Source organism: Lycium barbarum, chromosome 4 (assembly GCF_019175385.1).
Source record: "Lycium barbarum isolate Lr01 chromosome 4, ASM1917538v2, whole genome shotgun sequence".
NCBI classification, from domain to species: Eukaryota; Viridiplantae; Streptophyta; class Magnoliopsida; order Solanales; family Solanaceae; genus Lycium; species Lycium barbarum.
Window position 1 is genome coordinate 26,461,094 of NC_083340.1, and position 72,089 is coordinate 26,533,182.

Consider the following 72,089-nt stretch of genomic DNA (forward strand, 5'->3'; position numbering starts at 1 on the left):
GGAATGAGGTGGGAAAATCATATTTTATAGCACAAATTTCTCACTGAATGTTGATGACAAAAACTTTTATTTCTACTAGTGTTAACGACAAGTGAGCTCTGTATAATTAACTAGACGGCGTATGCTCGTGCACAACACATTAGATTATAGTGTATCTATGCGTATGTAGTTGTGTTTGGGTAGTGATAATATATATATATATTTTATATTGCTAATAAACATACATAAGTTTGCATTGTTTTTATGCATATATATATATATATATATATATATATATATATATATATATTCAAAACACGATTAATATAACATTATAGTTTATGCTCCATATCCAAAACTTTATTATATTAGTGTTTGCTACGAATAGAAAGTTGGCAAAAATTTATTAATACTTTTTAAAAGAGAAAACTTGTTTAAAAGGAAACTATTTTCCTCTCCTTGAGATAAAACAATAGCAATATTTAAGCATCAGTTGATACTTTGAATTTTAATTCTATTAATTTAAAGGTGTAAAATATTCTATTATTAATGTATGTAGATTGGACCTAAACAATACTTATTATTTTTTATCAAATTTTGATTTGGATAATTCTAATTGAAATTATTAAATTAATTTTTTATGTTTAAAACGAAACAAATTAGAAATTTGATTTTCTATTTAAACGAAGAACTACTATTTTTTAATTTTTAGTAAATATTCTTGGTTTAGCTCATTGTACTCGTCATGTTGTCTTTTGCACGATTTTTTAAGGAAACGTCAATTAGAATTAGAATTTGACTAATTTACCTTATTAATTATTTGATCTCCATTTAATATTATTTTTCTTTTAAGACATTAATCTCTTTTCACATTAATTAGTGTAAGGGAAAAAATGAAAAAGTAATTAGATTCTATCTTATTTTAAAATATAAATATTTTAAGTATATCTATTTTAGTAAACATAATAAATAAATGACATGGCGGAATAGCAAATACAACAGTTAAATATCTTGATTAGATCTCAGGCTGATATAAGAAAAGAAAGGAAATTGTATGGTTTGGCAACTTAACCTTCTGAAGAAAAGCAATAATATAGGGTCCGTGTTTTTTGTTGTACAATAATTTCATTTGCTCCCACTAATGGGTTGATACGCATATGGCAATGAATCCACCATTGTTGACTTAATGGGGATACTTTGGGAATTACATGAATATTGGTTGATTTTTTTTTTTTTGACGTTGCTTTTTTTTTAATATGGGGTCCATCTTTTTTTTTTTTTTTTTATATTGCTTGATTTTTATAATATGGGGTGCACTTTTTTTATACATGTGTTTGGAGGCGGTGGGGTCCACTTTTTTTTCACCTTATTTTTTTTTTAATATTGCTTGGTGTTTTTAGTATGAGGCCCACCTTTTATTTTATTTTATATTGCTTGATGTTTTTAGTATGGGGCTCACCCTTTTCTTTTTAAGGGAGACTGACGACGAAGCATGGATTTAACCCATTTTTAAGGGAGACTGCTATATAGTAGAAATGTATCTGAATTTAAGGATAAGTCAGTGGAGGTTTTCTTTTCTTTTTTCAAAAATTTAAAGAGTAATTTAGTGTAATGGACCTTAAACCTCTTTTTTTTTTTTTTTTTTTTTTTTAATTTAACTAAGACTAATTTAAATCAGAATCACCATATCTCAATCTATCAAGTATGCTGCTTGTTTTCTTTTTTCTTTTTTACGTTACTTATTTGTTTCGAGTGAATCTTCCTTTTTTTTTTTTCTTTTTTTTTTTGAATGAATGAATGAATACACAGCATTAAAATCATTTTTTTTTTGGCAATTAAAGGAATATTTTATTTCAATCACCAAGTGAGCATTACATAGCATGGGAGGAGATAACGGGTCCAACCCTTCTAAAAAAGAGCCCGCCACTTTTGTAACCCAAAAAAAAAAAAAAAATGGAATCAAACTAACCCATTAAAAAAAAATGGCTTCACGCACAAAATCTGTGCGAGAAAGGGCCAAAGTGTACATTTACACTTTGGTCCTTTCACGCACAGATTCTGTGCGTGAAACCCCTAACAAAAACCCCTCTCATTTCCAGCATACTCTTCTCTTTCATTTCCTCCATTTTCACCCTTTCAACACACTTTTGCACTCCCAAAAACATGTCTCAAAGTTTTGAAACTTCAAAGTTTGCTATACAATCCGATATTTGTGAATGCAGTTATTACTGTAAACTAAAAACATCAAAGACCCAAGATAATCCGGGTCGCTGTTTTTGGCGTTGTAAAGTGCCCGAAGTAAGTGTTTTTACATTTTTTAGTGTTTTGTTTCACGTTATCCATATATTTTACTTTAAAAAACTGATTTTCTTGTAATATTTATAGGATATGGGCGGTTGCAAACACTTTTGGTGGGAAGATAGCATTCACGTGGATAAAACGGTGGCGACGAAGTTTAAAAATTCACTTTTTGATAGAGATACCGCGACTTCACGTATCTCTAGAGATACCGCTAAGTTGGACTTGCAATTCACAAGCTGAAGAAAAAATTGAACTTCTGGAGGTCTTGCTCACCGGTTCCGAAAAAAAACGAATTTTGCTGAAGGCTAAACTTAGAGACGCTCAACACGAGAAAATAGCTTTGAAAGAAAAACTTGTTGTTGTTCATTATTTATATGTATTTTGTTTATTAAGTTTAATATTTCTATGAATTTTATTTTTTACTAGTTGTACCTTTTCCCCTATAATGTAATCCGCACCTTTTATGTACTAATTTATTTGTGTTTCTTTGTTAAATTGTCAATTAATAATAGACTTTAACAATAAACTTTGAAGAATTAAAAACATGTCAAACTAATTCAAATTTATGACTTCATCATAAAATAAATAACAGCCTTAGTCAGAAACTTAAATGACTCATAATCTAAGACAGTGAGCCTAAATAGACCCTAATCGTCATCGGAATAGAAGCCTTCAATATCGTCCTCAGAACGATATTGGTGGTCTCTTAACACACATCTCTTTTCAAGAGATGTTAGTTCTCTACCGGTTGATGATGCTTGTTCTTCGGCCAACTTTAGCATGTAAAATCTACAACGTCTTGCCAGCATTATGTTGTTTTCTTTTCTAATCCTTTGTACTGCAAGCTCGCAAGTTGTTGGACCTACTCGAGGCATGGTTATTGAGTACCTTGTTGGGATTGGAGTGTTGAGATTTTTCAAGTCACGAACAAGACGTTCTGATTCGGCAATCCGATGTGACTATTCTCAGCGTAAACCGCAATAATATTCTCGCGAATCTGAATATTTCACACTGCAGAAATTATCATTACGCTCTATAAGAAGGTGGGGATTTAGCTCGTCTAGTTTGAAATCACTGGTATTACTCGAAAAACTGCTATGATTTGAACTCTCATCATCACTGCTATTTGGTTCTTTTGGAAGGAGTAAAGACGAAGCTGAGTTTCTACTACTCGACATTGAATATGTTGTAGTCTAATAACAAAAAAAAAAAAAAAAGGGGGCTACTTATATAGTTACAAACCCCTAAGTACCCTCGAGGGAGGGGGGGGGGGGGAGTCTTTATGACCCTACCTACTTACCTTATTATAAGAAAAATATTAATCTTCATCGGACATTTCACAGTCCGAATCCCACTTGGATCTAAATCTTGTGCTACCAGGTATACCATATTCTACCCTATGGTAACATATTTGTATCCGATTGTTCTCTTCGCGAAAACGATTAAGAGAAAAATTAAACTCTTGTGGAGTTCCACGAGGCATTGACATAGCACTTTTTTTGGGCGTTTAAGCCCTACTGAAGCTAACTTTTGCTCCAGTGCTTCAGCCTCCTTAACACGCCAATTCCACTCCTCTCTCATTATTTTATTATATTCTCAACTGAATCTTTTGTTAGGGTTATTTGAGTAATGAAAATCATCATCATCTAGTTCTCATGTCCTACCCACTGCTTCAAATATGTTTGTTGGGGTAAAACATGTAATAGAATTAAGATTACCAAATTGGGTGTAGAATGTCATGATAACTCGTTCTAAAGTGAATACTAGTTGTTTGTCAATCATGTTATATATAGTACTGCATTTTTTGACTGTTTATTTGAATTTAATTCATATTACGCAACGTTTCAATGCGCAATAGAACGTGCTTTGACAACAGATCATGCATGCCAATTTCAGCTTTTTTATGACTCGTAAAGGACCGATTTGACAATACAATGCTGCATTTTTTTACCGTTATGGTAGGCATTATATCAATGATGATGATTCTTTGAAGGATTATTTGAATGCGCCAAAAGAATTAAAACATTTAGTCTCCCTTAATGTTCTTGAGATGTATGTTGAAAAAATACCCTGAGAGGTCCCGCAAGAACAGCCCAGTCAAGCTAACACGTATGGATATTTTAGTTCTTACGGGGGCATTTTGAGTGGCCAGGTACCGCTGGAAAATCTTACCCAACAATTAAATCAAACTTGGTAAATATGCATTCTTATATTATTATTTTGTGCAGTAGCACGTGTTTATTGTATGTATTGGTAAATAACCATTTTTAAATTTTTGTAGGAGTTATAGACCTGATACGAGTAATATTTGGCAATCATTTCAATTTAGTGGAGCATTATTATCAAAACTCTCAGTTCATTGGAGCTGACTATTATAATAATTCTCAGTTCGGCACAGCTGATTATTATCAAAACTCCCAGTGGTACCAACTGTGGATGAAAGGCAGTCCTCTCAGTTTGGTGGAGTTGATCATTCTCTATACCATGCTCATTCTTAATATGTGTAGGTTCCCTAATTAAGTTCCCTAATTAATATATATATATATATATATATATATATATATATATTTGAATTTGAAATTTAACATATGCTTTTTATCGTGTAGGAGGAGGCCTTTCTTAGATGGTGCTGATTGTCTAAGTTATGTGGATACATCAGAGAGTGATGGCGATGAATCAAATAATAATGCAGAGGTAACCGATGATGAAGATAGTGAAGGGGATGAAGAAGATACGCATTTTAGTCCCAGAACCAACTTACCACCACGTACCACCTCCAATGGCGGAAAACCCAATTCCTGACAGCCCAATGCAGTGGCATTCTGACTATATTCCATATCTTGACAGTCTACAAGGTCGTGAGGATGCATTTTTCTTCACAAGAGATGATGATCAAAGTCGCCAAAAAACGTGGATTGAACCAAAAAAAATCCCATGACTGATGAATACGTCCTTGCAAAGGGAATGCAGTTCACATCAAAAAAGATGTTGCAACGGGCTGTCAGAATGTATTGCATAAAGGATATGAGGGAGTTTAAGGTTGATGACTCAAACAAATCGGTATGGAGGCTGATTTGTAAGCGACATACTCAAGGCTGTCGGTGGTTGCTTCAGGGAATTGTTAAGCCTGATGGTCTGTGGGAAATCACAAAATTCTACCTAAAGCACACTTGTGATATGGAACAAAGTCGAGCAAATCATTTTAATTTAGATATAAACATAATTTCTCATGTGTTACTTAAACACATTGAGGAAACTCCAAGGTAACTTATCTGACCGTTTACATTATATATCTTATAGTAATTAAAATATCATTGCTAAATGTTGTTTGTTTAAACTTATGCAGGATGCCCATCAAAACTTGTATTATCATGGTCTACTCCAAATATGGTAAAATCATAAGCAAGAGAAAGGGATTTCTAGGGCGTAGACGTGCTTTTGAGATGATCTTTGGAACTTGGGAATTCTCTTTTTAGGCGTTGCCGGGGTATATGGCGGCTCTACAACATGCTAATCCTAGCACTGTTATACAGTGACGGCTTTTAGAGGGCAGAATTTTCGATTTCGTCTTTTGGGCATTCAAACCAAGTATTGATGGTTTTGCTCACTGTCGGAATGTGATATCGATAGATGGGACGCATGTATATGGCCGATATGACATTAAGCTCCTAATTGCAGTAGGTATAGATGCCAATAGGTCAATATTCCCTTATGCTTTCGCAATTGCCGCCAACGAGAGAAACGAGACATGGGGGATATTCTTGACTCATCTAAAAACTCATGTTATTAAGGGTCGTCAGGGCATGTGTCCTATCGGATCGTCATAAAGGCATATTGCACAATATGCGTACTCTGGAAGGGTGGCAGCCTCCACATGCTTACCATCGATATTTTTTAAGGCACTTAAAGGCTAATTTGCAAATAAAGTTTGGAAATGGCACTGTAAACAAATTGATGTGGGGGGCTGCGATGCAACATCAACAAAGAAAATGGGCTGCAAAAATGGAGCTGCTAAGGGAAGTGAATGAAGAGGCATATGTTTGGTTGATGAAATCAGAAGTTGAAAAATGGACGTTTTATGCTGATGGAGGAAGGAGATGGGGCATGCTCACAACGAACAGCTCGGAGTCTTTCAATGGACTCCTCAAATCTACTCGAGGACTACCTGTCACCGCAATGGTAAGACTAACTTTCAAGCAGGTCGTGGAGCGATTTGCGAATAGGACAAGGCAGGCCAGAGCCATATTAGCCGAGGACGAAACATGGATGCCAAAGCCCTACAAAAAGATGGAGCACTATAGAAAAAAGGCAGAGGGTCACCAAATGACTGAGTATGACGTCGCTCAACGAGCGTATGAAGTTAGAACGGGTTATTGCGACGGGAAAGGAGGAAACAAACATCGTTACTGAGCGTACAAAATCATGCACTTGCGGTAAGTGGCAAACGTACCACATGCCATGTTCTCATGCGGTCAAGTGCTTTGAGAGAATGACCAGAAATGTAACTGACTATGTGACGGGGAATATAAGGTCGTAAAATACCTTAAAGCATATTCCGGCCACTTCCATCCCCTTGGTGATCAAGCTTATTGGCCAGCTGCACCGTTTTCTATGATTGCGAACAAGAAACATATTCGTAAATTGGGAAAAAACAAGCTAACCCGTTATCACAATCAAATGGATGTTAGCGAAAAGACTTACTCTCGCAAGTGCTCAACATGTAAGGGATTTGGGCATGATAAGCGTTCATGTGGGCAAAACTCTCGTGGTGGCAGCACATCTGGAAGTAGAAGAGTGTCTAGAACTTGATATCTTTTTTTTTTTTGTAAGTCTATTGTAATTTAATGATGTATTTCGTTGCTAATGGAATGAAATATTTTTCAATTATTATGAACCTCTCATATTGGATGAATTATTTTTAAATATTATATTTATTTTTGCTCATTCAAAAGGTGCGGATTACACAATACAATAACAAAATAAAAAAGACATAGAAAAAAAAAAACCTAATACAAAGCAGAGTAATTTTTTCTTTTCTATCTTTCTTGAACTAAAAAAATACTTTCATAGCTTTGGGAGTAAAACAAAAGAGATTAATCAAAACCCTATAAAATATGACACTTAAACCTAAATATAACAAGTTTTCAAACGTACTTCGGAGCACTTTACAACCCCTAAAACGACGATCCAAATGTATATGTATACTTAATGTAATGAGCCGATATTATTGTACACTAAAAAAAAATATTAAGTTCTATATAAAATAGTTATATTCCGGTGTTTTGAAACGTGACTAATCTTCAGTCAAAGTACAAAAAAAACCTTAATTTTGAGTTTGATTTCCAAAGAATAGAGGTTGGGGTCGGGGGGAAAGGGGTTTCACGCACAGAATCTGTTCGTGAAAAGGACCAAAGTGTAAATGTACACTTTGGCTCTTTCACACACAGATTTTGTGCGTGAAGCCTACTTTGATTTTTTTTTTTTTTTAATGGGTTAGTTTGGTTCCCAAAAAAAAAAATTTGGGTTACAAAAGTGCTGGGTCCTCTAAAAAAACCCCATAAAGCAGTCTAGCAACCTACTGTTATCAACCTTGCACTATCCAATACTAATTCTGTACCTACCACCAGACCAAAGCATCCTAATTTCCCAGGGAACAAATATAGCTAAAAGAGCACCTGGGGTGTTGAAGGCAAGCTTGGCTACTGTGGTGTATGACACATGGGTTGAGAGAAACAACAGGATATTCAAGCAGATAGTTGCACAAGGGGACCATCTATTGCGGCAAATGAAGCTACATATTTGTATTAGAGTGAGATATAGTCAAGCTATGTTTAGCATTAAAATCATTAGATATTGCTTGTTTGAAGAATATTTATGGAAATGACCTTTTATCACTATTCTATAAATTACGTACCACCGCGCACAACTTGCCATATATCAACAACATGATCTACCAACAATCACCATCGACTACCTCCGTCATCAACCTCTATCGCATAACCACCAGGGGCGGACTAGCGTATTACAAGAGGTGGCACATGCCCCGGTAACTTCGAAAAAAACTCTGTATATATATGTGTATATACCTTAAATATCCATCATATATTAAAAAGACCCCTCAAGCATATCTACTAGAGTGGTCCATTTGGTCAGCGTGCCCTTAGGCCCTTGTTCTCGACCACGCAACCCGAGTTTGAACCTAGGTTGCTGGATTTACTTTTGCATTTTCGTTTTTAGGTGATAATTGAAAAAAATGCATAAAAAGAAGGCGTTGTCGGTAGGTTTCAAACATACAACCTATTGCTTGTAAAGGGATGTCCACATCATCATTCCGCGGAACGAGTTTCAGGCAGATATACCATTTAATTTGTATTTATATGCTAGTACATTAGTTCTATGGGTGTTTTAGTAAAATTTTAAGTCCGGGTTGCGTGACATAACATGCATCTACCTTTGGTGGTCCCCCTGTCGTCTTCAAATCCTGGATCGGCCTCTAATAACCACCACACAACAACCTCTATCGATAGCTAACTCTAGTCATCACCTCAAGCCATTACTACATACTCGTATAATACAACTTCCATCAACCACGACTATCAATCCGTCCGCACCAACTAACATCACCACTAGCTTTTGGGAATACGTTAATTTCATCAAACAAACATTTACTACAACACTAAGTAAATAAATATCTTCTCTCATACTTTGTCGATGTAATATTTAATCATTATTTTGTTTTAATTTTATGTTTATTAATTTGTAAATAAAAATAAGTTGTATACTTCCAAATTTTAAAATAAAATCATAAGTATCCATCTTCTATATTAAATTTATTTATTTAGAGACAATATCTTAAGATTAATAACAACAACATATCTTAAAAATCAGATGCATAAATATATATATATATATATTACTATATTATATAAGAGCAAATGTGAGGACTTTTGTAGTCCTCACAATAATTTCCCAATTTTTTAAAAACTTTTTAATTAATTACTTTTATGTCCTAATCTTATTTATTTAAGTCATTTTTTTTTGTTTTTTGTTTTTTGTTTTTAAAGTCTACTTTTCAAAAGTTATCGAACCTGGGGACTTTTGTAGTCCTCACAATAATTTTCAAATTTTTTTAAAACTTTTTAATTAATTACTTTAGTTCCTAATCTTATTTATCTAAGTCAATTTTTTTGTTTTTTGTTTTTAAAGTCTACTTTTCAAAAGCTATCGAACCTCCTACCTCATTTTTCACGTTCTTTGATTTTCTGATTGGTGCTCGATATCCGCATTTGAGCCCAATTAATCCAGATAATTCGCACTGTATCGCGCCTATTCGGGGGAAGCGCTTCCTCCAAAGATTTTTTTTCATATCCATGTTCGAACCCCTTCCCTAATTAAGAGAGGAGCAGCTCCATCCGCTGCACAAGTTAAATTATGTATTTGTCTTAAAAGTTCATTAACTATGTATAGATTATTTATTTAGAACTAAATAACTTCAGAAAATTAGGATACATAAGTTATAATGTCAAATTCTGGCTCCAAATTTGATTTGAATTAAATAATTTCATCAAAATGGAAGTTAAAATATTAAAGGAGTGGAATGAAAATTTTGTTTTCATATAACTACCCACTTGTGGGACTACAATAGGTATATGGTTGTTGTTGTTGTACACTTGTACTAACACAAATTATATTTCTTTAGTTAAAATATCTACTTTTATATCTTAAGCCCGGGCCTCACATAACTAGTATATATAATAAGGGAGGATGCAAAATTTTTGTTGTCCTCACAGTATCTTTAATCCTATGAGGCTGCTCCACGTGGCCTGTATAGGAATTTCAGTTCTTGCACGTGGCTGTAGTTTGGCTTTTGCTTGCGTTGCTCTCAAATTTATTTTCTGAACACGATTCTATTTATTGCTGACCTTTACAATTGGTGTGTTTGAGTAGTTTTTTAGCTTTATAATTGATGTGTTTGAGTAATTTTTTTAGATTTTTTTTTTTTTGAAGTGGATCCCACGACCAAATCTACTTTTGCTGGTTATTTATTTCTCTTATTTCCACCTTATTATTTCAATTACCTTGTATATTTTTGGGTCATTTGAACAATTGCCCTTCAAAGGCACTGGTTTTTTATTTTTGTCCCTCAAATTGGTGGTCTTTAAATTTTGCCATTCGACTAATACCCTGAGGTCTTGGGTTCAAACCACGGCTCAGTCAAAAAAAAAAGTCGCAAGGCAGAGTTTTGTAACAAAATTAGGCCTATTCGAGCAAAAGTTAGGCCTTAAGGCAGAGTTTTGCAAAATTCTAACTGAGTAAAGAAAAAAATTGCCTTAATGCAAACCTCTACCTTAAGGTAGAGTTTTACCTTATGCCAGAAGACAAAATTCTGCCTTAAGGTAGAGTTTTACCTTATGCCTGAAGGCAAAACTCTGTCTTAAGTAGAGTTTGCAGTCAACCTTTACTTGAGAATTCAAATTCTACCTTGCAATTATAAAAAAAAAAAAATTAACTGAGCGGGGGTACGAACCCCAAACCAAGAGATTTTTAGCGAAGGGCAAAAATTAAGACCACCAATTTGAGGGGGGGAAAATTAAAGACCAGTGCCTTTGAAAGGCATTCCGCACAAAAAAAAAATCAACAAATCACAAAAGATTTATTAATTTTTTCTATATTACTCTTATCATTTAGTAACTACATAAAATATGTGTAGTCAAACTTAAATTTTCAAAACATAATTCATAAAGGTAATTTACTGCATATGTTTTACTCCTAATAAATAATTTCTTTAGAAAAGTGTCAAGTCAACAAGAGACAAGTAAAAATTAATCGAGGGAGTACCTTTTTACATTATTTGTCATTATATATTTTGGTAAAATTTATGCAATTTTGGGGTCATGGTTTCATTCCAATGAGCGCATTTATTAGGTCTTACTTTTTTTCTTTTTAAAAAAAATTGCTTTTATTACATAGGGGGTAGGGGAAGGGGAAAATGGAGGAGGGGATTACAACGTGGGGATTCGAACCCTCACCAACAAGGTGAAAGTTCAGGTAGCCAACCAACTGAGCTACTAAATCCCTACAGGTCTTACTTATTTTCTTGTCTTCGGTACATAAGTAAAAAATATTATTCTAAAAATATTTGTATATAATCTAGACAAGTACTATGAGTGGTCGAAATAGGGGCTATGAGGTGGGATGAAGATGAGGTGTATTGGAGACGAGGAGGACATAATGAATGTAAAATGCCACTTGTGGAACTTGATTTTCCTACTTCCACTAGGAAAGTCATATTTCTCATTTTTAAGGAACTTTTTTTCCTAGAGAAAGTGTTTTTTCAAAATATTTGACCAACCAAACATGAAAAAAAATTTAAAAAAAAATCTTCCATACCAACACAAACTTTATTTGTTTTAAACCTCCAAAATTTTGTATTTGTTAATTCTCCTTCCAAACTTATTTCCTCATAAATATTTTGTTCTTTAAAAATTATTCAATTATGTGACTAAAGAACTATAATAATTATTAAGACTTACCTACAAGATAATAATTAACATGGCACCAAATTAAATTAATTATGCAATACAAAAATGTGACGTAAGTTATATTTTTTTTAATTAATTTTAGTGTTTTTCTATCATGAGTTTGGTCCGGATTTAGCACGGGCCTATATATATATTGACATCTTAATTTTTATTTTTATTTTAAAAAGGAACTTAAGGCTCCTTCCTTTGGCTACCGAGTAGACCAATTCATACCAAAAGAGAGCTGCTTCAAGAATGACATATGCATAAACTTAGAAAGAAACTCAAATAGATAAAAAGTAAGGAGAGGTTATTCGAAGATTTCGTTTTGACCCTTTGCTTATTATTCAGAAAACTCTGGGCTTGTGAATTGTGATAGTGGCATGTAAGACATACATGGGCGGCAGTCTGACATGTTAGCGAAGAAGGAATGCTAGAAGGAAGATCTGAAAATTGTTATCAAATTTAATGTATACTACAAATATTACAGACAAATCCGTTGTAGTCTAGTTGGTTAGGATACTCGGCTCTCACCCGAGAGACCCGGGTTCAAGTCCCGGCAACGGAAAATATGTTTTGTGTCTTGTCTCTTTTTTATCGACCCTGAGTTAACCGTAACATAGCACGGTTAAAATTTCCAACACTTGGGCATATTTTCACTCTATTTTCATATTTTGGCCAAAGATTAATCACGTTTAAAAACTCCAGAACATCAATATTTTATATAGAATCCGATATTTTTGTGCAAACAATAATGTAGACACAATACATTAAGAATACCTAATAGTTCAGATCGTCGTTTCAGGGATTGTAAAGTGTCTGAAGTAAGTTTTATTTGGAAACTTGTTATCATTAGGTTTAGTGTTATATTTTTTAGGGTTTAGATTTAAGCGTGTTACTTTTTAGTTAGTGTAAAGATTCGGAATATGTCGATTTTTTTTATTATTATTTCTTTAGGATTTCACACGAGTTAGTAATAAACGATAATAAACACTAAAGATAATATTTATCATTAAGAAATATATACGCAATATCATTAAAAAATATATACGCAAAAAATATACTATTTACATAGACTATACAACTTTAGAATGGGTCCCACATGTGATAGACTTTAGAATACCTTGAGGCCTAGGTCTATCCCCCCTATCCTCACCATCATCCTCACCCCCATTCTTCCTCTTAATAGTAGGGTGCTATAAGCCATGATCATATGTATCACTCTACCTCCTCTTAACTCTAAGCCATGATCATCCGTCACGTCCTTCCCCTTCTTCGGAGTCCGAACCATAGCACTGTTGTGTCCAACGACACACGCCTTGAAAACAATACTTTCAATTTGAACACACAAAACTATGCACCTAGAAAATACCAAGATTTTATCCTATCCTACATGTCATATCAATAGGTACCAAAACTTGCAACACTTGCGTTACTTTTTTGCCAATCTTTTTTACGTGCTTTTGCCATGATGCTTAAGCTAGTCTTTTGAGTTGTTACTTGTTAGGGCAACAAGTGTACCATTTTAAATGTTGAGATTCATGATTTATGTATTTGGAATCAAGTCGAAAGGGGATGAAAAAACCTTGATTTGAATAAAGGACATTGCCCTAAAGTTCTCATCCGTTACATCCGTAATAGGAGAAACGAAGACAAGTTAATATGAAATGCTCAATGCCTTTGTTAGTACAATTGTCTAAACTGTCGGTTTCTATACGTGTATTCAGTTTTTCTCTAACCTTCAGAAACGGATTACTCCTATTCCTTTGCACCATAAATAACAGTAATAATATCAACATTAATGATATTTATTGTTAACATAAAAATCTATATCTATATACTCTGAGGTAAGCATAGACAAGGAGATGTGACACCTCTCTATGGCCATCATTCCTATTTATTTTTTTTCTCAATTTTTTGGCATTTTACCTCATTTTCTGATTAAAAATTAAATATATTCATGAAAAAGAAACTTAATTCAATACAAGCATTAAAGATTACTTTAAGGTCAAGCTTCATCTGTAAACAAACGTTATATAATTTCGTAGAAGCAAAAAAGGTTATTTATTGCAGATTGTGAGTATCTTTTTTCTCCATTTCTTTTCTTTTATATACCTTTTTCTCTAATTTTTTTCGTTATTTTTTTTATCATGTGTTTCATGTTGAAAAGGTTCTTTCTCATTAACCAGATTTTAAAAGCTTTTAAATGATTATCCATAATTCAACGTGTCATTAATTTTGAGTTAAGACTTTTTAATGCAGAGTTGCAGACCCATAAGTTCTATCACAAGTGTAAGGGAAAAGGAAGAGCTTGCGGTAACGGAATAGGAATTCATTATTAAATTACGAGTCTTAAAATGTACTTTAATTTGAGATTTACGTTTTCTATTCTACTTGACCGATCTATTCAAATCCAAATCTATATATAATGATCCACAGTTCTCATCTTCACTTTTTTTTTTTTTTAATCTATTGTTCAAAAAAAAATACTTTTGATGATATTCAAATACCCACACTCACGCATATAAAAAATATGTACATAATGTGGGACTAAGATGATGATGATGATGATGTTGCAGTACATATTTCTCAATCAAATTCCAGGAACTAGCAGTAGACAAGTTCGGCAAGCGTATTGAAGGATTTATCAATTTGGAACCTAAGTTATTTTTATTGTTTAATTTTTTATTATTTTTTATTATTTTTTTTGTGTTGTATATATCTTTTTCTCTAAGTATTTACACGGCTATGTGTTAGGTAAATTCATTTTTTATATCTTAATCTATTTTTAAAAAATTAATCTATCAGATTAAATATTTCATTTGGCAAGTTGTGCAAATGACGTGGATTTATTTGAGATTTTAGTATATTTATACAGTTAATTGAAAGAAAAAATATTCCTAATATGTAGTGGAAAAATTATGTTATACAGTTATGTGTGTGTTTATTTTCTCAATTCAAATTAGATGATGCGAAATACCGTGACATTATGACAGTAAATTTCGTTGTATTTAAGAGTCAAATTTTCTTATTTCTCCACCAAAATTTTCATATTTTCTCACCTTAGTTGTGGATTACCGAGTGATACGACTTAAATGCATATTCACTCACGTACTTTTTAATTACAGTACTTATGTGAAACTTACTCAATACTTCTTTTTAGAAGTATTAGTTCATCTTAGACGATTATATTTTACGACGAATGGCCTATAAACTTTAATTTGGATTAAATAGATCACTTTAATCAGAGAAGTTTGAAAATAATTTTCAATAAGACCTACTTTTTATTCAACTTTTTTATTAATCTTCGTTTAAGTTTTCTCATCATATATAAGCGACTAGAAATTTAGTACTTGTAGATGCTTTCTTATCATATTAATTTTTTCTCATCTTATCTAAATTTCCTCTTACCATGAAGATTTCTTGTCCTACACTAAATTTATGTTAGAATTTTATATATGATTTTTTATTTAAATTCTACATACATCAATTTAAATTATTATTATTTTCGTGTTTAACCTAGAATATATTTTTCACAAATTCTTTCATTCTATAATTTATACATCATGTTTTGATATTAATAAACTTTTGATTCTTTTTTTATCACTACGCGAAGTGTGGGCAAGTACACTGGTATGTATAAAGACCTAATTTGTATATGCCATTTCTAACATATCAAGGAGCAGCTGAAGCATAAGCGCATGAATTACACATATAAAAGATGGGAAATTGCAGTCTCGACTCATAAATTCCCCAGTAGAATGTCGATCAATAGTCAACGGGGAGTAGAAAACATACACCCGGCATGGTAAAATCTGGGGAATATCTTTGCAGCTGCAAACTATATACCATCTTCATCCTCGACATCATTCTGGCAAATTTTCCACAAAATGAATTATTCAAGACCTACAAACTAGAAGATAATACACCTTTGAGAGGTCTTAATGCACCTCAAGGGCAGTATGAATGGCTGATAAAAGCACTTGTTAATATCACACTTCAGAAGCATGAGGAGTCGACCAACCAGTTTAAACACTGCGGTATAATATCTTCATTTTCCATTTAAAGCAAAGGAATCGAGTATAAAGAAACAAATACCAAAACAGAGAACAGCGGAAGACACTGTAAAACTTTGACTTCCCCAGTTGTAGCTCAACAAACAATGGATTATCCTACTATTACAATTCTGCAGGCAAGGCATTCATGCAATATCTCCCTAGTGAGCCATAAAGCTCTTACTGGTACAGGGGTTCACAGCGCATCTAAGAACTTCCAGGTAAAAGCACAAAAACTGCATGACAAATTATAAGTAATAACAGCACCCAGCTGCACAAGACAAACATAAATGGAGATATTCTATACATATTCCAGCTGGCAAAAAAGGTTTGTCGACTTCCTTTCTTTGTGATCTTGGTTTTACTCTCTACAAGAAATGTACACAAACTCTCACAAAGAACCATTAAATGTGTATGGACTAAAAGGAACAATGCGCCAAAATTAAGTATTGAGGAAAGAATCAGAACAAACAACAGAAGCTTGATTACTAAATAGACGTGAGAATTATATTGAAGAAAAAAAGAAATGTGAAGAAACCAGTCACAGTCACATGCTCCCAGCTCTGCCAGGAGTAGTTTTGGATGATTTGAACTTTGAAATGTCAACAAGGTCCCCAAATAGTTTATCCTCCGGCTTTGAGGGTTTTCCAGATGGTATGTACGAAGGAGTTGAAACTGGATAGGACGAATTATTTAGGACTCCATCATCCCTCACAGAGAGCCCAGACATTCTCTGATTAAGAAATTGTGTGTTCTGTGGTTGGGCATAACCATAGCCATAACCAGCCATTTGGTTGCCATACATTTGTTGTTGGGCATACATATAAGCCATGTGCCCAGGTGCCATTTGTTGTGGAAACATACCCATCAATTGCCCACCTTGGATTTGTTGAGGATGCAAGCCTACCATCTGATTGCTTTGCATAGCCTGGTTCATCATGGCAGGCTGACCACCAGTAATCGGTTGTGCATACATACCATGAACATGCGAACCACCAGCCAATTTCTGGCTGTTAGCTGCCATCAGCTGGTTATTTTGCATTGATAAAGCATTCGGACTACCGGACATTAGCTGATTGTTGTGCATTGGTAGAGCATGTGGACTACCTGGCAATAACTGATTATTTTGCATTGGTTGAGCATGAGGATTCCCCACATTTTGGCCATTCTCTGCTGCCTCAGCTTCCCATGGAGGTGGTGGAAAAGAACTGCTTTGACCGCCTAATAAGAAATTGGACAAGCACTATGTGAGTAACAATTCAGAAACTCAATGAGCAAGAGGTCATAGAATTCAGGCAATACATGAGGCACAGAAATTGGGATCTACACATGAGGCACACCAACTTCAAATACAGCAATACTTAAGCATAACCCTGTTTAACTCTTCGCTAATATAACTAATGGTTGCTCAGTCTTTTCAGGTAATAGAGAATAATACTGAGGATGAAATTCGACCAATAGCTAACAGAGTACACATTTCTATAGAACTTCATACTCGGACAGAATGCATGCAGATTTTTTTTGGAGATAAAACAGAATGACAAAGAAATGCACCATAAACTGGAGAAGATGATTGCTGTTGCTGCGATATCTGTCCGTTCCAGGCCACATTAGAGCCTTGTGTATGTGTTGTACCAGGGACACTTCCATTCGGATACAAAGCTGGCTGGGTAGAATTGAAAATCTGTTGTTGAAATTGAGGGGACAAAGGATGCGTCTGCCCAGCTGAATATGGAGATTGCGAGTTGCTGGGTGATGAAAACATGTCAACAAGAGCAAGGGCATTCTGCTGTGAAACAGGACTTGCAGGCTGAGGTTCTCCACCAACGGGAACAAGGGCCAGGATATTCTCAGTCGTAGGTGAGCCGAAATCATCTCCACTTAGAAGATCAATTTTCGGGTCAACTTTTGTTGTTGTTGATGGACTGCTAGCAGATGGAGGAGCAGGAAGAAGCAACTGTGTCCCTAAGCTAGCACTTGATGTAGATCTGAAAAACACACCAAGCGACTTAGATGAAAAAGATTGCTTCACATCTTTTTGAAACTGGTAACCGTTATGATTGCTTCACATCTGTCTACGACTCAAAAACTAAAATGAATACGCAGGATTTTCTATCATATTCCCCCTTTTCTTTGGGAAGTTAAAGCTTATTTAAAGTACAATCACCTAGCACTGAATAGGAAAATTCTACATTGCAAAGAATAAAGTCTCATAGTTGGTAATTCTTCATCGATCTTGTAATAGCAAAAGATTAAGGAATTCTTAACCTTTAAAAAGTCCTAATCTAAATGATAATAACTTTAAGGTCACTCATTTTAAGCAATTAAAATTTAATATTTCAATCTAGAAAATCCACGTATACTACTGAAGCTATGAGCTCTCTCAAAAAGAAAGTAAATCAAGCATATTGAAGTCTGGAAATACAGAGGTCAAATAGGAGGATGACACAGATAATACTTGTTTACCCTGGGTCTGATTGTTTGCTGTCACCGGTGTCAATAAGTGGAGCATCAACATTTACAAGTGGTTGAGGTGGTTCAGATTTCGGCTTTTCCACTTTAACAGAAGTTCCAGAAGCAATAGCTTCATGCTTGGCCAATACACGCTGCAACTCATCATTCAGTGCTAGCCCTTGGCAGAGCAGTGATTCATCCCTGCATCAGGCATATATAAGGATCCACAGGAATCACAACCAAATGGCTCATAACAAAGATGGCACAGCAGAGAGGAAAAACAGAAAAGGCCCAGAATAAGAATAAGAGATTCGATTTAAGCTTTAATATCAAGGCCAGTCCAGCATATTGTAATGCTTGATAAATATTGCAGTCCTGACTGAATTATTAGAACTTTACTGCAAAAATAATGACAGGAGATGGCATTAAAGACGGTTAGCCTGTACTTCTCTTACCGACAATGACTTACCAAAGTGGTACTCCCTCCGTCCCATAATAAATGTCACCTTAGCCAAAAAAAATTGTCCCATAATAAGTGTCACCTTAGGAAATCAATGCATATATTGACTAGTTTTTTCCAACTTTGCCCTAGGATAAAAGTAGTAGTAGTATTCTAAATGATGATGATTGGATTCCCAATGTCAAAAGATGGACTACTTGTGCATATGCTCTAATCATCAAGAGGAAAAAAAAAAAAAATTTACATAAGGGTAATTTGGTAAACTTCACACTTCATCATTGATGTCTTAATATGCATGTTTTTGACTAAGGTGACACTTCTTATGGGACAGAAGGAGTATAAGTCAGAAGCTTCAACTTTTTATTTAAACTTAAGCTCTTTTACTAGAAAAAGGAATTCTTAACTGCGTAACACATAAATAAATAAATAAATAAAATGAAATCTATTACTTCAGCATAAAAAGAAAGAAAAGACACTAATCAATTAATTCAGAAAAAAAAAAAAAAAAAACAAACACTCCCCCCTCTTGCTCTCATTTTCCCAACAGAACATGCTAAACTGCAAATGCAAACAGTGGATAAGGCTCGGAAAAGAAAATTACTTGAAAAACTGGTTTGCAACACTTTTGCAAACTTTAAAACGAACTTCAAGTTTGAGTTGGGAAATTGTAGGAGTAACAATTTGTTAATCAAACATTGATTTGATAATAGTTTTTGGAAAAATGGATAAATTTTAATATGTCCAAACGGGACCCTAATCTCCCCATCAGTTCACTTCCAATACGGATATAGTACCAACAAAATCTAATTTTTTGACAAATGTATCAAGATTTTAGGGAAAGGCACTTAACGAGAAGTAGTCTGAGTAAAACAAGGCCTTACGTAGTTGAGTTTACAAGGTGTACTACTCTTTGCTTGTAGGTGCGACATTGTTCAACCAAATCAACAATCACCTCTTGTTTCAGCCCCTGTAAGCCGACAAGCAAAGACATTATCATAGTGAACAAAGAGCGCCAACCCAGCCAAAAAAAAAAAAAAGATAAAATTTCAGCACAAAAGAAAACCTCAAATAAATTTAGGGAAGTTCAACACTAAATATCCAGCATTCTACTTAGAGGTAAATATTTCTCTAAGGTGCGAGTGTGGGACTATGTGAGTTGACAACACTATGCCGCGACTTTTATCAGAGTAAGAATATCTTAATTGTTGAATAATACCCTTAATAGAAAATCCTAGTTTCTTGGCCTTCGATTTCTGCTAATACCTGTTGTTTCTTTGCTTCGATTATCGCATTATTTTGTTGTTGTTAATGTTCTTTTTCCAGAATGCTATGTAATGATTTTGTCATTATTCGCTATGTCTCCTTTGCTTTTGTACGTTATTTTTAAAATTGCTTTGTTTTTAGTTACTTAATTCAGTGTTGTCAAAGGCGCGCTTAAGCCCTGAATCGAGGCTAAAAACATGTTGAGCGCTTCGCCTCTCTCCATGTGAGCTTCAGTGTCATCATCAAGGCTCTAAGACTTACCTTTCCTTGCCAATGAGCCTCTCTTGAAGAGGTGACACTAGATAATTGATATTTCACTTTATCGTAATGTTTTTACAATTTCTTTGTCTATGTATTTGTTATTCATGCTTATTATTATTATGTCTTGGATTATATATATATATATATATATATATATATATATATATATATATATATATATATATATATATATATATATATATATATATATATATATATATATTGCACCATTGCACCTTTTTCATTAAAGCCCACGCTTTATTTGCGCTTAAAGCCCCAGCTGACCTTAGAGCTTTTTTGCGCTTTTCGCTTTTGATAACACTGCTTAAGCCTAGGGTCTTCAAGAAACAGCCTCTCTACCTCCATGAGGTAGGGGTAAGGTCTGCGTACAATAACATCCTAACCTCCCGAGACCCCACCTTGTGGGATTACACCGGATATGTTGTTGTTGTTGTTGTAATAGATGCTATGAGCAAGATTCTACCTCTTTGTTTTCAGGATCTAATGCACTCAGCATTTCAGCAAGGACATCCATGATACCACGTGCATTTTGGATCTCTGTCAAGCTAGCAACACAAAAAGAAGAAAATGAACATTAACTACCACAGCAAGCCTAGCAGCCGAAAGATAAGCGGTATAGGGTATTAAATGCCATTCACCGTCAGCTGCAAATCACTCATCTTGCTTCCCTTTACAAAACAGAAATGCATCGTCCACCATAATAATATAATATGGTGGGGGGATAACACGTGAGTCTGTGTGAAGATTGGCATATAGAGTGCAGATTCAGAAGTTTAGCAGAAAAGTCAACCTTAAACGAAATCCAAAGTAATTAACGACAGGTCTAAATAACTTGTTTTTCTCCTGCGGATCCTACATGGGATCACTTCAGGGATCTCAGGACCACATTTTAAATTTGGATGGTAGACTCATCAGATCTTACCAGAAACAGGTTCTAACAATTATTGACACTTGAAGGACAACATAAATGAGCTCAAATTAGTGTAAACATGTAACATCAAGTCTAGATATGATAATGCATTTCAGAAGAGAGAGAGAACAAAAATCATAGACAAATACTATATCAAATACAAATTCTGAAATAAAAAGAAGTAAGACGCGAGAATAGATATTCATATATATTTTATTACTTCTATTTACAGCTGAGCAGATTAATCTTGAATTGTGTAATCTAACATCTGGATTTCACAAAATACATCAAAATGAAGAAAACTAGTATAACTGGCGAAGTAGTAGGAGACTACTACTGATCCTAAAAACCCATTAGTGATCCTACAGAATCCTACAGAATCCTACAGTGTACCTGCTATGATCCTCCCACTTTTCAATTCTACCAGAGATTTTAGATCAACTCAGTGAACTTGGATCAAGACCCTATAATCTTTGGCAGTTCAAGCAGACATTGCACAATAAGATATATGACATACCAGCAATCAGTCCTAAGGGTTACATTTTGGGCAATAAGAGAGTATCATTGCTGATAGAGGAAATTAATCCTAAGTTCTCTTCAATTCTTTGTTGCACTGTCATCAAGTGATGGTTTTCCGTTGACTTTAAACATGTGTATACTTATCAACTGCCTAAATTTACATTCGGTGGAGGCATTGAGCTCAACCATCAAAATATGTCAAGGTATTCCCTAAGAAACTGCTCATCAAAAAGTTGCGCAGGGACAAGTAGGAGAAGTATTCTCCTAGACTGGCTCTCCATTCTCGCTTTTCAACATCAATTATACTAACTGCACTTGCTGATAGCTCCGCAACAGGACAAGAAAAAACAGAGAAAGAAACATAGAAAAATGACCTCAAGGCTGGATATTCAGCCTCTGCAGAAGTCTCAGCTGCTTCCTGTCCAGATTCAGGATTCCGGAGATTCTGTGGGTATGAAGCCAGCGGATGTGTTTGGGGAGGTGTGAACACAGGGGCTGATTTCTCAGATCTCTGAGGGAATACAGCTCCAATGCGCTGAAACGTCAAGCAATATGTTTAAAACTCCCTTTTGAGAAGCAACAAAATACTAAAGGAATGACATGGCATGACAACTGTGAATGAACAAACTACGTGTGGTGGAAGCTGGAAGTTTGGTTCAATAAGCATCTATATTGGAATTTTAGCAACCATTGAACTGTTTGGATATATGCATTCCTCCAACAACTACTATGCTGCAACTGGACCCTATACTAAGTAGTTGCTGATTGGATGACATGAAAACTGAACTATCACCAATTGACCCAGTTTCTTTTCTTAATTGTTTAGATACCTACTAATGACATGAATAACTATCAAATGCAGATACACAAATTAAAACCAGTAGGAAGACTTACCAGCAACTCCTGGTATGCCCCATAAAATTGTGGATATCTTGCCCTTGGTCCTCCAAATGCTTCTTGCCATGTGTCTATCAAAATTAATACTTTTTCCTTGACATGCAAGTCAGGTTGCTGTTACAAAACAGTACATAAAGATGCCTTAACTTTGTGAAGAGAGAAAAAAGTTCAAAGAAGACATAGGGGAATTTGAGAGTCAGCAAAAAGTTACCTTCTTTTTTACAATTTTCACCATCTCATGAAGGAGATCTTTCTCAGCAACATGCATATGGACAATATCCCCACAATTCTTCACAATTGTTTCCAACAGCTGAAAAATGGAACTCAAATTATAATGTCCAATCAACTTATTGATTTGATAGGCTGGAGTTCTGAGTTAAAAAATGTTAAAGCAACAGTAAATCAAATTTCAGTATTCCTTCATGATTTTTAGAAACTTAAAAGATGACATGAAAATTTTCACACTCTCTCATAAGGTCACACTATTAATGAAGGGACATTTAGGCAACTAAAGACTCTTAAAGCTTACAGGTTGACAGAGTGAAAATATATATGTATTTGAATGCTAAGACATGCCTACTTTGAGATACAGTTTTTATGTCCAAATCTTGTAGGAGTTAAGGAAAAGTGAACTTATCAATTTTCCACATAAATCTACTGAATCATGTTTTCCTTTGCTCACTAGATATTAACAGAAAGGGGAAAATAGTGTATGAATCTACTTGTGGTTATAAAGAAAACTGAAAGGAGTCCTGTACAATTCTATAAACCCAACCAAATGGTAAAGCTTTCTCTACTTTAATGCATCACAAGAGTTCAACTAGATGCATAACAGCAAGGAGTGCATTCAATTAGATAACTTGTAATAGTTGAACGTGATTGAGAGGGGCAGTCATATCAAAGTGAGAATGACAGAGGAAAATAAATTACTTGACATTAATTTCCAACATCAAGTGAAACCAAGATCCCAGCCTTATCTTCATCAATCAATTATTTCTTATTGCTGAAACTTTTCTTTCCAAGTATTATATTGGCTTGCCCAGAAAATTTCTTCTAGTTGTAGAAAATGGCCAACTTAAATCGATTTCTTATATAGTGGTTTCACAACTATTTTGTTCAGAAAAGAAGCCAATCCCCGCGGAATGAACAATCTTTACTATAATTTGACTTAAGCTTTAAGGAAATGGGTCAAGTAGCTCGAGATCATATAAACCCCTTTGGAAACCCTTATACTACAATGAGATACAAGTACAGGATTCTTCAGCACCCTTCCGCACGTGGAATTTTGGCCACTTTTTTGAAAGAAGAGAGAAAAGAGGTTCAACAGTAGCGGGCCTAGAATCGAGGGAGATAGATTAGGCTCAACAGTCTAATGAGTCGACCTGGAGTAATGTTAGTGGATCGACAGACTAAATTGAGGGAGGTGTAAACCCGGAGTAGCTCCATGAGTTGAGTTGAGGGAAGAAGCCTAGACTTATCGAACATAAAGAGAGAGCAGTTGTGAAAACAGACTCACCAAAGTTTCACTCTGTTACCAGGTGAAAGATTCTAAACATTCACCTCAAAACCTTAATGGTGAGTAACTCAGGATCATCATAAACCATTTTGGGGTGGAAACCCTAACACAACCTATGAGGGACAGCTGTAGCATTCTCTAACTGTTGTAAATTCATTGCAAGTTTGGCTAGGTACATATTAAGGTCACATCTATAGGTAACAACCACCAAATAAAGCAAGAGAAATCTCAAGGACAAAGCCTTAGTACTAGTAGTGTACCTAGAGCCAAAATGTACAGCAATCTGAATAATATCTTTAACCTTCTAATTTGTAGATGAACATGAAACAATTGACGAAAAGAGGTAGCATAAATTTAACACCTGAACATCTCCTACGCAAAACAAAGAATGACAAAGTAACACAAAAGTTGGAGACTTAACAGTCCATATGAATGAAGTGTTAAAGCATCAATTTTGATGGCTTTAGAAGCTTACTGTCAAAGCAAGAAGTTGGACTTTGGGATTCTTACTACCAAGACGTCTTTTTATTCCTTTCACAACATCTTTGGCTTGCCTGGTAAAGCCACAAAAGAACATAAATATCAATAACAACTTTAAACAATCTTAAAGGTAAAAGCACACACCTTTATCAACAACCCAATAAAACGAGAGAAAATTTAAAAAGACAAGGAAACGTGAGCACCACTACATGATGCAAGTACAATCTACTTCATTGGATTTCTATTTAATATTTTTCTTTTGGGGAAAAGGTAAAGCTATATCTTGTTAATAATCCGAAACACCACAGATGTGAAATATTACAGAAATTATTTACAAAAGGTCTAAAGATCACACTGCCAGTTAACCAAAAGAGCTAAGAAAATATACCATCTACAGGTTCATATTTTGACCAACAAAACAAAAACTTTTAAGTACCAGAACTTGAGTTGACACACAGAAAGTCATATTTTTCAAAGCATCTTCAATTCCTTCACAATACCCAGATTTCCATTTAATGCACGTAATATTTATCGTCAATCTGAGTAATAAAATTATCAACTGTGCATATGAGGTGAAACCCTCTGGAGCCCAGAAAAGGACGTCCAAACATGGAACACATGTACTGCAGATACAGCTAAAGGACAGACTTAAAATCATTTGAACAGGCTGCACTTTCAGATGCAATCAAGACTCTTTCTTTTTTTGTGGGATGGTAAGTTTGTCAGGTGCACTCACAGTTAAATGGGTGCAGCCAACATCAAACCAATGATCTTCATTAAGTTAGTCCACCTAGTTTAGGCAAGGTCCAAAAAAAAAGACTAGTCGAGAATGCAAGTGACTTGAAGTAAATTGTTGATACCACCCGAAGTCATAAGTGCTTAATGTGTAAAATGCTCTTGTTATTTTGTTTTGTTTGAGGATAAGCAAAAGTGTAAGTTCGAGGGAATTAATAAGTTGGGAATTAACGTCTTTTACTTGAGTTTTTTTTTTTTTTTTTGAAATTGGTAACTGTATCTATATTTCATCCTGATCAAAACAGTACATAGGTTGTACTGAACCATATTTACAAAGGTATTCCAACTTTCTGAGATCCTACTCCTACATTGAATCTAATACATCAATGATGGAGACTGTATCAGTGGAATAGACCTGATTACACCAAAAACATAATAACATAATACAATTCAGCTTGATTTTCTGCATACTATTTTCTACATTTTCAAAACACCTAGAGTTTCTCTCCTTCCAGATTGTCCACCAAATGCTAGCAGGGACAATTCTCCATCTCCCTCTGTTCTTTGCTTGCAACCCTGCCTCCTCCCAGCTGTGAAGTGCCTCTGTAATCCTTCCAGGCATAGTCCAAGATATACCCTTAAGATTTAAGAATAATCTCCATAGTTGTCCTGTTACCTTGCAATGTAGGAATAGATGGTTAACTGTCTCTGCATCATCACCACAAAAAAAGCAACTGGAGCATAGTGGCAACCCTCTTCTCATCAAATTTTCTTGTGTCAACACTGCCTCCTTAGCTAGTAACCATATAAAGCATGCTACTTTATGTGGAATTTTTGTTTTCCAAATTTGTTTCCATAGCCAGTTGTTGACTGTCCTGATTCATCCATCTGTAAGCTAAATTTACCTTGAAGATTCCCTTGCTATTGTCCTGCCACCATAACACATCTTTCCCTGTCTCCAGTCCACTGAACTGCTCTATTGTACTAAAAAATTCAGCTACCCTTGGAATTTCCCAGTCATTTAAATGCCTCCTGAGATTAAAGCTCCATCCTTGAGGGGTCCAATGATCTGCTATACTCCTTTGCTGGTGCAATACAAGATTATGTATGGCTGGGAAAAGTGATGCCATCTTTCCTGCCTCATGCCAAACATCCTTCCAGAAATCAGTCTTCACCCCATTACCCACTTTTATCTTGGTATTCAGCTTGAATTCATCCCACAATGCTCTGATGGATCTCCATAAACTTACTCCATATGGTGTAGTAACCACTTTTGTCATCCAATTATCCTCCTCTTCATACTTAGCTCTGATGACCTGCCCCCACAAAAGTTGATTCTCATTATCATTATTGTACTTCCATAACCATTTCATTTTGAGTGCTTTACTATGAACTTTCAGATTCTTGATCCCTAAGCCTCCATATTTCTTCCCTACTAACAAAGCTTTCCACTTCACCAGATGATACCCTTTCCTTTCTTTGTTCCCTTGCCACAGAAAGTTCCTCCTTATGCTATCCAACCTTTTGATAATCCCTGTTGGGATAGGGAACAAAGACATCATGTATGTTGGTAGAGCATCAAGAACAGAATTAATAAGTGTCAATCTACCACCCAAGGATAGATATTGAGTCTTCCATCTTGCCAGTTTTTTCTCACATTTCTCAACCACACTGTTCCAAATTCTTATGGATTTAGACTTTGCTCCTAAAGGCATTCCAAGATAAGTGGTTGGTAGATCACCAATTTCACCACCTAAGATAGCATTCAACAACTCCATATTTGGCACTTCATTGATCGGGTATAAGAAACTTTTCCTCCAATTGATATGTAAACCAGAAAATCCTTCAAATAAAACCAGAATTACCCTTAGGATTTTAAGTTGTTCTTCTTCTGCATCACAAAATATGAGAGTATCATCTGCATATTGTAGGTGAGTAATCTCCATATTCTCCCGACCAGCTCTTGCAACATCAAAACCTCTTATCCATCCATAGAAATTTCCAGTTTTAACCATTTTGTTGAGACCCTCCATAGCTAACAGAAATAGAAAAGGTGAAAGTTGATCTCCCAGCCGGAGTCCTCTTTGAGTTTTGAAAAAACCTGCTGCTGGTGACCCATTTATCAGTACTGAAAAGCTTACTGTTGAAATACAGTATTTGATCCAATGTATCCACTTTTGCCCAAAACCCATACACACCAATAAGCTCAGAAGATATCCCCAATTAACATGGTCATATGCTTTCTCAATATCAAGTTTGCACAAAATTCCAAGCTTCTTTTGCTTCATTCTGGAATCTACTGCTTCATTCTGGAATCTACTGCTTCATTGGCTATTAAAACAGCATCCATGATTTGCCTTCCTTTGATGAAGGCCATTTGTTGGGAGTCTACCAGTTTATCCATCACTCTTTTCAATCTTTCAGTGAGAATTTTAGATAGAATCTTGTAAATGCTGCCAATCAAGCTAATTGGCCTGAAATCCCTCATCTCTTTAGCCCCTTTCTTCTTTGGTATAAGAGCTATGAATGTGGCATTGAAACTTCTTTCAAACATTCCTTGTTCATGAAAATTTTGCAGTGTATTCATAATATCTTGCTTCACCACCTCCCAGCATTTGATGAAGAATCCCATAGTGAAGCCATCTGAACCAGGTGCTTTATCAGTTGCACATAATTTTAAACATTTCAGCACTTCACTTTCCTCAAAGTTTCCTTGCAGTGACTCCTCCTCCTCCTCTGACAACACTGGGCAGTTAGTAAAATGACAAGTAGGTCTCCATTGTGTTGTTTCTAAAAATAGCTTTTGATAATAACCCAACAATTTCTTCTTCAATCCTGACTGGATCCTGCGTTATTTCCCCTTGAACAAGCAGTTGATCAATATTGTTGTATCTTTTATGTGCATTTGCCATCTTGTGAAAGAACTTCGTATTTCTATCACCTTCCTTTAACCATAGAGATCTTGATTTTTGTCTCCATGATATCTCTTCATTTTTAATCAGCTCTTCATACTCCATCAGCAATGTTGCCTTTCTGACTGTGGCATCTTCTGTCATCCTCCTTTCTTCAAGAATTGCATCCAGCTTTGCTATTTTGCTTAACAAGGATCTCCTTTGTGCACCCAAGTTTCCTTGCTCACTTCTACTCCACTCCTTTAGCTTAATTTTAAGAGCTTTTAGCTTAGAAGCTAATATGAAATCAGGTCTTCCTCTGAAATTAAAAGAGTTCCACCATTCCTTGACTCTATCAGAAAATCCTTCAGTACCTAACCACCAATTTTCAAATTTGAAGTAATTCTTGTTTCTGTTCCAAGATCCACCTTGTAAAGCCATCTTTTACTTGAGTTGTAGCTTCTTTAAGTAAAGGTTCAACAGCATAACTAACTTATTTTGTTGGTTTCAAGGTCTATGAACTCAAAAGGAACAAAAGACGAAGAATTGTATCAAAAAGATTGAAGGAAGATCATGTTTTCAGCAAAAAGTTGAAAAATCAGAGAATTAAAAAATGGGGAAAAGGGAAAAATAAGGAGAAGATTTCCATTCATCTCCGCGATTGAAAGGAATCACACAGAAACAACATGCTGATCCAGTTCACGATTCCAACCGTGTGGTTGATGAAGACATGAAGTTCTGGACCTAAGACAAAATGGACAAACGTGGAGATGATTCCCAAACGCAATTGGTCTAGGCAAGTTTAGCATCCGCAAAAATCATGGACTTGGCAGAGACTTATTCATTTCTGGCATTTCTTCACGATTAATACAACGCTTTGTTTCGGCTAAATTCGTTATCCACTGCCATCTTTTCCAAGTCAGAACTCATGTAACTTCAATAATTAATAGTGTTCTCAAACAAAACATTGGTTGATTTTCCTTTGCTAAGATGCACGCCTTAATGGCATTTTCACTGAAACAACACCTTACAGTAACTTCAATAATTAATAGTGTTCTCAAACAAAACATTGGTTGGTTTTCCTTGGCTAAGATGCACGCCTTAATGGCATTTTCACTGAAACAACACCTTACAGTTGGCTACATTTAGGGCTCAAACGCACCTTTGACAACACAGTCAGAAAACTTATTAAAAAGAGGTTTTGGGTTTGATAAGTAAAAATGATCTATCTTTTAGGATATTGGGAGTACCATTTGACACCAAGGCAACAATTATAAGAATTCAATGGGCTGGTAGGCCAACCGTTTCAGTTTATGGAACAGCTATATCTCCTTGCACGCATCATTGGCACAAGGAGAGGATAAATCCGATGCTACACAATACATATAAACAACAGATTATACAACGCTATTTTCAGACCCAATCGACAAAGAAACGCCATAGCTTCGAGAATTATCATGTATATTCGGAGGAGTAGCTCATCAGAGTTTTTAAGGAAAACAGTGCATTGGATAGCATAAGATACAAAGAAAAATGAAGTTACGACTAAGAAGGGCCATTTCGTTCATCATGTCAACACCTAAGAACTCACAAGGACAATTTTTTTTTTTTTTTTGATATTGTGGTGTCAGGGCCAGCCACCTCCCACCAACAACAAGTACCAAATAACTCTGTCCACCAAGGCTAGGACAGATGGGAAGAAATCACCTAATTTTTTTTGTTTCTGCTGGGATTTGAAACTGAGACCTCACACTAGGCCACACCCTGGGGGCAGCTCACAAGGATATTTTTCCCACACAAAATGATACGCAAACCCTAAACTAGACTTTGACTACCCAGAGAGACCTAAAGACTAAAGCTCACTGATAGGCAGTGCAAAAGTAATTTCATATTTAGCAGGAGATAACAACAAAATCCTTCAGTTCCTTTTTGCATAGTGTAGCTTGTACTCCCCTGACTTCCTAACCAAACAGGATTTAGCCTAATCAATCACCTCATCTAATTAACAGTTTTTTGAAGAAATTCTCAGCAGAGGCACTATTAGTTTTTCCTTTTAGATAAATAGGACAACTGCCATTATATTATACATTCATCTAAAGTATTGTAAGTCTTCAACAACTTAAAGCCGTGTGGCTGAAGCTGCGTCATGTCATGTCTAATCACATCTCCCCCATACTACCTCTACCCCTCCTAAAACAATCCCCAATAAGTCTTCAACAACTCAACTCACGAGCAACTACTTACATCTAACTTGGAAATTCAGTTAGTTACACTTAGAGTCAACTCTGTGATATTACTCAAATCATATAAACCAAAAATAAAAAATAAAAAGCGGCAAAAACTAGAGGAAGGAAAGAGAAGCATATATACGCAGGATCGTGATTGCAAATATCGCAGATCTCGAGATTCATAGCCCAATCAGGACCTATCAGCATATCGCTCGTTGCTCTTTCCACCATTGAATTCACCATCCTTAAATACTTCTATTCACCTCCGATCAGTCAACTCCCCGGCGATTTCAAAGCAAAGATTCGCCGGCGAGATTTTCAATCCCTCAACTTAAGAATCAAACAGTTTTTTAGAGTCACACGCCTCTCCTTCTCTCTCTTCTATCTATGCGATGGCGATCGCCCCTTTTCTTTTCTTTTTTTTTCCTAGCTTAAATTTTTCATCCAAAAATATCAATAATTTTATAGCCCGTTTGGATAAGTGGTTAAAAATATTTTTTTTATTTTATCCAAACATTACAACAGGTCTAAAAGTTATTTTGATCTAAGAGCACTTAAATAAGCCAATCCAAATGGGCTCTTAGAGCCTGTTTGAATCAGCTTATGCCTATAAGCTGCAAACAGTTTCTAAGATAAAAAAATAAATTGGGGTAGTCTAACTTATTTTTTTTAGCTTATAAGCTGCTTTAGATAAGCTAAGTCAAATAGGCCCAATTATTTTTTTGAGCTTATTTTAAGCACAAAATGACTTTAAGTTGGCCAGCCAAACACTCAAAAAAACTGAAAACAGCTTCTAAGCAACTTATAAGTCAATCCAAATGGGCTCTTAGCTTGTCCGACATAATTCAAATTTTGGCTTCTTTTTTATCCATTTCGAAAATATGAAAATTTTTCTATATTGAAAATTCTTTATTTGCATTTCTGTTTTATCTCAAGGAGGCAATACTTATGTGAAGTGTGAACCCTACTATAAATGATTTTTAATATTTTATATATCTTTAATGTTTGATAATGATAATGTTCTAAGTCAGTATATGCTCACATTTTATTAATTTATCATACTACAGTGCCAATTTTCTTCGTCATAAATTATTAAATAAATAACTCTATTGGTCAAATTTAAACAGATGGTAGCAAATTATCTAATGTGTAAATAAAAGGCATGTAAATTGAAAGTTTTTTAAGAAATTTTGTGTTCAGCTAGATGTAATCAAACAAATTAGGACAAGAAAAATATTATTAACAAATTATTAAAATTAAACGAAAGAAAAAAAAACAAGAACTAAAAGTAGCCAAAGAAAAGGAATGGAAGGCGGCGAATGGGAGAAAAAGCATGTAAAGTTCATTATGTCATGGAAATGTTGACTTTTGTTGATGACCGTACATTCGGCCGACATTTTTTTTTATCCGACGATAGGGATTTGTTTGATAAAGACTCCTCACAGAAAGTGGTCGCGTCACCATGCATTACAGGCAGCCGGTTTACAATAGTTCGAATGTAATCTAAGTAGGCGTTTGCCAAGGAAAATCAAATATTTTTCACTTTATATGGAATTTTAAAGTTGGAGTCGTGTTTGGTTATAGTTTTAATAAGAATATTTGGTTATTTAATTATACTGAAAGTGAAAAAAAAAAAAAAAAGTAAAAATAAGGTTTTTAAGTGTTTTTCAAATTTGTATACATAAATTTTATGGCCAAATACTAATTTTTAAATAAAATAAAAGTATCTTTCGGGAAAAGTGAAAATTTCTCATGGCCCCACGTATGCTCTTTTTGGAAATTGGAGACAGGTCCACATAATTTTTAGATGCTTAAAATTTGGACCGTATAAAAATTAAAAGGAACTTGCACTTACTTTTTTGTCAAGCACGAATGTTACACTGTTTTATGACACTAATCAATGGAATTAAACAGCATCCGGTCACATTAATAGTTTAAACGTTAATATAAGCGGAACACATAATCAGAGTTTCATGCGGCATTAATAGACAATAATGTTTCATTAACTAACTAGTAAATTTGCGCGTGATTAAAGCAAATCAAAATAAGAATAAATAGTACTAATGGTTTTAATCTTGTAATATAAAAAATTAATCTTTACTTTTTGATTAATTTTTTTCTCTGAACTTCAACCATAATACTATCAATTGTTTTAACACAGTAGATTTTAAAAATTGATATCAAATGAGGAAAGAAAATCCAGCCCAACACATTCAACCCCGAGTACACGAGAAATAATGCAATTTTAAGCAATAAGCCAAAATATATATTCTCTATTACCAATTAAATTCATTTCATCTATCTTCTTGTGTATATTAGACATCTTGGTTAACAATGAATTAAATATTATCATTTGTTTTATTAGTTGTACAGTCAAATCTCTCTATAACAGCATTGTTGGGTCTGAAATTTTTTTGTTGTTATAGAGAATGATTGTTATACACCTATAACATCATTGATATTTAAATAACTTTTCGCCGTTATAGGCAAAATAGATACATAAAATTTAGTTCTTCATTTTTAATTGTCAAATTCTAAGCTTAATCACACTTTGTATAGCAAAGGAAAATATTTAAATGATGAAAATTATATATTCATATAATAATTTTGGTCATAAATAGTGTACTAAAGGATTAAATATTTGGTCAAAATGTCTACATTATTATTGGTAATCATAAATATTCTATTTTTATGAAGATGGTTAATTATTATGTTACCAAGAAATAAAGATAGCTGTTATATGGGAGGTAATTTTACAAAGACCGTACTGTTATAAAGTTGGTTGTTGCTGTTATAGGTAAAATGCTATTATAGAAAAATAAAATATAACATAAAAAATTAGTTCCGAAAAAACTTGGTTGTTAGATAGAGATGTTGTTATATGCGGATGCTGTTATAGAGAGGTCTGACTTTACAATAAGAAGACATATGCTAATTAGCCAATTCCGGCATCACTTATGCCATTTGTTATAAATTAAGTTCAATGACATATTATGAAAATTGTATTGAAAATAAGAGTCTGCAAATACGACATCTAACTAATATAACATCGGATTAATACAATAAGAACCCGCACCATCTGGCACAATTTATCACAAATTAAGTTTACTAATAACAATACGAGAATTATTTATATACATATAAGAGTTTGCAAATACGATATTTAAGAAATTTAATCTCCGTTAATGCAATAAGAGCAAGAACACAACAAATTAATTTAATACAATATTGAGTTCCTCTAAAGTTATTTATCTCAAAAGAAAATTAAGGATCTCAACATATTCTTTAAGATTTTACGTTCAAACTCCCACAAACTTGGATAAATTCAAAAACAGCAGTGCTAATTCAACTCAAACTTTTTTGATTTGTTAAAACTATTTATAATAAAATCATATTCAAATTAATTATGTAGAATACAAATTCAACGCACAAAAAATGAGATTATTCAAATAAAATAAAAAACAGCTATTTGAACAAAATTTACTCTTTTTCGCTAGAACTAAATTTTGAAACTTCAAATATGCGAAAATAAAGTTTGAATTTTTTTCTCAATCAATCAACTTTGTCTAGATGAAATTATAAGTTCATTTACATTATTTTTAAGAAAACTTAGATCAAGCTTTTTGGTATTTAAATGCTTTAAGAAAAAATGTCAATTGGAAGCAATAATCAACTAAATGTATACACAATGAGAAAAAATTTATGTTATAATTAAATAAACAGAAAAGGGCCAAATATACCCTAGTACTATTGGAAAAGGATCAAATACACCCTTCGTTATATTTTTGTCACGCCCCAAATCTGGAGTAGCGTGACCGGCACTCGATGCCAAACTAGGCCCGAGCGAACCACTCTAAATCTGAAACTCTGGGGAGTAATATATATATATATATATATAGAAATACTGACTGTCTCGTCTAAACTGCACACACACCCAAAATATATATACACAACTGAGCAAGCCAACAAGGCTGCTTTGATCGTACAAAACCAACAGTATCCAACAGACATATACAAGCCGACAAGGCTATCACACAGACATATATATATATATATATATATATATATATATATATATATATATATATATATATATATATATATATATTGACTGTCTCGTCTGAACTGCACACACACCCAAAATATATATACACAACTGAGCAAGCCAACAAGGCTGCTTTGATCGTACAAAACCAACAGTATCCAACAGACATATACAAGCCGACAAGGCTATCACACAAACATACTATATATAGGACTAGTCTACAAGCCTCTAGGGAAAGACTATACCATGGTCGGGATAGGGCCCCGGCCCATACAATCTATAATCAAAAGAGAGAGACTCCAAAGACCTGGCAACTCCGAACAAAAAGAGAGCTCACCAATCAGCTGATATCAGATCCTGCCTACTGGGGAGGTCTATCAGTCTGTCGATCTGTACCTGCAGACATGAATGCAGCGCCCCCGGAAAAAGGGACGTCAGTACGAAACAATATACCGAGTATGTAAGGCAAGCGATAAATGAAACTGAACTGAAACAATACAATCTGGAGGCCAAAAGATGCCCGGAATATCTCACCTGACCTGTCTCATATGAAATGCAAGATAATACTATTATATACCTCATTGACCAAGTGGCCAGGCAACTATAAAATCTCACTGGCTAAGTAGCCAGGCAATATATCTCACCGACCCGTCGGCCAGGCAATCTGTCTCACTGACCCGTAGGCCAGACAATCTGTCTCACTGACCCGTAGGCTAGGCAATCTGTCTCACTGACCCGTAGGCCAGACATATCTGTCTCACTAACCCGTAGGTCAGGCATAGCTGTCTTACTGACCCAATGGTCAGGCTAAAGAAAATACATATGTATACCATGCAGTATCTCATGCATATGCTGAGAGAAAAAAAATACTGATACTGTAACATGTCTCTCTTGTTTCTATATAAACTCAAGGACATAGGAAGGGGATATGGCCCCTCGGAAAGAATAACATAACACTCGAAAACTATGCAATAATATGACAAGCTCTACTTTGACAAATCCCTAGTCATAAGGTTCATTACATTCTTACCATATATGGAATCATGCCAAGAAAAGAATGAACAACCTTAACATACCTTGTCATTTCCTTAACTACTTAACGCTTATCCTTCCGAACTTGCAAATCTATATTCAAGATAATTCATACCAAGGTCAAGCTATTGAAACTCTGATAAGATCAAGCTAGACTAATAAATGAGCCAACGAAAATCTAACAGCATTTCCTCTATATTATCTACTTCCTCAAAATTCCAAAACAACTCCCAAACATCACTAACAACATCAACCATAACGTAATCAAGATACTACATGACACACATCTACAAATTAGTCCGAAACTTCCTTCAAAAATCAGTCCATAAGCCAACAACATCAACATATCTATCTACGACCTTTATGCCATGTTTTCCTTTACTTTAAGCCATTAAAATCCTCAAAAAAAACTACTTAATATCAAACTCAAGATGAAAAACATACCTTATAACTTGAAGAACTTCACCTTTCACAATTTACCCTAAAGCTTATCCACCACAACTTCAATTAGAAGTACGAACAAACTCCTTCCATGAACTAGTTAAGGATTTTATAGCTTGATCTTCTCTTGAATTGATTTGGAATGGTTTGGAGTGTCGGAGAGAGCTCCTAGGGTCTATAAGATTCTATTTTGGTGAAAATATGAGCCCCAAAGTCGTGGCCTTTCTTTGATTCGTCGTTAATCTTACAAACCCGAGCCTAATTTGATGTAGGAACTCTTAAATTTGCTATGTTTTGGTGTAAGGATATTGGATGAATGTCGTGCGAGGTTCTAAAGAAGTGTGGGAATGAGAAATGGTAAAAAATGAGGTGATTTAGGTGACTCAGGGGGTATATATAGTGGTCCAAAATCGGGTGGGCTGGTGGGCCGAAATTGGTGGGCCTTTTAAGTGGCTTCTAGAATTTCCACGCAGGTTCGCGGGCTTCTGGCAGTCCGTTTTAAAATGCCCATAACTCCCTACTCTTATGTCCCATTGACAAACAGTTTGTTGTGTTGGAAACTACACTCGACGAACTTCATTTTAGGCTCTTGAAACACCTAAAAACTCCTGATATACCCAGAGATATACCTCTCTATAGTTGACCCAAAAATTTTCCAATTTTTCGACAAATTTATTTTCTTCAATTTGCTTAATCCCGGAACCTTCAGACACTTACTTAACACTTTTTAAGAGTATTCGAGGTGTAACATTCTCCGAGCTTACGTTAGTTTACTCACAAGAAAATTTTTGAGGTATAACATTCTCCCCCCTTTTAAAAACATTCGTCCTCGAATGTTAAACTCTCGGAGATTCTATGGAAGTTTCGGCAGAGCTTCCTCTGTAATTGTACCACTACCATTCTGTCACAACAATCCAAAATATATAGTGCCTTACATGGCTACAACAACAACGACAATAATAGCCCCACACGACTAAGAAACTATAAAAAAAAAAAAAAACATTACGCACCTGAAGACAAGGATGTCTCTGTTTGAACTTCTTCTGGGAGTGGAAACAAATGTGGGTATCTGGACTTCATATCTTTTTCAGCTTCCCAAATCATTTCTTCCCTATTATTGTTTCTTCAAAAAACTTTAACTGAGGCTATATCTATAGTTCTTAGCCTCCGAACTTTTCTATCCAGGATTGCAATGGGAATTTTTTCGTAGGATAGTTGCTCAGTGATCTGGACATCATTCACATGTACCACTCTAGAAGGATCTCCAACACACTTACGAAGCATTGACACGTGAAAGAATGGATGGACTGTCCCCAATTATGAAGGTAGATCTAACTCATAGGCTACTTGGCCTACTTTACGTACAATCTTGTAGGGTCCAATGTATCGAGGGCTAAGCTTACCTTTCTTACCAAATCTCATAACGCCTTTCATCGGTAACGCCTTTCATCGGCAACGCCTTCAGGAATACCCAGTCATTAACTTGGAACTTCAAGTCTCGTCAGCGATTATCCGCATAAGACTTCTGTCGACTTTGGGCTGTTAATAATCGATCCTGAATAAGCTTAACTTTCTCCACCACTTGTTGGATTAAATTTGGCCCTACTAACTTCGTCTCTCCCACTTCAAACCATCCAATTGGTGATATACACTTTCGTCCATATAAAGCTTCATATGGGCCCATCTGAATACTGGAATGGTACCTATTATTGTACGCCAATTCAATAAGCGGTAAATGGTCATCCCAATTGCCTCCAAAATCTAGCACACATGCCCTTAATATATCTTCAAGGGTCTGAATAGTGCGCTCAGCCTGTCCGTCTGTCTGGGGGTGAAATGTTGTGCTAAGATTCACTTGAGTCCCCAAACCCTCCTGAAAGGATCTCCAAAAGTTCGCCGCAAACTGTGCACCCCTGTCGGAGATAATGGATACAGGAACACCATGAAGTCAGACTATCTCCTTAATATAAAACTTCGTATAATCCTCGGGGGAGTAAGGAGTCCTGACAAGCAGAAAATGTGTTGATTTTGTCAGTCTATCAACAATTACCCATATATAATTAAACCTAGGCTGAGATCGGGGTAGGCCCGAAATGAAATCCATATTAACTACTTCCCACTTCCAAGTTGGAATCTCCGTAGCCTGCAATAATCCACCGGGCTTCTGATTTTCAATCTTTACCTGTTGACAATTAGAACACTGGGCCACGAACCCTGCTACATCCTTCTTCATTCCATCCCACTAATAAACCTCTTTGATGTCGCGGTATATCTTTGTTGACCCTGGATGGGTAGAATAGTGGGAGCAATGAGCCTCCGCCATAATCTTCTGACGTAACCCCGCAATATTGGGAACACACAACCTACCTCGATACCTGAGGACTCCATCTCCAGTAATCCCGAATGGTGATTTCTTTTTTTGTGGAGATGTATCCTTGTAATAGGTCAATGAAGGGCCTTCATACTGACGCATTTTTACCTCGGCTACTAAGGATGATGTTGTTGTAGTCTGAATAGTAACTCTTGTATTTCCTAAATCTATCACTCTGACCCCCAAATTGGCTAACTGAAGAAGCTCATGAGCCAACTCCCCTTTTCCAGCCCGCAGTTATGCTAAACTACCCATAAATTTGCGGTTGAGGGCATCTGCTACCACATTCACTTTCCCAGGTGGTAAAAAATATCAACGTCTTAATCTTTCAGCAATTCTAACCACCGCCTCTACCGCAAGTTTAGCTCCTTCGGCTTAAAGATGTACTGAAGACTTTTATGATCTATATAGATGTCAACATGAACGCCATATAAGTATGTCTCCAGATTTTAAGTGCATGAATCACGGCCGCTAACTCTAGGTCGTGAGTCGGGTAGTTCTTCTCGTGCTTCCTGAGCTGTCTAGAAGCGTAAGTAATAACCTTATCGTGCTGCATCAGTACGCAACCCAATCTAACCCTCGAAGCGTCACAATAGACAGCATATCCCTCGGATCCATCTAGAAGCGCCAGGATTGGTGCTGAAGTCAACCTGTGCTTCAATTCCTGAAAACTCCGCTCGCATGCATCTGTCTATTGGAACTTGGCTGCCTTCTAAGTCAACTTCGTCAATAGGGCAAAAAGAGAAGAGAAGCCCTCCATAAATCTTCTGTAATACCCTGCTAAACCCAAAAAACTATGAACCTCTGTCGGCATCGTGGGTCGAGGCCAAGTCTTCACAGCCTCTATCTTTTGAGTATCCACTTTGATGCCCTCATCTGAAACAATATGCCCTAGGAAAGCCACAGAGTTTAGCCAGAATTCACATTTGGAGAATTGAAGAACTTCACCTCACACAATTTACCCTAAAGCTTATCCACCACAACTTCAATTAGAAGTACGAACAAGCTCCTTCCATGAACTAGTTAAGGATTTTATGGCTTGATCTTCTCCTGATTTGATTTGGAATGGTTTGGAGTGTTGGAGAGAGCTCCTAGGGTCTAGAAGGTTCTGTTTTGGTGAAAATATGAGCCCCAAAGTCGTGGCCCTTCTTTGATTTGGCGAGATTCATTGTTAATCTTACAAACCCAAGCCTAATTTGATGTAGGAACTCTTAAATTTGCTATGTTTTGGCGTAAGGATATTGGATGAATGTTGTGGGAGGTTCTAGAGAAGTGTGGGGATGAGAAATGGTGAAAAATGAGGTGATTTAGGTGACTTAGGGGGGGTATATATAGTGGTCCAAAATTGGGTGGGCTGGTGTGCCGAAATTGGTGGGCCTTTTAAGTGTTTTTGCGTAGGTTCGCGGGCTTCTGGCAGTCCATTTTAAAATGCCTATAACTCCCTACTCCGATGTCGTATTAACAAACGATTTGTTGCGTTGGAAACTTCACTCGACGAACTTCATTTTAGGCTCTTGAAACACCTCAAAATTCCTGATATACTGGGAGATATACCTCTCTGAAGTTGACCCAAAATTTCTATCCAAAATTTTGCCAAATTTTCAACAAACTTATTTTCTTCGATTTGCTTGTTCCCGGAACCTTTAAACACTTGCTTAACACTTGTTAAGAGTATTCCTTAACCTTATAAGGGTTTCATGACCTCTCCGAGCTTACGTTAGTTTACTCACAACACAAACGACACGAAAATTTTCAAGGTGTAACAACTTTGGGTCTGAATATACCCCTGTCGTTATACTATTGGTTCAAATATATCCTTCGTCTGTTGAAGTTGTCCAAGCACTACAAAAAACTGAGTAATTTGAGGAGGTTGAAAGTTGCAATTCGCGGAGGTTTTAGCCTTCACTATTACAATCCTACGTGGCACTAACATTTGATGAGGTGGATGTTACGTGGCATGCCACATCAACAACTTACTTCTTCCCTTTATTTGTTCTTCCACCAATAAAATTCCCTTCCCCTCCACCATCATTGCCACAAATTGAGCCTTAAAAATTGAACATAGAAACCAAAAGTAATTTAAACGTTATCAAATATCAACTATTTTTTAGTTGAACCATCTCAATTGGTGGTATTGATGGTGGAGGGAAAGGAAATTTCAATGGCAGAAAAACAAATAGAGAGGAGGGGTAAAATGGGTTAGGGCTGCTGAGGTGGCATACCACGTGGCATCCACCTTATCAAATGTTAGTGCCACGTAGGATTGGTTGTCCAACTTAGACAACTTTAACGGATGAAGGATATATTTGAACTAATAGTATAACGACAGGGGTATATTTGAACCCAAAGTATAACACAAGGGTATATTTGGCCCTTTTCCAATAGTACAAGGGTATATTTCACCCTTTTGCCGTTAAATAAAACACAACTAAGTTACACGTTTAAAATGTATGAAAAATGTTACTGAAGCGGTCAAAGGATTAATTACCTAACAATGACTCTACCCAATACCACAACACAAATCAACTTGCTCGCACACTGCCCGGGCAGGAGGTGTCCCGCAACAGTGACACATGGGTACAATCGCATCGTCCACAAGCTGCATGGATGAATTCCACGTGTAGCACGGATGGACTCCATGTGCATATCATATAATTGGCATGGATGAACTCAACATATATATCAAAGAACCAGTGCGGACTGACTCCACATGCCTCTTTTATATAAATCAAAGCATCTTATGCAATCGCATGGTATATCAACAAAGTATGATCAATAGTTACGCATGTCACTCATGTGCATATATAGCTTAAAATGAAGCCTTACATGGAAATATTACTCACTAACATGGATTCATGTTCAATTAATCAGATAATAAGTTTATTTAGTCAAGTAGCAAAAAAAAGACAAATATCCCTGACATACCACCCGGTGTCCACAAAAACGTTTGTCACCTCGCCTATATATCACCCCTTACCCTTAGTTCAATTGATTCATCATTTAATTGAGAAAACATCCCTCGTCGAAGTCAAGTCTTAACTTACCTCAATATGAAGCTTTACTGTCACCTCGAACGGTCTTATCCTTTCCCCAAGCCTTTAGACACTCCAATCCATCAAAAGTGCACTCTCAACGGGGTTAAACAAGTCCACCGACGCATATTGTGATATAAAATAGTCAGTGCAAAAAAATCAAATCTGAGTCCTGGGGTCAAAATCTAAAATTGATTCCAAAATTGCTCATTCCTTAGGGATTCCAAATCTAAAGTTTCAAGTCATTCTAACTCCAAATCAACCTCCGAATCATCATTTAAAATTCTCTTAATCCAGGGCTAGAAATTTTCAACTTTAAACTATGAATTCATGAAATAATCAACTAATTTATAAGCGGATAATCAACTACAATAACCAACTCTAAGGCTAGAACTTATCCCGGTGCAATCCAAACATACGTAGAAGTGTAAATCATCATCATACGGATCTATAAGAATTTTTAAACCACGAATCTAAGTTCGTCTAGTCACATCCTTGATCTTGGTCAACTCTTAATATTTAAAATTAGTAGTTTTTAGTTCTAATGCCTTGAAACACACCCAAGCTCCTAGGACTCCCTATCATCCATATCCGCAAGTCATAAAAAATCAAATAAACCTACAGAAAGTCTCGAATAAGATAAAGGGATTTTAAAACTCAAAACGTTCTTACGAATCATTATAAGGATCTTTGAACCCAACCATCATCTTCAACATTATGTATAAGATTGACGTTGTTTTCGGCTCCACTAACATAATCACACAACTTATTGCTAATATTTTCTTGTACCACCGTGCAGTAGGAGTATATACAAAATCCCCTTTTGAAGATGCTCTTAACTTTCTTGATTAAGAAATAACACAACCAAAATCTACTAAGGTTGCAGCCAAGATCATAGGTATGATGTTGTTAGAATATGACAACAATGATAATGTCTTAGAAATTAGGGTAATTATGGTGAACGGGACAAAATTAAGGATGTCAAGAGCAGATGCACAAACGCCCCAGTGAGGAGGTGTGAGAGGCTACTGTTGAAGCCTTGAAGGGCCTGCGGAGATGTAGAGGCAGGCCGAAAAAGTATTAAGGAGAGGTGATATGACAAGAAATGACAAGTTTTCGGAGTATCGAGGACATGACCCTTGATAGGAGGTTGTGGAGGTCGAGGATTTGGGAAAAAGGCTAGTAGTAGGTAGTTACGCATTTGCTTTTTCTTACCAGTAGTAGTATTAGTTTCGTTTTGTATTAATTTACTATCTTCGAATTTCTTATTCTTAGTTCTCTATTATTACTCGTTGTCTCTTCTGCTTCGATTTTCTTTCTATCTTGCTAGTGTTGCTGCTTACGTTTCCATATTTGCTATTGTTATTGCTTATGTTTCCTTATCTGTTGTGTTTATCCTTTCCTTGAGCCGAGGATATATAAAAAACAACCTCTCTACCTGTACAATATAGGAGTAATGTCTGCGTACACATGACTGTCTCTAGCTTCCACTTGTGGGATTACACTGGGTATGTTGTTGTTGTTATTGATGGAGTTCCAAACATATTTTCTTAGAAATTTGTCCCGTAAAAATGATCCCAAAAATTAATGAATATTAAAGCGTAAAAAAAAAATGTTAAAAATTGCCATGTAAATAGAAAATATTCACGTGGCAGCGACCATCAAGTGTATCACCTCTTTGGGCTTAGGTCGTATAAGGGCGGGCAATTTGCAGGATTGCCCTTCCTTTGGGATGGTCTTTAGTTTTTTCCCCTCAAAATGTTGGTCTTTAATTTTTGCCCTTCGCGTTGCAATCCTGAGCTTCGCGTAGAAATCATGAGGTTCTGGGTTCGAACCCTGCTCAGGCATAAATTAAAAAAAATCGCAAAGCAAGGCTTAGGTCGTGTGTATGCCGGACCCGACATATACGTCTTAAGGAATAACTAAAGTTGTGCCGGACCCGGCATAACTATAAGTTCCGCCTTATAAGGCAACGTTTATGTATTAAGGAAAAGTTCCGCCTTAGGGGCATACTTTTAGTTATGCCTTAACTAACAGTATGCCCCATAAGGCCCTTAACTAAAAGTATGCCCCATAAGGAATGACTAAAAGTATGCCCCATAAGGTGAAATTTTTACTTAAGGCATAACTAAAAGTTTGTCTTATAAGGCAAAGTCTATGTCTTAAGGAAAAGTTATACCTTATGGGGCATACTTTTAGTTATGCCTTAACTAAAAGTCTGTCCCATAAGGCATAACTAAACTATGTCTTAAGGAAGAGTTCTGTCTTATGGGTAGACGTTTAATTAAGGCTTAAATAAAAGTTTGCCCATAAGGCATAAGTATGCCGGGTCCGGCATAACTTTGGTTATTCCTTAACAAGACCCAAGCCTTGCCTTGCGATTTTTTCTAATTTATGCCTGAGCGGGGGTTCGAACCCAAAACCTCAGGTATAAGGCCATTTTTCAAGCGAAGGGCAAAACTTAAAGACCACAAATATGAGAGACAATATTTAAAGACCACCCCAAAAGAAGGGCAATCTGCGCAATTTTTTGTATAAGGGGGAAGGTAGACTACCAAATGGCCATATATAAAGGGATAATTTGGAAAAATAATAATTTAAGTGCACATTAAATAAAATGTGTCAAGTTCATAGGTTCTCGAAGTATTAAGCCATTTAACAAGGACAAATAGGATGCAATTGGTGAGTTTAGATTTTATTTTGTAGTATAATCTAACAGCAAGATGCACAGAGAATGTGAAATGCCCGAGTATAATTACTCTTGAGAAATTTACAAGTGTTTGAATACCCTAACAATTAAATAGTTATAACTAAGATGAGTGCTTATAGATAAATATTCTCTGAAACAATGAATAGAACTGTCGCGTCTAGTTCTTATCGATGAATTTTCTTCGGTCATGACGTGAATAGCATCCTTGTGACTATCACTATACTTCGTAAGCGATGTTAATAATAAACTTCGTGCCTGGAAAAAATTGGCGACAAATATAAAGGAGTTTCCTATGATTCTTCTCTTAAAAAACTTGATTCGAGAAGTTTTAAATTTATTCTTGAATATAATGAACATGGTCATATGCAAGGACTTGAGAACTTGATTTTCAATTTGATGAATTCGGTCAAACGCAAACGTTTAAGACCTTAATTTTGATGAATTTGAACGCTTGAAGTTGTCAGACCTCAAACTTTGAGGTAACTATGTGACATGCACCTCATCTTGTGAGTCATGATGCTACTCATTTCATAAACAATGTGATACAATAATTTGATGAAATATCGGTAATTTTTATTTAAAGGTTTCCACAAGCTCAAGACGATATGTGTACTTTTTTAATTATGATATCAATAGATATACCTAGCCCTCAAAATACATGTCATGGAATATCTAAGGATAAACATAATAAAAATAAGGTGGGGACGTCTCCCGATTCCATATTAATCATAAATACAATTCTATAAAAGAAAGGCTCTTGTGAAAATAGAAATGGAACTCACCACCATAACGATTGAGCCTCTCCACTCTCTATAACACCAGATGAAGACCATTGTTACCCTACCACCACTTTCACCCTCGTGATATTTACAAATGAGCACACAAAATTCACCTCGCGCATATGGTTTCTGACACTCCTTTATTTTTATCACTTTTTCAAATCACCAATTTATCTTCGCATGTAAGACTACGTGTCCTTTAACCCCATCTTGACCGCTATGATACTGTTGTAAATGACTTATTAGGAGCTGAATTATGTATACACATGTTTGTTTTAACATTATGAAGTCGATGTGGAACTCCGACGTTATTATTAGTGAGCTGAAAAGTATTTGTGATGATTATTCTATGAGTTCGTTTGAGCTAATTTAAGACTTGAGGCTTGTTAATTTTGGCTTGGGAAATATAAATCTGGTTATTAAAGGTTACAAGTGTTAAGAACATAGCGGTGCCGCTATCAAAATAATTACGTAGTTCTTCCAAATTATAGATCATTTCACATAATTCAAGGATAAATATATGATATTTTTTCTCTTATAGAAAAAGAAAAAGATCACATACTAAAAGCTCGTGTAATAATTATTAGTCAATACAGACAGATTTAGCTCAAATTACTATATAATATAAGAGGGAATGTGAGGACTTTTGTAGTCCTCACAAGAGTTTCCCAAATTTTTAAAAACTTTTTAATTAATTACTTTTATGTCCTAATTTTATTTATTTAAGTAAATTTTTTGATTTTTTATTTTTAAGGTCTACTTTTCAAAAGCTATCGAACCTGGGGACTTTTGTAGTCTTCACAATAATTTCTAATTCTTTTAAAAAAAAATTAATTAATTACTTTTAGGTCCTAATCTTATTTATTTAAGTCAATTTTTTTATTTTTTATTTTTAAGGTCTACTTTTCAAAAGCTATCGAACCTTCTACCTCATTTTTCATGTTCTTTGATTTTCTGGTTCGTGCTCGATATCCGCATTTAAGCCCAATTAATCTAGATAATTAGCACTGTATCGCGCCTATTCGGAGGGAACGCTTCCTCCAAAGATTTTTTCCATATCCATGTTCGAACCCCTAATCCCTAATTAAGAGAGGAGCAGCTCCATCCGCTGCACAAGTTAAATTATGTATTTGTCTTAAAAGTTCATTAACTATGTATAGATTATTTATTTAGAACTAAATAACTTCAGAAAATTAGGATACATAAGTTATAAATGTCAAATTCTGGCTCCGCATTTGATTTGAAGTAAATAATTTTATCAAAATGGAAGTTAAAATATTAAAGCAGTGGAATGAAAATTTTGCTTTTATATAATTACCCACTTGTGGGACTACAATGGGTATATGGTTGTTGTTGTTGTTGTTGTTGTACACTTGTACTAACACATATTATATTTTTTTAGTTAAAATATCTACTTTTATATCTTGAGTTTGGGCCCGGACTTAGCACGGGCCTCACATAACTAGTTAATAACGATAAGGGTAGATCTAACCAACTATTAACGAAATACAAATGTTTGACCATTTTACAATAGTTAAAAACAAAAAACAAATTTGACCATCGTTTCAAGAAGCATAGGCACCTCCTTCACGCACAAGATAGCGATAAAAAAATGATGATATAAATACAACAACTATACTAGTCGTAAAAAGGGAAGTAGACGCGTGACGGTGCTAATCAGAAAGCCGGTAAAGCAACAAACTAACTTTGGACATCCCCACCAACAACTACCACTTCCATTTCCAGGAATTTTCTTTTTTCTTCTCCAAACCCTTAATTCACCTCAAAATACATACATGCGATACGCGTATATGCCTTTGCACAGTTGTTGTTGTTGAAATTCAAATGTCGACGATAATCGGAGATGCACTCCGTCAAGCATTCATGCCAAAACACGAATACGAGTGTCTCCGTGAAGAAGACAAAGCATGGAATCGTCTTCAAAGACCAATTGTGATCTGTACTTTAACCCTAATATCACTTGCTATTGTAATCTCCACTGTTATCAGCTTGAAAATAGTGTTTCCTATCGATCCTGCTCGCCGGCCTTTTTGCAGTGACTACCGTATTCAACCGCTTTCAATTAATTTCACTAACATAGCTGGTAGTAGTGGCAGTGGTGGTGATTCGGATAGTTATCCTGGTGCGTTTTATTTAACGAATCAGGAGACTGTGGATTACTATTGGATGGTTCTGTTTGCTCCTTCGTCGTGTGTTTTCGCCGTCTCGGCAGTGTATCTAATTGCAGGTGAGGAGATGTGAGAACAATTTATGTGTTTGTGTATATTTGGATTATATAGCACATAGTTTAACTGAGTTCATATTTTTAGGGCAAATGAGAAAGTAAACCTAATTTTGAATTCAATTTTGCAGTCTCAGCAGTGTATCTAATTGCAAGGATGTGAGAAAAATATATGTTTGAAAATGTGTTTGTGTATGTTTGGATTATAGCACAATGTTTATATGCATTCATTGCGAATAAGAAGTAAACCTAATTTTTATTTTGTTATTGAATTCGAAAAGTAGAACGTGTGTTTCATATGTGCGGTCTTGTCAGTGTATCTAATTGTAGGTGAGGAGATGTGGAAAATTTATGTTTGAGAATGTGTTGGTGTAGATTATAGCACTTAGTTTATATGTCTTCATATTTTAGGGCGAATTTGCAGTAAACCTAATTTTGATTTTGTTATTGAATTCGAAAAAAGGGAATGCATGTTTCGTATATATCTAATTCTCTGATTACTTGTACTTACTACTTATGCGTATTCAGTATCAATTTTTTTTCTGGCAAATGAGATGTGAAATGAATGAACCTTCATTTGAATTTTGTTATTGCATTCGAAGAGTACAATGTGTATTTTCACGGACTTGTTAGTGTAAATAATTGCAGGCGAGGACATTTGAAAATTATATGGTAAATGTGGTTGTGTATCTTTGGATAATATCACAAGCTTTAAATATAGTCATCCTTTTAGGGCAAATAAGAAGTATCTTTTCTTGAATCTAATTTTGACTTTGTTATTACATTCGAAGAGTAGAATGCGTATATCAGTGATGCTATGACAGCTACGCTGATAAGATAGTGAGGGATTTTATTGTCTCTTCTACTGAGTTAGGCCTAGAATTAGTTCGGCCTTTAATTGCTCATTTGTGGAGTTTTAACCGGCATTTACACTTAGTCTTTCTGAGGATGGTTTCCGAGATATTGTATGTTCATTAGAAAATGAAAGGGATAGACAGGACTCTCAAATGATCTGAAGGTTCAAAATGTGTGGAAGTATATATAGAAATACATCTTACCTCAAAGAAATATATATAGAAAGACATCTCTGGTTGTAATAAACTGCAACATGTATGTGAAATGGAAAAAGAATGTTTAGAAGCTATGACTGAGGATGTAACTATGAGACTGCATGTGAATTTAGATAATTGATTGTTAAGTCTGATTGAAGTTCTTTTTGATGGTTGGTTAACTCTGATAAAGTTCATTAAAATCTTCTATTCCTTTAGTCTATGCTGTATTGAAATTTCAATGTCTCTGAAAAACTAATTGGACCTAGGCTCTTGGGAGGTCAAGTTATGAACTTAGAGATGAAAAGGTTTATGTTTAATTTTTTTAAGGATGTACCGTCAATCTTTCGTGATGAGCATAGTTTTTAGGAGGCTAAATATAACATACTTTTGTTCAAGCATGTATTTCAGATGTGGGAACTCTTCAAATTTCAATTCCTCCTCGCATTTTGAAATGAAGGGAAGTCATATATTTGCCCGTCCTTTGAAAATAAGAACGATCTCAACTCTTCTCATGTGTAAATGTCTGCAAAAAGTGCATCCTCTCTCGATGCAATGATCAGTCGATAGGAAGGAAGGATAAGGATTGATGAGAATTAACAATATATTACACTCACGTACATAACGTGTACAACATAAATGCCTTGGCAATTCTACTGCCTTTTCTTTCCACTGTTGTTTCTTTGCGTCCAATTGTAACTGAAATTGGGGTGCAAATAACAGGATTATGCATCTGGGCTCGTAAGTGTCCTGCTACCAGTTTTAATAGTTTAATTGTAACTGATTTATCAGGAAAAAAAGAGGGATTACAGCTGTCACTTTTTTGTTTTATGAAATAACTTCAAAATTTGCAGGTATTATGGTCGCGTACGCTGCTCCGATGAGACATGGATGCTTGAGGGTTGTTGAGAATAACTATTGTGCTTCCAGAAGGGGTATGTTTCTCGAATTATACGTTTTCCTATGACTCATTTTACCTTCAATAAGGGTAGTACTCCAGTTGTAACAACTAACAAGTGGTAGCGAAGTAAAAGGCATTTACTTTTCCTGTCTTTTCGGAAATTGTCTGATGTGGAAGGGGTCGCATTCCCTCCTTGTTTGCCTCCCCTTCCCTTCTAGGCTCTATGCACCAACCTTATTATATTACTTCGTCCCTGCAACCAATCCTCTTTTTACTGCATTTAAGCGTAGCACTAGTTGAGGGAATACTAGATTTGTATTTGCTTTTAGGAAGGTTGCAAATAAATGCTGCTCTTATAAATCGAACTACTTTGGATATCAGCTATTTTGGGTGGAGAATCCGGCAGATTTGTTTCTGACTCGTACATTTCAAGTTTTCAAAGTTCTGTGTATTTAGATTTGTGGGTGATATCACGTTTCTCTTAGGATAGACTTTTTTATTATTGGTGTGTAAAAAACGATCTTGTCGGGAATGATTTGTGCTTGTATGTTTGTGGACAAAATAATACTAAAGACGTTAAGTGCCAAAACTTCATATGGAAAAACTATCTGAGCTTGCAGAAATTAGGTCATTTCACTGATGTTCTTGTGCATCGATTAACAAACAGATTCAAATGCTTTTCTGTCTGTCTGTTTTCTCTACTTGTTAGCTGTGTTTTGGTGTGCATGTCCATGCTCTAGCTGGTTTTAGGAAGGCAAAAAAAAAAAAACCTAAAATCAAGAGTTTGGTAGGTGAAACATCAATGCCTTTTCAGTAGTTTTCTTCCTTAACGGAGTGGGGTTATTTAAGTTTGTTATACGAAATAAGGAGCTATCTGCAGTAGTACAAAACAAAGCTAAGTAGCCCACTGTTACAACAAGTTTGTACTACTACAACAACATACCCAGTGTAGTCCCACAAGTGGGGTCTGGGGAGGGTGTTATAGCAAGTTTGTAGCAGCTTAAAATTGGAAGGTACAGAAGCGACAAGCTCTCAAAGATGTCATAGTCAAGAGAAGTTGGCCATACTTCCCGTGATTGAATAATATTGTAATAACCCTCAAACTTCTGTCGTGCAAGTTTTAGATGTTAACCAGAGAAATGTAGATCTAGATTGTGTCTGAACCACATTAAAATTTTGAAAAAAGCTAGTGCTTCCCCTGTACTGGAAATTACAACTGCTCATTTTTCATGTCTTCATGGAAGTCTAATTAGCTCTTGATGTTCTTTTTTTCTTTTGTCGAAAGTACATACTATGAGTACAGAGGAGACCTGTTGGTTTTTCTTCACTTTGTGAATTCGGAGTAATTTATGAATCATAAAACTTTTCTCAAGTATGACACTAACAGGGTATTTGAATAACATCTCTGATATCTCTAAGAAACACAATTGTCTATCTCTATCAGAAATTTGTCTAAGTAAGCTGACTTCGTCTTTTTCTATGAGGCGGATCATGCTTAGACTTTCTTGTTTCATATTGAGAGTTTTAGAATCTCTTGGTATAGGGAAAGGTCTGGTTATCTCAATCTGAACGATGAGCAAAACTAGAAGTGCAGATGAAAAGTAATATTGTGGAAGGAACCAGGCGAGAGAATTGTCTTTGGTGGTGGAAATACAGCTGAATATAGATACTCTTGAGAAATTAGAGCAGAATATAATGAAACAATATATAACCTTGCAGTACTCCCAGTGTGTGGTTAATCATTTAATATTGTATATCACGTGTACACCTTGCTATGATCTTTTCAAAAGGATTTTAGATCATGTAAGAAGGAAGCCATAACTTTGACCTGTTAGGACTTAGGACTATCCTTATTACATAAATGTACTTACACCCTATAGGTAAAGCTAAAAATGAGTCGAGCTAAGGAGAGCCTTGGAGGTTAGATCCAGGTTATTTTTACGAGCTGAGTCTGATTGTCAACACGAGCTAAGTGGCAAGCTTGAACCAGGCCGACTTAAATTTTTGTTGGGAACTGGAGTGTGAGCTGAACTCAGCTTGTTCGTTTTGGGCTCGAGATCATTCGTGAAGATAATTAACTTTGAGATTGTTCTTCAACTTGTCTGTGTCCATTTTTTTGTTTATTGTTCTTCAACTTGTCTGTGTCCATTCTTTTATTAAGTCTTTTGAATACAAATGATGATTTTATAATAAAAGTTAATTATTTGCCTATTGAATCACTTAGGGTTTGGAGAATTGGAAACTGTTAACTGAGGAATAACTTACCTTTTATATCTATGGAGGAAATTGTTGGGTGTTGGTGGTTTGTTTTTAAACTCTAAACGAGTTGATCTGAGCTTTCCAGAGTGTAGCTTGTTAAATTATTGAGCTACTTGGAGAGCTGGTTCGCTTAGTTTAATAACTAAATGAGTTGAGCTCGTGTATTTAAGGTGGGAGGAAGGTAGAGGGCGGGCCCATACTCCCCGGAGGTACGAATCTATGCAGTGGATTATGTATATACTAAAATCGAGTACATACAAGTGAAATTGAGCTTTGATCATGAACTTGTCGATTCATTTACTGTTCTCCCAATTATTGGTTTTCCATGAGCTTGCTACTTATATTACTAAAGGAGTATTATGTGTGCAAAATGTGAGATGTCAACTCCAGAAGGAATTCCATTTCTCTAATGCATTCTTAAAGGTAAAACCAACTTGAACAATATCAATGGAGAGGATTCAGGTCCGCAAAATTAGGATATTTGAGCTACACTGAGTTTATTTAAGGAGAATTTTAGAAGGTGATTAACATGCGTGATAGGAGGTTTTGAATTACGTATGCAGAGATGGTTTAATACATTTGCTAGATTTCTTGGTTTTGTCTGTTGCACTGCTTACCATATTTCCCTGGGGAAGGGTGCTCTTGTTTCCCTGCTATTTGCTCGTGCGATGATGAATTGATTCATTCATTTCATCTCCTATTCTTGTGTGTCTAGCAACTCACCATTGTGTTTAACAGGTGGAGTGCGCTGTCTATCAATTCTCAATGTTGCTTTTGCTATCATATTTGGTCTGCTTGCACTGTTTCTTGGTTCAACCCTTCTCACTTTAGGGAGCAGCTGCTCAGCGCCCTTGTTTTGGTGTTACGAGATTACTTCATGGGGGCTGGTGATTCTATATGGAGGGACTGCTTTCTTTCTAAGAAGAAAAGCTGCTGTAATTCTTGATGAAAGTGACTTCAGTGGGCGCAATCTTGGAGTAGAAATGCTTGAAGCAAATGCAATGGAGGTCACACCAGATGTCGAGAGGCGTGTGAATGAAAGTTTCAAGGCATGGATGGGTCCTTCTTTCTTGTCATCGGACGAGGAGGATGAATCTGACAACTACCAGGAAGTTCCAGCTATATCTCGTACCAACTCTAGCCGACAAAGACAATGATATGAAGTTTCCTCCTGGTTCTTTACTTTCAGCCCTCCCGTTGGATGCCTCGAGCATTCATCAAAATATTGTAGTGAGCTTGATTTGCGCAAAGGTCTAACTGTGATATCTGACCCAATCACTTGCATAACAGAACTTTTGAACTGAACTCGAGTGCTAGAGCATCGGTTCATTTTGGTAGAGTTTCAGGTTTTGTATAGTTAGCATGAGGGAACATTGATTTTCTTTGTGGTGGACGGGTGGTAGTTTTGGATGGAGAGGCATGTAGGAATCTCTCAGTAATTGATTTGGAGTATACTAACTAATGCCACGGTCATAGTGTTTATGTGAATCTTATAGTCGCCTTGCTTAGTTGCTGATACTGAATTTTGTAGTAGTTTGTTAGTCCCCGCCCCACTTGACATAAGTATTGAATCTTAGAATGAGCACAAATTAGTGTATAGCATCTTTTTGTTTTTTTGGATGATATGCGACACAGCTAAATAGATACAAAAAATTCATGTTTTAGTAATTTTGCTAACGTGAAAATAAACATAGTGACAAGTTATGTTTTAAATTGTATGTCAGGCCTATTGGGACTTCAAATATTACTTCCATGTGGAACATAAATTACAAAATGTCTAAAATTGTCTACCAGGTAAGCATTTGTAGAATGTTATAGTGTTTCAGGCTTGCATTTCTCCTTCAAACCAAAAAGTGGCCGCGTTTTTCACCCTGTAAGATATCCTTGTGATTAGAATTAGGGGAAAGTGCACATATAGCCGATTCAGGACTCATCTTTAAGATGAAGTTTATAAGTTCTATAAGTTTAGTCGCTTTAAAAATAAACTTAGACATATGGCAGGCCAAGCTTCAAACAATTTAGTCCCAAATTTTAGACATGTATATCTGAAGTTTGAATTACTAAGCTCAATTTCTCATTAAATACATTAGAGTGCTAGAAGGAAGTGAAAAGAGTAAAGGACATAAATGGTCCCTTAACTATGAGAGTAGGTTCAAAATAGTCCCTTAAGTATGCAGTTAACAGTTTTAGTCCTTTAAGTTCGCCAAAAGTTAACACTTTTAGTCTACGACAAAATATTCATCAAACTCTATTCGTTAACTTGTGGCAAACTGAAAGAACCAAAACTGTCAAGTGATACTTAAGGGACTATTTTGAATCTACTCTCATAGTTAAGGGACCATATGCCCTTTTCTCAAGTGAAAACGAAGGTTCCAACTAACATATCTTGGATAAACAAACTTACCAGATATTCAACTAGTTTAGAAGAAGCGGAAGAGGAAGAAGAAGGAGGAGCAAAATTAAATAATTTAAATTTTTTGGATAAATCTTAAATAACATGGCGGGAACTGGTCACTCATTAAATTTTTATTTAAAGCTAAATATACTATCAAATTGACTCAAATTTCAATACAACGAAATGAATAAAAAGATCATGGAGCTAGGACTCTAATAAGACTGAATCAAGTTAAATTAATTACTAGAAAAATAGAAATATTAACTTAAATAATAAGGTGAATACTAGCCACCCAATGAAATTTTTACCTGTTGACTCAAGTTTTGATACAACCAATCAAATGCGAAGTAATTGTATGGTTTGTCGGGGGGTCCTTCAAATGGTCTGTTCTTTAATTTTTTTCTTCAAAATCGAACTTATGTTTAGCGGGGCATAAATTTTTTAAATGCACTGGAAAAACTTATGAATATTATGATGCGCAATTTATGCCCTCTAAACATAAGTTCGATTTTAAAAGGAAAAAATGGAAGACCAACCCTTTGAAGGACAAAAATTAAAGACCAGCACCAACTAGGAACAGAAGTGCAAATGACCCAACAAATATTCAGGCAATTTACAGGATTTCACTTTGTTGGGGCTGGTCTTTAATTTTTGTCCCTCAAATCACTGGTTTTTAATTTTTGTCCTTCGCTAAAGCTCCTTGGTTTCGGGTTCGAACTTCTGCTCAGTCAAAATTTTTTTAAAAAATCGCAAGGCATAAGTTAGGTTTCAAACTCTGCCTTAAGGCAAGAAAAATAAAAAATAAATTTGCAAACCTATGCCTTAAGGCATAAGTTAGGGTTCAACTTATGTCTTGCGAATCCCAACTTCTGCCCTGCAAATCCCAACTTATGTCTTGCGATATTTTGTTTTTATACTGAGCTTGGATTCGAATCCAGACCTCCGGGTGTTAAGCGAAGGGCAAATATAAAAGACCACCAATTTGGGGGACAAAAATTAAAGACCACTCCAAAAAGAAGGCCAATCCGCGCAAAAACTTCCAAATACTGCAACGGGCAATTCGCAGAATTGCCCTTCTTTTGGGGTGGTCTTTAAATTTTGCCCCTCATATTTGAAATCTTTAAATTTTACCCTTCGGCTAAAATTCATGGGTTCCAGGTTCGAACCCCACTCAGTCAAAAATTTTTAAAAAAATCGCAAGACAGAATTTAAATTTCGCTATGCCCCCACCAGCATACCCTTGTTAAGGAATTACCAAATTTATGCCGGGCCCGGTATACTTATGCCTTATGGGCAGACTTGGCATAAGTATGCCGGATCCGGCATAACTTTGGTAATTCCTTTATAAGTTTATGCCGGATTCGGCATATTTATGGGCAAACTTTTAGTTAAGCCTTAACTAAAAGTCTTTTCCTAGTTATGACTTATGGGGCAGACTTTTAGTTAAGGCATAAGTAAAAGTATGTCCCATAAGACTTAACTTTTCCTTAAGACATAGACTTTATTTTATAAGCCAAATTTGGTTAGTTCAAACTCCGCATATTGGCAACCAAATTGAACTTAACATCAGCAAAGCAGTAACGCTGTGAAAGAAACAGATCATACATTGGCAGAAACAAAACATGCTCATAAAAGGTTGATATTGTTTTTATATTTTATCTACGGGTGCATCGTAGGATGTGTCAATTTGCACAACTTGGTAAGTGCAAATACTATCAGACTGAGGTACGTTTGCAACATTTTAAGACCTGAATATGCATTAAGATACATTTAGTTAGAACAAAACATCCACATTCTTTATTGGTTTGTCATGATTTACTGGTCTGGTCCCATTAAAAGTTTGTCCATAAATATGGCTGACCAGGCATAAACTTGTTAAGGAATTATCAAAGTTATGCTGGACCCGGCATAAACTTGTTAATGAATTACCAAAGTTATGCCGGACCCGACATACTTATGCCAAGTCTGCCCATAAGGCAGAGTATGCCGGGTCCAGCATAACTTTGGTAATTCCTTAACAAGTGTATGCCCGGTCGGGCATACACGCGAGCCAAATCTTGCCTTTTCAATTTTTTTTTTAATTTATGCTTGAGCGGGGGTTCGAACCCAAAACCTCATGATTTCTGCGTGAACGCTCAGGGTTGCAACGCAAAGGGCAAAAATTAAAGACCAGTAATATGAGGGGCATAATTTAAAGACCACAAATATGAGGGGCAAAATTTAAAAACCACTCCAAAGGAAGGGCAATCCGCGCAAAAAAAATGTACTGCAACGAAAAACAGGCCGCGGATATTTCCAAAAGCACCTCCTCAGCAATAAAAAGCCCAAAAACCAAAATAAAGCCCAACAAGCCCACATCTTCTCCACTAGATTCCTTAGGTCAAGAAACAGAACCAAAAACCTCCTTCTTCACCACTGTCCGTCCACTGACCCAAACCCTTGAAACCCTAACAATGGCAGCAGCTTCCTACGAATACGAAGACGGTGGGTACCCACAGAAACAACCCGATGCATCTCCATACGACCCGAATTTCGTACCCGATTCGGTAAAATCATTCGTAGTTCATCTATACAGACACATAAGAGAGAAGAATGTATACGAGATTCACCAGATGTATGAAACATCTTTCCAGACATTGAGTGACCGTATGTTTAAGGAAACACCTTGGCCTTCAGTTGATGCTGTTGCTGCTTACGTTGATAATGACCATGTTTTCTGTTTGCTTTATCGTGAGATGTGGTTTCGTCATTTGTATGCTAGGCTTTCTCCTACTCTTAGACAAAGGATTGATTCTTGGGATAATTATTGCAGCCTTTTTCAGGTTTGTTTTTCTTTGTTAGATATGTTGTTTTTAAGGCCTTTTTGTCCCCCCTTTGATTGTGTTGTTTTGTGTTATCCGGTTTAGCTGTTTATGTAACATAATATTGGAATGAGGATTGTCAGGATTAGGTTTCTTATAGTTTTTTCTTCCTGGTTAAAGATGGCAATTTAGTGCCTTTATATCCATTTTTGATGTGTTGTTATGTGTTACATGGTTTAGCTGTTTCTGTAACATAATATTTGAATTCTGGTTGTCAGGATTAGTTTCCTTATGATTTTCTTCTTCGTTATGTCAATTTTAGTGCCTTTTTATCCAATTTTTTTTGATGTGTTATTTTATGTTATCTGGTTTAGCTGTTTCAGTAACATCGTATGTGAATTAGGATTGTAGGATTAGGTTTCTTAGGCTTTTCTTCTTCGTTAAATATGTCAGCTTTAGTGCCCTTTTATCAAATTTTTTGATGTGTTATCCGGTTTTACTCCAACTCTCCATAATTTGGATTCTTTAACACTAGGGGGTTTTGGTTCGAAGACAAATAATGCCAGTAGTAATGCTGGGATTATTTCTTATCGACCGGTCCATTGTCTAATTTCTGATAGTACTGAAGAGGTGTATCCGTGTATAAGTTTAAATATAGTACCAGTGTTGTTAATGCCATAATTTACTATGTATAAGAATATTACTGAATAAGGTGTGTAAGTAATACTGGTATTAGTTGTACTAGACTTAACCTTGCAACCCAACATTGTACTAAAATTTTATACCAGAATTATTCTGCCTAATACACCCTACCAAACTACCCCTAGATGTTTTCTTTGGTTCTACTCACATACATGTCAACAAGTAGAATAAAAAGACTTCCTAAATCATGCACATTCTCCATATAAGGAAAATAACCAGAATAGAGTGAGGGGGATGACATGATTTCCCCTCTAAATTGTACTCCATAAGCCTAAAAGAATCATTTTTATCAAAATTGTTGCTACTCAGAATAGATCTTTCGTAACTATAGTAGCTCATGGGGTTCTTAAGTTGGATCTGAGACTAAAATATTTAACTATAGATGTTTTATTGGAACTTGGAACAGCGTTTCACTGTTTCCTTGTAGTTGTATATAGGCATTTTTGCTTATTTTTCTGTATTTGTTTGGCATATAATGTGCAGAAAACTGTTGTATCTTTGTATGCTTTTGTCGTTTTTGATATTTTCAATTCTTGTGGTAGTTAGTCTTATTTATTTTATGATCGGTGACTCATATGCAGGAGAAATAACATTATTTGCTAGATAGTTTGCTTCTTTTGTATCATGTTAGTGAAATATTGATGACATCTTTTGTGGCTTCTCTCTTTGAGGTGTTCAAATAACTCTCAGGAAGTCCTTGCTAGAGCCATGACTACTAATCTTGTCTCATGTTAGGTGATATACACTCGTATATTGCTCATCTTTGACTAGACCCGGAGTTTAGGATGTTAGTTTGACGCGTGTTATTACTTAAGGAAAATATATTTGACTTGTGTATTGTACTTGTGGTAGTGGAAGAAAATAGTAACATAGTGGTTGAAAAGTTAGATAGAGAAAGCCACTTACGCTTAAAATTGGATAGTTAAATGGATCTGAATTTTTGGCTGTTGGAAGTTGTATTGAATAGTATTATTAATAGTGTTAAAAATTTGGGATACTCCAAAACAAAAAGAGTATCATATAAATACATTGTTTGTACTAGAAAAAAAAATTGTGACGGTTGGAAGTTGTATTCTGCTTTATCTTTCAAAAGAAAAGTCTGCATGAATTACAAGAGTTTATAGATCTTTCAAAACAAATTTCTTCGATGTAATTTTAGGTCTACCCCGTGCCCTTTAAAAACCTTCACTTACCATGGTTTCACACCCACGAACAACCAATCCCAAAGCGAACTTTTCTCGTTTTATCCTCAGTACGTGCTGCATGCACCTTCTGTCGAATGTGGTTGTTTTAATAAATCTAGTCTTGTATGCCACACATCCATTTTAGCATTTGCATCTCGGCAACACTCATCTTGTGGATATGTTGGACTTTAGCAGCCCAACATTAACTCCAATATAATCTTGTTAGTCTTATAATTACCTTTCACTTTGTTTGATTATGAGTAAGTATTATTATATAAAATTTCTTTGCATAGAGAACTGTTAAGTGTTTGTACTGTATAAATCTCTCTCTCCCCCCCCCCCCCCCCCCCTCGTATCTTTGGATTATATATATAATATCTCCTTTTTGGGTATCCATTTTAGGTTAATAGCATATATTTCATAAATGGACAAAATTGGGGCAGTACTATGTTTGTCTTGCAGTATGGATGTATTTCATTTATTTATTAATGAATGCACTTACTTACAGTATATATTTTGGTATCTATGGTTCACTGATTTTGAAGCCTTGGAACAAAGATATTTATTGGCCTTGTGAAATAAATCTAGAGTCTTACATATAGACTGTGCATTGCTGTAGGTGGTGCTGCACGGTGTGGTCAACATGCAATTGCCAAACCAGTGGTTGTGGGACATGGTAGATGAGTTTGTATACCAATTCCAGGCATTCTGTCAATACCGTGCAAAGATGAAGAACAAAACTGCTGAGGAGATTGCATTGCTGAAGCAATATGACCAGGTAGCTTACAGATTACCATGACTTTTCTTCTTCCCTTTAGTTTAACATATTAATATTGTCTGAGTTATAAGATTATCTGAAATACTTGTTCAGTTAGTTCTCTATTTTACTTGTAAAGATCTTTCTAACATTTTCTCTTGCTTTTCATTATTGTTTGTGTATTTACTCTCTTAACATTGGTGATAACGTTGTTTTAGATAAAACTGAATTATTGGTTATATGAATTGTCTGTATGTGCATATGTTATAATGCAGTAAATTTATCCTGTAACATTGTTTCTGACCCGTACATCTTGCGACATTGTTTTCTGGCATTTTTTAATCTGGTTTTCAGTTTATTACCAGGGGCATTGATGTGTTGCATTCAAGTAATGTAGTTGATTTTTAGCCTGTAGCTAAGGTCATACATTGCTGGTGGTTGAATAAGAGTTGCTCTTTAGCTTGTATCTAAGGTCTTCCATTGACATTTGGTGTTCATGCATGAATAAGCAAGGCTATATTGGCTTTAGTGATGGGAGAAAGTTATGGTATTGATGGATATTAAGTATTAAAGTGCCAAGTGGCCATTAGATGAGGAGATTGGATTAGTTGTCAAGCCTGACTTGGACATTTACCAATATATTTCTGTATTATGATTCACATAAATCATTTATGATCCTCTTGTCTTAAACAAATCTCTAAATGATGTTTATCAGGCTTGGAATGTCTACGGCGTCCTCAACTTCTTACAAGCCCTTGTGGAGAAATCGACGATAATCCAAATATTGGAGAGGGAGAAGGAAGGTCTTGAAGAGTTTACTGCTACTGATGGGTATGATTACAGTGGTGGAAGTAATGTCTTGAAGGTTTTGGGCTATTTCAGCATGATAGGCTTGCTTAGAGTTCATTGTTTGTTGGGTGATTATCATACTGGCTTGAAGTGCTTACGTCCAATTGACATAACGCAGCAAGGTGTTTACACCAGTGTTATTGGAAGTCACATAACCACAATATATCACTACGGCTTTGCTAATCTTATGTTGAGGAGGTATGTTGGTATTTATTTTGTCCCAACTCTTGCATTAATGTCATATGTACTACACAGTTCTATATTATCATGTGCACTTTATATTGTTATTACTAACAGTTTATCTTAAACTATGCATTCCTTTCATGTTGCGTAATATTGCTCGTCATAATGTTATTATCAAATTAAAGAAACTAGCTGAACTGTTGGGAAACGACTGATGTTTTTTGTCATTGGAAACTGAAGAAAATATGCAGTAGAGGACATTGGTCATATAATTTGCAACTTCATTACCTGTCTGGTATTAGGGAGTTATATGCTCTTTTCTTTTTATTAAACTGTTAGGGTATGTTACTTTTCCTAGAAAAAGAAAAGATTTGGACAAGAGGGGGTTGCTCAGATGGTAAGCGCCCTCCACTTTCAACCCGAAGGTTGCGAGTTCGAGTCACCAAGGGAGCAAAGGAGGGAGCTCCTGGGGAGGGGTAACCACAAAAAAAAAAAAAACTCAATCCTTCTCAAAAGAAGATATTGTTTAATATTGCTGCTTTACAGACAATTCGTAATAACAGTGGAATTCAGATCTTTTAGTTTTCTTAATCACGTGATTAGATTTCAGTCTGGGGAAAGGGGTGATTCTCTGTTTTTTCTTGGGGTGTGTGGGCATCTTTAATCAAGGAGCCACCTCACCAATCTCCAAGTGCTCGAAGTTCTAGGTGTATTTACTTTTGCTTTAGCGGAGTAATTTCGTTTTCTCTAATCTGGAAACTGGATTCACCGTGTTACAGGTATGTAGAGGCTATCCATGAATTTAACAAAATCCTTCTATATATTTATAAGACAAAACAGTATCACCAGAAGTCACCTCAGTACGAGCAGATACTGAAGAAAAATGAGCAGATGTACGCCCTGTTGGCTATATCTTTGTCACTGTGCCCTCAAGTGAAACTTGTTGAAGAAACTGTGAATTCTCAATTAAGAGAGAAGTATGGTGAGAAGATGGCGAGAATGCAAAGATATGATGATGAGGCATTTGCACTCTATGATGAGCTCTTCTCATATGCATGCCCTAAGTTTATTACTCCCTCTGCTCCAAGTTTTGAGGAGCCTCTTGTAAATTATAACCAGGTATATTCTTGCCAGACCTGTTTTAATTGGACTTGATTTCTGGACCTTTCTATCCCACTTGCAAGCTGAGTTTAAACATTGTTCTCCTCAATCCTATGAAAATGTTCATTTATTAGATATCCTATTACCATTTATAGAATCTTTTGTGTAGATAGCCAGGGTTGACCTTTTTTTAAAAATAAAAAAATAAAAAAAATACTTTCTTAGTGCTAGTTTTGATATCAATAATACTTACCTTTTCAAAGAAAATGTTCATCTATTACTAGAAATGTTTTCTTCGATTGCATCCAATTTGCTCCTCCAGTCGATGCAATTATCCTTGTGTAGTTCATGTGTAGTATTGCTTCATGTCTCATTTCTTGACTGCACATTTCGAACGACAATGGACTGATGGCTCTGTATGCTCCCATCACGACACATTTTTTCAGCTTTTACTCAGCTATGGCAGTGCTGTTAAATTTTTATGTTGTCTGCTTCAGGATGCCTATAGGCTACAGCTGAAGCTGTTCCTTTATGAAGTGAAGCAGCAACAATTATTGGCCGGTGTTAGGACCTTTTTGAAAGTGTATTCAACAATCTCCCTGGGGAAGCTTGCAAATTACATGGAAGTTGATGAACCCACTCTAAGGTCTCAAACATCTTATGTATTTAGTGGGTTTGTTACTATGTTGCTCGCACTCTTCAAAAATGTTCAATGGGCGCGTGTCGGATTCTCCAAAAGTAGTGTAGTTTTGGAGAATCCGACACGGGTGCAACATTGAAAGTGAAGAGTCCATGCAACTTAGGTTTGTTATTATGATACAAATTTTCAGTTGTGATCTATGATTTTGTTGGCTTATATACTGAGTTCAATGTTACACAGGACAATTTTGATGACATACAAGCACAAAACACATGCTGTCGATTCCGTTGGCAAGATAACTTCTAATGCTGATGTAGATTTCTACATTGATGAAGTAAGGAGCACATGTTCTGTAACTTTCTGTTTTAATCTGTTTACTCCTTTCTCCATTGGGTAATAGGTGGCCAACAACATTATTTATTAAAATTAGTCTAGGTAATTTGCCTGGAGTTTTATGCCTGTTATTCTTGTTTGATCATATATTCAAAATAATGCCTTTTTGAGTAGTTCAGGTAGTCAACTGTTTTTCTGCATCTACCTTTGTCATCATTCTCAAGAGATGCAAATAATTACTGTGGTGATTGTTTTTCTAGTTCCAGTGTCATTTAACTTTTGGAAATTCTTTCCAGTAGCCTTCAGTACTATTAGTCTTGGGCGAGAAATACATGTGAAATTCTAGTTCCTGTGCTAGTTCTTACCCGAGGTAGTAAATGTGTCATACATTCTGCAAAATGATTCATGTTATTTTTTATTCCAGGACATGATCCGTGTAGTAGAATCTAAACCGGCCAAGAAGTATGGTGATTACTTTTTGCGTCAGATTGTGAAGGTAATTCTTGTAAAACACTCTCAGCCGTGGTTTTCATTCTCTCTTGTAACATAGAGCCCGTTTGGATTGGCTTATAAGTTGCTTATAAGCTGTTTTCAGCTTTTTTGAGTGTTTGGCTGGTCAACTTAAAGTCATTTTGTGCTTAAAATTAGCTCAAAAAAATAATTGAGCCAGTTTGACTTAGCTTATCTAAAGCAGCTTATAAACTGTTATAAGCCACAAAAAATAAGTTGGGTTATCCCAACTTATTTTTTTTCAGTTTATAAGCTGCAAACAGCTTATAAGCCGCTTAAAATAAACCTATCCAAACAAGGCTTATACTCATGCAATGTGCTTATCTTGATTGCCATCTCTTCCATGTTTGTTTTCCAGCTTGAAGGGATCATGACTGACATTGACAGGATAAAGCTGGACTAGGCTACCTTCCTATGTCCTAGTATTAGTAGCGCTAGCTTATTTTGAGCTTTCATTTTTGTACTAAGAGGAGGAAGTGGAAAGAGAGTATGCATTTTGTTTTTTTTTTCCCAGTTTGAGATCGGCTATTATGCAACTTTGTTGATTAATGATCAGTTAAAAACAATTTCTTCTCGAATTGTAATTTATCAATACAAGTTGTCTTTTGTTAAAAGTTCAAAACCGAGCTTTGGGTTCAGCCGACAACCGAGCTTCTGCATTAGGTCTAAGAAGGCCTTTCTTTTTATTACTACGTATCTTGACTGAAGTTATCTGAGTCCGGAGCTAAAATGGCATATTTTTACAGCAATTAGATCAAAATAGACTGTCTTTTTTTTTTTTTTACCCAAATGGGTATTTCGTTAGATCATTCAACGAAATATCCCAGTTACTGTTCATAGCAGCAACTCTTTTTTTTTTTTTTTTTTTTTTTTTGCTATTTCGTGGATTGTTTCACGAAATAGCTTTTTTTTTAATTTTTTTTTGCATTTTGTGGAACAATCCACGAAATAGTTTTTTTTTTTTTTTTTTTTTTAATTTCGTGAAAAAAATGATTTTTTTTTACATATCATGACACAATCCACGAAATATATGTTTTTTTATTTTATTTCGTGAATAAAAAAAGAAATAGGAAATTATAATTTTTTTTTTGTTTTTGCATTTCGTGTATTAAAAAACGAAATAGGATAAATTTTTTTCTAATTTTGTTCGTATAAAAAGGAAATTGGAAAATATATATATATATATATATATATATATATATATATTATTTCGTGTATTAATGAAGGAAATTGATTTGTTTTTTTATTTTGCATTTCGTAATCTAATGAACGAAATAGGTTTTTTTTTTGTATTTAGTGAATAAAAAAACGAAATAGGAAATTATATACATATATATATATATTTTTTGCATTTCGTGTATTAAAAAACGAAATAGGAAAATAATTTTATTTTCATTTCGTTTATATAAAAATGAAATAGGAATATATATATATATTTCATTCATGTACCAATGAAATATTTTGTGGATTGTTCCACGAAATGCAAAATAAAAAATAAAAAAAAAACATATTTCGTGGATTGTTCCACGAAATGCAAAAAAAAAAAAAAAAAAACAGTTTTATTTATATTAACGAAACTGTTTTATTTTTTAATTTAAAACTGTTTTTTTTTATTTTTTATTTTGCATTTCGTGGAACAATCCACGAAATATAAAAAAAAAAATAGTTTTTTTTATATATTTTTGAAATTGATCTTATATATATATATATTCCAAATTGATTAAAAGCCATTTTTAGTCAACTTTATATATCGAGAAAATTAGTCAGCTTTATTTTCAAAAATTGAAACCGCAGAAGTGAAATTGACATTCAGAGATACATTATCCCTGGATTTTTACGTTGAAATCTATTGCGTATCATCATCTTATAAGTAAATAAAACTGAAAATTTCATGCCAATTTGGGGAAAAATTGAAATTGAATGTGATAAAAGGCGTTTTTTTAAAAATCGGCTCGGCCAAACCGCCTTGTGGCAGTTTGTGTGCATAGATCTCGGAAAAATACCCAAAATCAAAAAAAAAATCGCGTAAATCGGACGTCCGAGCGCAAAGTTATGACCATCTAAAGTTTGACGACTTTACAACTAGTTTTTCTCCCTATATTTTTTAGAATTATATTTATATTTAAAATAAAGTTATGTCTTGACTTTACAACTATTTTTTTTTTCGTTTATTAAAAAACGAAATAAGATTTTTTTTTATTTCGTGAATATATAAATGTTTTTATAAATGAAACACAAAAATATATATATATATATTCATCCTATTTCATTGGTACATGAATGAAATATATATATATATATATATATATATATTCCTATTTTTTATTTTCCTATTTCGTTTTTTAATACACGAAATGCAATATATATATATATATATATGTATATAATTTCCTATTTCGTTTTTTTATTCACTAAATACAAAAAAAAAAAAAACCTATTTCGTTCATTAGATTACGAAATGCAAAAAAAATAAAAAAACAAATCAATTTCCTTCATTAATACACGAAATAATATATATATATATATATATATATATATATTTTCAATTTCCTTTTTATACGAACGAAATTAGAAATTTTTTTATCCTATTTCGTTTTTTAATACACGAAATGCAAAAACAAAAAAAAAAATTATAATTTCCTATTTCTTTTTTTATTCACGAAATAAAATAAAAAAAACATCTATTTCGTGGATTGTGTCATGATATGTAAAAAAAAAATCATTTTTTTCACGAAATTAAAAAAAAAAAAAAAAAAAAGCTATTTCGTGGATTGTTCCACGAAATGCAAAAAAAAATTAAAAAAAAAAGCTATTTCGTGGAGCAATCCACGAAATAGCAAAAAAAAAAAAAAAAAAAAAAAAAAAAAAAAAAGTTGCTGCTATGAACAGTAACTGGGGTATTTCGTTGAATGACCATTTGGGTATAAAAAAAAAAAGACAGCCTATTTTGATCCAATTGCTGTAAAAATATGCCATTTTGGCTCGAAGTTATCTTAATATTTAAGACGGTGTTTTTCCTCAGTATTGAGTGTATGTTTTCTGCCAAAAAAGAAATGGTCGATCGCATCAATTGTAACCAGAAGGAAGATTAATAAGTGGTTTTTTATACCAGAAAACATATTAAATTTCATCTTTGTCAAACACCTATAACTTATTCATTATTTGAACAGAAATTTTGTTCAACTTAGAAACGAAAGCAAAGAAAGACGTAAACAATTGGCAGTATTTGTTTCGTCTCAACGACTTTTTCCTAAACACGTCAGATAAAAGTAAAGCTAGAAACATCAAATCTTACAAGAAAACGTGTACACCGTAGACATTTGAAATTGGCTCCTTTGATATTGGAAAGTAGACTTGTTTCCACTGGGGCCGCATATCGGTCGATTCCGTTCGGGTTTTAAAGTTATCGATTTAACTTATTGGTTATCGATTTGTAGACATGGTATACCGTTAAGATATCGGTTAATGGGTTATCGGTTAACTGATTATTGTTTGTTATCGGTTCGGTTATCGCTTTAACTGTTATGATTTCACATAAAAAGTTTTCAAGAACAAAGAACCCATGCACGGTTTTGAACGAAAGAGAAATACAAAAACACAGAAACGAGTGAGAGTTGAAAAGAATGTCGAAGATGTAAAAGAGATCCACTTCTTTTCTTTCCAAGGTAAAGCAAAATAAAGTTTACTAATCAAGTGAAATCGCCGCGTGAGACTGTTTATGAAGTGAAAATCAAGTAACCCTAAATTTAGTAAAGTGTCTTTGTATATAAAAAGGTAGAATTGTAATTAAATAAATGGTTATCGGGTTATCGGTTCGCTCATTAACAAAAATGGCCAAACCATGACCCGACCCAATAATCCAATAACCACAGGGCACCACCCGATACCCGAACCAATAATCCATTAACCCGAACCGATTATTGATTTAGCCGTTAATATGCATAGCCCTAGTTTCCAGTGAGTTATTTTCCATGAAGTGATATATGCCATGCACAAAACCCAAAACATATGAATAATAGTGCATATCGTCAACAAAGCACCTGTTTCCAACTGCAACCAACTTTAAAGTATTCTCCAACCCCTCCTTTTCAATGTGTGAGGATATAACGCCTTTCTCTTCTTAAACACAAAATACCTAGAGTAAGTAGCAACGCTCATTTTCCTTTTAGGGAAAACCAGACTCATGAATTGTTAAGCAATGGTAAGGTGCAGGAGGTAATAAGGCTGGTTTTTTCCTTTAATAAGAGCATGACACGTGACTTTGTAAAATTGAAAATGAAGTTTTAACGAGTGAGAGGTAAATATAGCTCTAAAGTATGACTGTAGGGGTGTATTTGTTGGAAAAGGATAACGGAGGACAAATATATATATAACTTATTTTCGATTGTAGAAGGGCAAATATAACCCTTTCCCATTTTCTAAATACAAGTGTGTCATGTGCTTTGTAGTGCGGACCCGGGGTTATATTGGAAATTTATTGAAATCAGACGACTTTATTGGCTGGATAAGTGCTTTCTGTAGTAAAAAGTTATGTTCTTTCACGAAGGGGTGTCATTTTAAACACTTACAGTATTGGAACAAATACTATTACTATCATAATGAGTTAAAATTGGGAGCAATTTGAATGAGGTCATTATGATTTTCTGACTTCAAATTGTCAGCAATTACAATGAAAATAAATGCAAATGCTTAATCTACTTTTCGTTCTTCTTATTCATCTGAATATCAACATGACAACTGTATTAGAATAATATTTATAGCTTGTAATTTTCATAGTTAGAATGTCTAGTTCTGTTCCTTTTTATTTGCTTGACAACTGTATTAATTAATTGAAATTTAAGTCTGTGTGCAAATCATATCTTTTTAAAAAATGCACATGATTTGTAAGTGTTTTAGTTAATTTGAAAAAAAAAAATGCGTTGCATATGTCTTAATTAATTCAAAAAAGACCAAATAAAGTGAGAAAAGTAGCAAGTAGGATAAAACTACATGCAAACCTACAAACACAATATGTTTATTTTGTCATGAGCAAAGAGATAAGTAGTACGAAATAAGAGATTTGTGTTTGCTTGTTATTTCCGGCAAGAGAATCCCCAAGATCTGTTTTCTTCTTCTATTCCATCATTTCATAACTACAAACTAACTTGAATTACATCAGAAGAGAAAGCAATGAGAAAAAATACTTTATTATTCTATAACATTTTTGGATATTACTCCTTTATTTTGTATATCTTTCAAAACTTTCACTCAAATAATACAATACTATTTTAACGTATAAACAAGGATGATTGACTTTGACTTTCACACATCACACTACTGCTCAAGTTAGGAATACTACAAGTTGGGCATAGCCAAAACAGTCGACATGGGCCTTGCGCTACTTCGTCAGCGCTTTTATAGTTTCATTCATCTTAATCGCCTATTGTATTCACATATGTTATCTTCATTGCCGATCAGAGATGTCAGATGCTCATACTGAGATACAGGATGCTCATGCTCCTGTATATATCTAGCTATAGCGTTGCAGGATGCTCTTGTAGAAGAGAGGCATCCAGTTGACTTAGATGTAATTATCATAACACATTTTCTTGATTGTATTTTTTGGGCATAGAGGTCGAAATTATTGTAGTATATGTTTAGGCGACTTTGTTAGAGAAAAATCCCTACGAGTTCTCTCTTGTGAGCACATGTATCACCATTATTGCATCAATAGATAGATGTCGATTGCCGATTGGTGCTACTCAGTGCCACTGCATCGCCGCGCTATATCTACAGGATAATCCTGTAAATATAACGTTGCAGGATGCTCTTGTAGGGAGAGACATCCAATTGACTCGGATGCAATTATTAGCACATTTTCCTTAATTCTATTTTTTGCGGAAAGGAATTGTAGGGTTAGTTGCCGCTGCTACGTTGTCTTCTTCAACCCTCGTCTCTTTCCTCTTTCAGAATGCTTCCATTACTGCTCAAAATCACTAAGAGGACCAAGAAGGCCGGTATTGTCGGGAAGTATGGTACCCGTTATGGGGCTAGTTTGAGGAAGCAGATTAAAAAATTTGAGGTCAGTCAGCAGAGCAAGTATTTTTGTGAGTTCTGTGGGAAGTACGCCGTGAAGAGAAAGGTTCTTGGTATTTGGGACTGCAAAGATTGTGGCCAAGTCAAAGCAGGGGGTGCCTATACGCTCTGACACTGCAAGCTTTGTGAATGTTAGGAGCACCATTCGAAGGCTAAGGGAGTAGACAGAGTGCTAGAGACTTCAAGCATTTTACTTATCAAAGAAACTTGGAGCATTTTAATTCTTATTTGAATTTGATTGTGAGATACTTTTCACTGTTTAATGTTTAATGAGCTTTACTTTGGTAGTAAAAAAAAATTGAGGATAGAGGTCGAGATTATTGTAGTATATGTTTAGGCGACTTTGTTAGAGGAGAATCCATACGAGTTCTCCCTTGTGAGCACATGTATCACCATGCATGATTGTATCAATAGATGAATGTCAGACTGGTGCTACATAGTTTCACTCTGTTGTCGCATTATATCTACAAGATGCTCTTGTAGGGGAGAGGGATTCAGTTGTCTCGGATGAAATTATTAGCACATTTTTCTTGATTCTATTTTCTGATAGAGGTTGAGATTATTGTAGTATATGTTTAGGTGACTGTTAAAGGAGAATCCATACGAGTTTTCTATTGTGAGCACATGTATCACCATTATTGCATCAATAGATGGATGTCGACTGGTGCTACTTAGTGCCCACTGTGTCGCCGCACTATATCTACCTGATGCTCCGATACATATAATATTGCAGGATGCTCTTGTAGAGAAGAGACATCCAGTGCAGTTGATTTGGATGTAATTATTAGTACAGTTTTCTTGATTCTTTCTTTTGAGGATAGAGTATGTTTATGCGACTTTGTTAGTAAAGAAGCCCCACGAGTTCTCCCTTGTGAGCACATGTTGCATCAATGGATGGATGTCGACTGGTGCTACTTAGTGTCAACTGTGTCGCTATGACTATTATAGTTTAGGTCTTTAGGGTATATACTAAAGATAAGTTTTTCTCTTATGTTAGTTTGATATTAATGTATCTTTTGTGTAAAAATTGTCTTTAAATTCATCTTGAAATTGTTATCATTCTTTTTCTTATTTCTTAAATAAATTGTATAATATTATATATTTTTTTTGGATATTTGACTTGTGAACATAACTATAATTTGCCGATAAGTCAAATATGTAAACTGCCCCAATTTTTTTTTTTGGCGTCGATGATAACTGATGATTTAAATTTTTTTTAGAGTAGAAGCTTCGATTTCTATTACTGTTAATACGGTTAGGACTTAAGGTTCCACAAACTTAAATCAGTGTGCAAATGACATCTTTAAAAAAATGTACATGATTTGCAAGTGTTTTAATTTATTAAAAAAAAAATACACATGATTTACACATGTCTTAATTCATTTGAAAAATATCAATTAAAGTGAGAAAAAATAGCATTGGGTTTTTCGTAGCATGACAGACACACCTTTTCATTAAAAAGACACATTTTCTTTTAAAATATTTAACTTTATTAAACTAATATTTCCTCATTATTGAAAATTAAGGTGAAACACAAATTCACGTGCAATATCGTAAGTGCGACTCCGTGACATGTTCCGACTTAGTACACAAAATTTTATATTTTCATTCGATTGCTCTAATGAATCAAGCGAACCAATTAAATTAAGCATATGAATTTATTTATAGTATCATTTTCTGTCTTCCACAACTAGAAAAGACCATACATCTTCTTAGAACAATAATCAATTCAATTAGAGTAAAACATTGACCGCATATCATTCTTCCAAGTTTTTAGCAAGCATGCGGTACTCCAATATAAGTTCTTTCTGGCTTTAACAGAAATCTGCTCTTTAGGAAATATAGAAGTACAAAGATAATAACTTGGCTAAAAATTCGCTAAATAAATAAATAAATACAAATGATAAATTTCGAATGTGACTGCGATGGTAAAGAAATGGATCATGAGACTAACTCAATCCCAAAAGCTAGCTTATGAGGGGAGGATTGCCCAAGTCCAAATAAAGAGACCACCATCTCATTAACCACCGATGAGAGACTTTTTTCATTCTTCAACACCCCACCTCACGCCTAGGATTGGACATCTCTGGTGCGTGGGCAATTTAATTTGGGGGCCCAACATCGGGTGAGATGGGTCCTGCTCTGATACCATGTAAACAAATGGATCATGGGCCTAACTCAACCTCAAAAGCTAGCTTATGAGGGGAGGATTGCCCAAGTCCATATAAGAAAACCACTCATCTCATTAACCACCGATAAGGGATTTTTTTCATTCTTCAACACCTCACCTCACGCCCAGGACTGGACATCTGGTGTGGGCAAATTAATTTGGGGGCTCACATCGGGTGAGACGGGTCCTGCTCTGATACCATGTAAAGAAATGGATCATGAGCCTAATTCAACCACAAAAGCTCCCTCATCGGTGGTTAATGAAATGAGTGGTCTCCTTATATGGACTTGGGCAATCCTCCCCTCATAAGCTAGCTTTTGGGGTTGAGTTAGGCCTATGATCCATTTCTTTACAGCGATTTATTCGTGTCACACCCTAACCTTACTAGGGTGTGATGGGCACCCGACCCTTACCTAGGGCCGAGCGAACCCTCTGACTCATATTACGCACATAATATCTTTGAACTCTTAAATCAAATACAATAAAATACATAGTAAAACTTTCGGAAATATCCTTTTTCTTTGTTCTCAAATCAGACGAAATCTGTAATCATGTAGGACTTATATCATAACACAAAATGACACATCGACTGATGGAGCCGCTTACAGAACTGACAACCAATACCCACGACTCTGTCTGCAAAGTCTCTAACTTCGAACAAAACATCATAGCACATATACTGTAACTCGGCAGCACTCCAGGAACAAGTGGAGCCTGCCAACTCCGCTGGAACATCTTCTATAATAGCTTCAACTCATCTGGGTGTACCTGCGCGGCATGAAACGCAGCCCCCGAAGAAAGGGGGTCAGTACGGAATATGTACTGAGTATGTAAAGCATGGAATACCGAAAACAGAACTATAATCGACACAAGCAGTACAAAAATAAGTACATTATTCAGAATACCAAACTACTTAATTTTTCAGAACGCAGATCGTATTTGCCGATGTCATATGTCAGAATAAGTACAGAAAGTAAGTAAATCATCCAGAATATCCAAATACTTGTTTTCCAAACACAAATCATATATGCCGAAGA

At 35.2% G+C, this 72,089-nt stretch overlaps 3 protein-coding genes, 1 non-coding gene and 1 pseudogene across 4 annotated transcripts; 4 read left to right on the forward strand and 1 right to left on the reverse strand.

The window, feature by feature from the left end:
* The first annotated feature begins 12,296 nt into the window (after positions 1 to 12,296).
* Positions 12,297 to 12,369, forward strand: TRNAE-CUC (transfer RNA glutamic acid (anticodon CUC)). The gene has a single exon. It is a non-coding gene; the product is annotated as a tRNA-Glu (tRNA).
* A 3,770-nt stretch (positions 12,370 to 16,139) lies between these two features.
* On the reverse strand, positions 16,140 to 30,942 carry LOC132635649 (TOM1-like protein 9). The gene is made up of 10 exons (XM_060352125.1): positions 30,634 to 30,942; positions 24,633 to 24,711; positions 22,853 to 22,951; positions 22,639 to 22,755; positions 22,119 to 22,279; positions 20,779 to 20,860; positions 19,652 to 19,737; positions 18,323 to 18,511; positions 17,411 to 17,844; positions 16,140 to 17,077 (listed from the first exon to the last, which is right to left on the reverse strand). Exons 1-10 carry the CDS (start codon positions 30,732 to 30,734, stop codon positions 16,404 to 16,406), a joined length of 2,022 nt encoding a protein of 673 aa, XP_060208108.1. The 5' UTR covers positions 30,735 to 30,942; the 3' UTR covers positions 16,140 to 16,403.
* A 15,585-nt stretch (positions 30,943 to 46,527) lies between these two features.
* Positions 46,528 to 52,951, forward strand: LOC132635650 (uncharacterized). Its single transcript, XM_060352126.1, has 3 exons — positions 46,528 to 47,149; positions 49,047 to 49,127; positions 52,091 to 52,951. The coding sequence occupies exons 1-3, from the start codon at positions 46,747 to 46,749 to the stop codon at positions 52,507 to 52,509; spliced, it is 903 nt and encodes a 300-aa protein (XP_060208109.1). The 5' UTR covers positions 46,528 to 46,746; the 3' UTR covers positions 52,510 to 52,951.
* Positions 52,952 to 56,090: 3,139 nt separating this feature from the next.
* Positions 56,091 to 63,429, forward strand: LOC132635652 (uncharacterized). The gene is made up of 8 exons (XM_060352127.1): positions 56,091 to 56,569; positions 59,054 to 59,212; positions 59,907 to 60,238; positions 61,003 to 61,342; positions 61,822 to 61,970; positions 62,205 to 62,298; positions 62,722 to 62,793; positions 63,166 to 63,429. Exons 1-8 carry the CDS (start codon positions 56,201 to 56,203, stop codon positions 63,208 to 63,210), a joined length of 1,560 nt encoding a protein of 519 aa, XP_060208110.1. The 5' UTR covers positions 56,091 to 56,200; the 3' UTR covers positions 63,211 to 63,429.
* Positions 63,430 to 68,400: 4,971 nt separating this feature from the next.
* LOC132638313 (large ribosomal subunit protein eL43z-like) lies at positions 68,401 to 69,322 on the forward strand (annotated as a pseudogene).
* The last annotated feature ends 2,767 nt before the right edge of the window (positions 69,323 to 72,089 follow it).

Bases quoted from the DNA above. Each gene is read 5' to 3' on its own strand.
- LOC132635649 (XM_060352125.1), bottom strand. From the start codon at position 30,734: ATGGTGAATTCAATGGTGGAAAGAGCAACGAGCGATATGCTGATAGGT. The intron at 18,512-19,651 runs GTAAGGCCTTGT...TGCCTGATGCAG, and splicing joins CACCTTGTAAACTCAACTAC to GGATGAATCACTGCTCTGCC. The intron at 17,845-18,322 runs GTAAACAAGTAT...TGTGTTTTTCAG, and splicing joins AGCAAACAATCAGACCCAGG to ATCTACATCAAGTGCTAGCT.
- LOC132635650 (XM_060352126.1), top strand. From the start codon at position 46,747: ATGTCGACGATAATCGGAGATGCACTCCGTCAAGCATTCATGCCAAAA. The intron at 47,150-49,046 runs GTGAGGAGATGT...CAAAATTTGCAG, and splicing joins GGCAGTGTATCTAATTGCAG to GTATTATGGTCGCGTACGCT. The intron at 49,128-52,090 runs GTATGTTTCTCG...TGTGTTTAACAG, and splicing joins CTATTGTGCTTCCAGAAGGG to GTGGAGTGCGCTGTCTATCA.
- LOC132635652 (XM_060352127.1), top strand. From the start codon at position 56,201: ATGGCAGCAGCTTCCTACGAATACGAAGACGGTGGGTACCCACAGAAA. The intron at 61,971-62,204 runs GTCTCAAACATC...AATGTTACACAG, and splicing joins GTTGATGAACCCACTCTAAG to GACAATTTTGATGACATACA. The intron at 62,299-62,721 runs GTAAGGAGCACA...TTTTTATTCCAG, and splicing joins TAGATTTCTACATTGATGAA to GACATGATCCGTGTAGTAGA.